We start from the raw sequence: 72,089 nt of genomic DNA on the forward strand, positions 1-72,089 counted from the left end.
ACTGATTTTACCATCAGTGGTGGCAGGTCCTGTTTTGAAGGATCTCTTGGAGGAATTATCCAGCATTGCTGGGGGATTTAGCTGCGCCAGCCCCATGTGTGTTGTGCAGTGAAATCCACCTACAGGAGCAACACAGTGAAGTCCATCACACAGAGAAACATTGAGTCTTTCATGTGCACAATGAGGATCCAGCTGTTGCTGAGGTCTGAGCCTTCGGCACTGCTGCGTTGGCTTCTCGTGGCTTGATGAGCAACTCTGGTCGCGTATTTGGGGATCTGCTCTGGGATTAATGTTCTTGTGCTGGCTCAAATGGGAAATACCAAACAGGCAGTCAGGAAAACTGCGATTGCACAGACTGTATCACCCCAGCTCTGCCATAGCCAAAGATCAGAGCGAGCTGCCAGTCCCGGAGCTGCGCTTTGATACACTGCAGGCTCTGATAAATCACCTGAAGGAAAAGGGAGGATGGATGGTGACCTTGTGTCCTGCCACTTGGTCTCGCTTAATCCCTCCAGCCGTGTTGTGCGGATGGAGGAAGGTCCCTTGATGTATGTCTTCGGGAGAGCGAGGATGAAAAAGTTGCTTAAATGCTTGTAACTGTCACAGAATTACAAAGCAAGCAAAATGAATGCTGGGTTTTTCAATCGCTAATGTTACCCTGGATTCACTTTGCTTGCAGATTCAGTCAGCATATATTTATTTCTATCTTAGCATTCACTGTGTTGACAGTAATTTTGTTAGGGACAAAATATTACAATCAGAACCAGAGTTTCCAGTAAATGGATGCATTTCATTTGCTGCTGCTCCCATTCCCCCACTATCTTCTCTGCCTCTCACCACCTTGGTCTACATGAAGCAAAATTATTTTAATGAATCCGGCAGAGTCAAGGTAATTTCAGTGCCTGATACTGCAATATTACTGTGCAAAATGGCATGTTAGCCTGGTTAATAGATTATTTATTTTCATTAAATATTGATTATCAGTGGCTTATGCTGGCAGGCACTTTCCTGTTTACTGCACAAGTAGCTATATGCCTACATTCTGTTACGGTAGGTTTTGGGCTTTTTTTTTTAAGTTAGTTGTTCCATGTCACAAATTTTCTTGTTTTCACACTGACTGACATCTGCAAAGTGATTCTGCCAATAAGTCGTGTGTGCATTTCACTTATGCAACTTTGTACTTAGGATATTAAAAAAATCCCTGCAGAAGATGAGGGTGTTTTAAGCAAGAGTCCTGCCCTCACTTTACCAGGTAAGCTGCCTCAAAAGACTAGCCCGAATCCAAAGAAACAAACACACAGAAGGGGAGGTAAAGGCAGAGAAAAGTATCTGAGAAATCTCCATTTCTGCAGGATTCATTCGCTCATAATCAGTGAGCACAATGAGATGCAAACGGTGAAGGCAGAGAATTTCTGAGCAGTTTTATCCTGTGGATCCACTGTACAGTTTTGCTTTAGCACCAGCGATAGAACAAGCCACAATTATAAGACACAACTAATCAAATCTCTGCGTTGTGAAATAGGTAAATTCAGAATAAACTGCTTTTAATTTTTTTTTCTAAATTTAAATACAGTTGGCATAATGATCCAAGGTAGAGTTGGCTTCACAAAAAGGAGAATAAGGGATTTCAAGGTTTGTAATAGCATAGGAGAAAAAAACAAGGTTTTTTAAAGAATGCCACACTTTTATTTTTGCTCATTATCTGTTCCATTTCCTTGCAGCTGGAACTAGTCCAAATTCAGAATTTCCATTGCAGAAATCAGAATGGAATGTCAAAAGTTTATCTCACACCAGAACAAAATTAGACAGAGGAACGCCAAAAAGCTTTTTGTGGAGACGCTGTGTTTGAAACATTGCATTCCAGCAACCTCAAAGTACTTGATAAGGTCAGAACACTTCATTGTGATGTTATCATTTCTAAACTAGTCTGAAAAATCAAAACAATAGTGGAAAAATGTTGCCATTTTGACCTTATGGAGATAAAACGTTATGGGAGCTTTTCATAAAAAAATATTGACGCATGTCATACATTTCCAGAAAATCATTTCAGGGTGATCAAATGAGGAACGTTTTGTCAGGAAATGCTTGACTGGTATCAGCTCCATCTGTTCAAGGAAATAACTTCCACAGAAAACATTGCTTCCTTAAAATGGCCCCTGCAGTTTTCGTATTCTTCAACTTGGTAATTCCCAGACGTGTTTGTCAAATTTTGCCTTCAGAGTGTGATGAAATAATATCACAGACACAGAGGATGACATGCTGCAAATATAATAAGGTGAACATAATTCTTTTTTAAATGTCAGTATGGCATTTTGGAAAAACATGGATACCTTCATTTCCAGTTAAAATGCACAGCAGTGATTTCTGTTTCCAGAGCCCTAAAAGCAAATGAGCCCATTGCAGGGCAATACAATGATAGTTATTATGAGATTAGAGTATAATAATAATCCACTTAAATTATTAACAGCAGGCTAGTACTTCAAAGTGACCCTTGGCTCTTATTTTCGTGACAAATAATAGCAATAACATTGTCATTAAAAGGAAAAGATTTTGCGTTTCAATGAAAGCTTATTAAAAAGGCTTTATGCAGTTTTGAATGTAGATAAACACATGCAGTATTTCCTTACAGGGAGTGAAAATGGTCAATAGGCCCCTGGGAATATGAAAGGAGGACTCCTGTCAAAACATTGAGAACATACATTTGCATCAGTATTGAAAAACTGGTAAACAAGTTTTTTTTTGAGTGATAGTATTGGCTTGAAAACCTGAACAATGAGATTTTCTGGCACATTCTTGGAACATATTGAGCACATGGGAATTAAAATGCATTTTCTCTTTGAACTATAGCATGTGTAAGGGATTTATGTTATTCAAAGTAAAAACATAAGTGGAGACTAATATCCTAATTCATCAAAGAATAAGCAGAGGCTTAAATCCACCTTTACTTAGCAAAGCTCTTAGGAATGTGTTTCTGCAAGAATATGCTGGTGGCCAATGAAATGAGCAGTATGTGTGTACAGGTACTGGAAGGGATTAGAAGAAATGTCTAAACTTGTTGAAAAGACATCTAAAGTGGCTCTGTAATTTCTTTCCTGCTGCAAAATGTCTTTGAAACCAAAAGAAGCACTCTCTGTGGGGTTTTTGGTTGTTGTTTTGGTGTTGTTTTTTCTTTTCTTTTCTTTTTGATTTAGAATACACTTGATGCTTCCAACATTGGTATTTTTGTGGTGCTTGAGACTGTGAAATATGTTTCCATGCTGAATGCACACTTCTATACAAATTGAAGCAGGTTGGGTGTCTTAACTTTTCTAGCTTTTGACCAGCAATGAAATCTAAAGAATAGTGATATGGATCTGGTATTCACAGTGTTCTTGGGTTTGCAAAATATGTTTCACATAAATACAGTACTTGGCAATTTTACAATGAGGAACCCGTGCTTTGTAATATGCAACTTCTGTGTTGATTTGGGGTCATATTATCCTAGCGGATGGACTTGTCTGAGAATATTAATCTCATTTCTGCCATTTTTTGGTGCATGAGTGTGGAAGTTTTTGTTTGTTTGTTTTTTCTAGCTGAAGCTGTTCTATTTTACTTTTACTTATACTGTACAATTTTCTTATGAACTGCATTCATACTTCTATTTTAACTGCTATTTGTCTCCTAAATATATAATTTATTAAATATATCCATATATATATATACACTTGATTAAACTTCATATCCAGATCTGACATTTTAATTATTTTCTTATAATTTCCTAGTATTTATTACTAAAAGTGGCTGAGTCACCATCCCTAGAGGTATTCAAAAGAATGCATAGATGAGGTTCTTAGGGACGTGGTTTAGAGGTGGATTTGACAGTGTTAGGTTAATGGCTGGGATTGATGATCTCCAAGGTCTTTTCCACCCAAAATGATTCTATTTTATGCATCGTATAAAATATCTCGGTGAAAAGGAGAGGGAAGTGTAAAATAATAAAGCAGACCCTGAGATAAGGACTGCAGACTTTTCTCCTTCATCCTAAGTGAATTAGGACCTTCAGCTAGAGAATCTTACACTGTCTCTGTAATCCACTCCATCAATTCATACTTCGTAGAACCTTTCAAAGCATAACCACCTCTTCAAGCAAGAACTGAAAGCACCACAGCAGAGCAACCACCACCATTTCTGGCTGCTCCCAAAATGAAGGAGCTATGTATTCACACCAGAAAGGGGCCAGTTTTATTGGAGGTATGTTTTGTAGTCTTCGAACGGCTAAACACAAACGGGCATTCACTTCCATGTCTCTCTGCACTCAGCAGAGCTATGAGGTGATTCTCTGCTCTGCCTTCCTCCTTGTTACCCTGTTTGTAATTTCCATGGCATGATAATTCCCAAAGTCATCTTTCTGGCTGATGTCCTCCTCAAACTGCCTATATTTGTAATGCTATTAAAAGCTGTTATGAAGACATGACCTCTTTCCAGGACATAATATTTATAGTGTACCACTAGCAGGTAACCCATGCAGACCAAGCGGAGTCACTGGAGTCCCTCTCTCCTGGGCTCCAGGCGTACTTGGCCATATTTTCACGTTCTTGGAAAAGGAGAACTCGGGGGACACGGAAGGCAACCCCAGGGCGCAGTGCCAGGCACAGTCTTTCATTACTGCAACCGCACATTGCCTAGAAAATGCAGCATATGCTCGTGTGACATTTCCACGACATGAAATGCACCAGAAGACAACAGCTCAGGTTACCAGTCTTTAGAAGGAGATTCTGGAGCTGTGCCACTTGGCAGACTTTCAGCCATCTGAAAGACTTTCTGGGAAACCCGCTTTCCTGGGGAAAACCACAGGTCGGAGCCTCACGGCCTCAGCACAACGGGGCGGCTCTCATTACTCCCAGCAGACCCACCTGCAGCTGGAAGAAACTGCTTGTTACAACGTGGGGTGGCATCAAACATCTGGCAGCCGTTAGCACAGCTGGAAGAGGCAGCGATGCTGGGGACTGGGGGGATCCCCCAGCATTTTGCTCCTCAGTGCTGATTTGGGGTCCGCAAGCCCCCCGAGGGCAGCGGGGGTGGCAGGACATGGGCGGGGGTGACAGGACAAGGATGGAGGGGCGCAGACGCTCCAGCCGGGAGGAGGGGAGGGTGTGGGGGGCGGGAGCGGGGCGGGCGCTGCCGCAGCCCGTCCCCCGGCCCGGCCCGCCCCGCCGCGGGGTCCGGGTGCTCCGTGGGGCGGTGCGGAGCGGGGCGCGGCTCCGCAGCTGCTGCGCGCCATGCGGGCTGGCTGAGCGCTGCCGGCCGCCTCCGAGTGTCCCGGGGAAGGATGGCCGCCAATTTCAACGACATCGTGAAGCAGGGCTACGTGCGCCTCCGGAGCCGGCGGCTTGGGGTGAGTGCTGGCCTGGCCGGGCTGGCCCCAGAGGCACCTGCCTTTCGGCCTTCTTTTTTTTCCTTCCCTTTCTTTTTATCCTTTTCCTCTCCATTGTCTTCTTTTTGCAAACTGAGCTCAGCGGGTGTCTTGGCAGGGGAGCCGCGAAACAAAAAAAATGGGGGAAGGGGAGAAGAATAAAGGCACCTAAACGCGCGCGTATCCACACACACAATATATATACCTGTGTGCGTATATGTATATATATATATATATATTATTTTTTTTGTTAATTCCGTTGAGAGATGGGGATGCTGTCTGCCGGGAAGGCTGTGCTGCCTCCACCTCCTGTCATACGGAGCTCCCCGGGCAGCTGCCACCAACTTGGGGCCGGAGCCGTGCGGGGCACGGGAGCGCGGGGGGCTCGGAGCTCCGGGGGGTGCGGGTCCGGGGGTGCGGGGAGCTGTGGGCAGCGGTGAGCGCTGCGAGCGGTCTGGAGCTGCTCAAGTCCTGGAGCTCCTGAGAGGCGGCTGCTGCAGTTCAGGGCTTTGAGGTCCTGAGTGGGACAGGTGAAGATCTTGTGATATCTTTAGGACTTTTAGGTTCATTTGAGTTGCACAAGAAGAAAATTCAAAAATCCCTCTTTAGCTCTTTATTTAATTTTAAGCTTATTTTAACGCTGTTTTTTTACTACGATGGTATGTTCCTAGTTTTGGTTGTAGGTACTAGTTATGTGGCAGTGGTAGGCCAGTTGCCTACAACACCTGGTTTGACATGTGGTCTCTTAAAGCCTGGTCTGTTCTTACAGTTCGTGGGGTGCTGCTCCCCTGAGTGAGCTGCCAGGGCTGCTCCAGCAACGAGGCTTACATGCTCCACACCTGTCTCCCTTAGTGAGCCAATGTGGCTTAAGGGGGATGCAACTGGAGGGAGGCTTTGTGTATATAAAATGCTTTATTGGTCTCTCAGGACAGGAAAGAAACTCATTTGTTTACTGAGAACTTGTGTGTTGGTAATTCTGAATTGTTCATAGTGTGAGTTTTGCATCACGATTTATTATAGGTGGCTGTGTGCGATCATATGAAAGCTGTTGCTGGCTCATTGCCATTACAGTTTCATTCTCCTGTTGTGTCCATGTTCAATGGCTCCTCTACAGTTTTGGTAACTTGCATCTTCCCGACTTGTGTGGAGATTAGAAAGCAGTTTGAAGTATTCCAGGGGCTATTTTTCTTGTACCTGGACTTGCAGGCATAGTTCATTCTATAAGAACCGCGTGATTCTGTGACAGATGGAGATAATGTCATTATGAGAGAACTTGTAGTAAATTTGGCAGAATTAGTGTATTGTAACTATCCTTTCATTACCAAATATGTATCAGTATTCAGTTTGCTCCAGCATAAATGAAGAGTAAGATTAAACTTTGACACATCTTTCCATTCTGTAACAGTGAAACCTAAAGGGCATATGAATAAGGTGCATCTAACTCTGAGGTAGCTGTGAATTCTAATAAAGCCTCTGACTTTCCTTTATTAAGGCTTTCTAAAACACTTTGAGGGTGGTGGTGGTGGTAGGTGTTCGATGTCTTCTCAGTAGAAGTGCTTTTGACAGTTGAATACGAAAACAAAGGGAAAATGGAGAACGTCACTGTCCATGGAAATGGAACGAATGTTAGATGCTTTCTTATAGAAGACATTTATTTTACCTCATTCGTTTTAGTTCCAAATGTACGTATCATTATTAATGGCTGGAAAGTGTGAAAGGGGTGATGGAAAGTGCTTTTGTGAAGAAGTCCAAGTGAAGTTCCAGAGAGTTTCCGTGGCCATGGTTTTGTTAAAGAGCCCTGAGTAAGTTGCCCTGAGCTGCCCTTGGCTCTGGGCGTGCAGTCCTGACAGCTTTGCTGCACTGTGAAGAACATTAGGAGGGAATGTTGCTGCTGTGATCTGGCTGTCACTGCTCTAGGTCTGGTGACAGAGGCCTGTGCTATGAGGGAGAGGTGACCTGTTCAAATCCTGCTGCTCTATTTGGAAATAAGTAGTTTAATCAGCAGTAATGCTTTTTTCTCCCTCTGCTTTTCAATTTACAGTCCTGGCCCACTACTTAAGCCATAGTTGAAACATGGCTGTAGATTTCTGCCTGTAACTTGCATTTTCTTTAAGCTGCATAAAAGCCCTGTGTCCCGATTTACAACACCCAAGTAGAAGTGAGTAGTTATGATAAACCTGAGTTCTTTAAATGCAGGACAAGCTTCTGCTGCTTGCAGCACCAGTGCAACCGTCAGCACCCACTTGCCCGTGCACAGCACCAGCTAAAACGTGTCTCCTCCTTGGTGCAGCTTCCTCCTTGCTGCAGGTGTATGTGTACATGGCTGGTACTGAAGCTGGCTGAGCACCTGGGGCTGCCACCTGGCTTTAGGAAGAGCTTAAATTTAATCTTAGTGGCTAATGGCAGCTTGGATTCTTCAGAGGAGATGGAACTACGCAAGCAGTGTGTTTTCTAGTAGCTACATTGGGGAGGGCTGCTGGACACCCAGGAGCTGGAGGTGGGAAGGGAAAAATACTTTAGACCTTCAAATACTGACTTCCAAAGAACTTGCCCATATCCTCAAGATGTTAGGAAGGACAAGCCTGCTCCAGCCTTGTGTAGGGCTCCTGTTTAATTGAGAAGTATTTCAATACTGTGTGTGTGGCAAGATTTAAGTGGGAGTTACTAAAATATGTTCCACTCTTATGGTTGTACAGCTGTAATCACTGCATTGTCTTTTCAGCCTGAATTCAGCTCCTGGGTTTTTCTCTGTAATGCTATGGTAATTCCATCACCAAGGGAACTAGGAGCAGAGCTTGTATCTACAAATTACCTCCAGAAATTACTTTTCTGAATAACTGGGGTGCAGGTGCTAGGTTTAGAGAGAAAGGGGTGCAGAGAAGCAGCTTGTGCAAAAACAACTCTCTTTTAAAAGAAAAACGACGATTCTGGTAGGCCCTACTTTGTAAATGCAAGATTGAATTTAGGCTGATTAGTTTTGTACCTGGCCTGTCTTTGTGCACTTTAAATATGTAAATTTAATTTAATATGATTTAATAGAATAGTTTCCATAGCAACATTTGTGTCACATGTATCTTCCGCAGAGCCAAATATATTCGTAAGAAAGTGCACTCTTCCCAATTCTTTCCATCCTTATAGGGAGGAAAATAGTTCTTTCAGCCAATGGTCTCCTTTTATGCCATTAGCAATGACAAAGAGGAGGTTGTGTGCTAGAAAAGTGCTGACAGCGTAAAAGCACAACCTTCCAGAGTTCCTTTAAACAAAAACCAGACGGCTTTGCTCTGTGAGAAGTGCTTCCATTAGTGACCACTAGTGACCACTGGACCTGTGTTTTGGGGAAGAAAATACTCTGTTGCGCTAAGTGTTATTGCTTGTACTCACCCTTCATCTGATTAAGTACTTTATATCTATATATGAAATGGGGGAGTCACTTTATAGCCTCAGTACCTAAAAAGGCTTTTTTATGCTTATGATTTTCAAATAATTTTCTGTTCAGTGATATAGATGTGACCTTTATAAGGGGGAATATATTATGGAGATGTTTCCTCTCCTTAATGAAAAGGCTAATTCTTGAGTTTTCATTTTAAGGATGGGTGGATGTGCACTGCTTGTGAATGTACTTGAGCTTTCATGTTAGGTTGGACTGGCTCAACTGAGTGTTTAAATAACTATTAAAAATCAAAACAGGAACAAATCTATGAAATAGACTGCTTTTGTTATATTGGTGAGGCTGAAGAGCTTTCAAAGGAAAGAGGCACTTGATAATTGTCTTTGGGGTACAGCCAGCCCACCTCTCCTTGTGGGGTGGGAGGGTCCCAGTGGTATGTGTTGGTTTCAGTTTAACATGTGTATTGCACTCCCTGTTGTTAAGGCTTAGCTTACCCTTCCTCTGTCCACACCTAAACTCAGCTTTGCTGGAAGCCATGTTTCAATTCAAGCGAGGGTTATGCAGCACAGAAGCTGCTCTAAGGGTGTCCTCTACTGCCATTGTCAAGGTTGGGCAGAAGCAAGTGGTGGAGTCTTGGGATGAAGGCAGGTGATGCTTCCAAAGCCCCTCAGGGTATGGGCAGAAGTGCTGGTGCTGTGGCACCAGGAGGGTGCTGGATGCCCCTCTGCACTGGCCTTTGAAGACGATGCTTCTACCCTTGAAAGACCCTACAGATCTTGCAGGCATCTGGACTGTCCCTGCCGCTTGATGTATGGGAGACTGCTGGAGCAAGATGCCATGGGGTTAGCTGTCAGCCCTTCGTTTCTGGGATGCCAGTAACACCCTTGGCGTGTCTTGTTGCATTAAGTGATGAAGTACTGTTAGTGTCAGAGGGAAACAATCTCTTCGATGAACAGCAACAGCTTTGAGCTCCATGTAGCTAAAAGCAAAATAGTGCTGATCAAACAGAAGTGCCTCAAAGAACCAGCTGAGCTGTGCTGGTGGTGAGCAGAGATGTCTCTGTTAAGGGGTTGTACACGTTTGCAGCTATGCAAAGCCTTGCACGGTTCTTGTTCGGTTCTGCACAATACTTGATTGACTAGAAATCACTGGCTTCTGAAAACATTCTCTCTGGCTTGCTTGGAAATTAAGTACCTTCTTCCCAATAGAGGGTTTGGCTGGGGTGGCTGATGTGTGGCTGTTTTCCAGGAGGGGCAGAATACTTTTCTGAGAATACTTCAAGGTGATACAAATGACTGCACCCTTTCTCCCAAGCTTTGTATACTAGGAACACATCTGGCTTATGTACAAGTATTTCCATTGTATCCCCATTCCTCAGATAGTATCACCTGCAAACTCACGAATACAACAAGTACATCAAAATGTGAGCTTCATTCTGTATATTGTGATGCTTGACCTGCTGTGGTACAAGGTAGATCAAAGCTCTGCGTAGGCAATGTGAGGAGAGTGTGGTAGTGAACAATCTTTCAGGAAAAATCCAACAGCAAGGATACACAACATCTTTTAACTTTTTAAGGTTTAAAAATAGGTGTGGAGCAAACTACAATAGTTTGTGCTCTCATGTGCTCTTCCCTCTGTCACCAGCTTCCCAATGATGAAGCAGTCTTTATCTGTCTTGCTAATGAAGCTCTTAAAATGTCTTATTTTGGAAGACTTTTGATATAAGAGGTCTATGCCATGATATAATATAAATCCAGGTTAAAATAAGGAATGAGTTACTATTAAAAATTGGAACGTGCGGTTGTTTACATACTTATTTCTTTCATTATAAATCAAAGAAAGTGTAACAGTTGTGGTACTTTCTGCTTCAGCAAAATCCTCTCCAACACTGAAACTATTTCTGTTCCCTGGCTGTTCACAACATGTTACTCCAGGTTGTCTGTCTCTCAGTGGTGAAGATGCAAGAACTGGAGCTGTAAAACAACTTCAGCTCTCACAGACATAGAAGTAGCCTTTGCAAGCTTAGATGCATGTTTTCATAAAGGACTCAAGAAAACACTAAAGATCATGTGTATCTAAAAGCAGAATAGGAAATGTTGAGTTAATTTGCATATGAAAATCAGGGTGACCTGTATTCTAGAAGAGGATGAAGGTTTTTTCCTTTATAAAAGGCAGGGCTAATAAAATTAGAACAGTATGGGGCAGCATATGCTACTGAATTAATATATCTAGTTTACTGCTTCTGCATGACACAAGTGCTTAAAACAAATAGTCCTGGCAGTTTCTTGTTTGTTAGAAAAACCTTACAAAGTATTTATCTTTCTAGAACATATACTATTGCTAACTAGATACACTGGATGTTTACAACCCAGAAAAACAATCTGAACACTAAAAATGATGTGCAGAACTCTCAAAATTGGACGTTATTAACAGGCAGACTGATTTATTTTATCGTTTCCAAGATTTTATGAAGGTATTTCTGGCATGTGCAGGTCTGGGAGTCTGCTCCATGAGTTTGTATTGCTATCGAATTATTACAGGCTAATAAAAACACTCATTTGAGAGGTTCCATTGACTTTAATGGAGCTGTGCTAACAGCTAAGTGTCTGTTCCTAAAACGCAGGTCTCTGCAGAGACTTCTGTATCTGTTTGCCAGAGAATAAAGCTCGCAGAGAGGCAAAGAGTAGAGTGGAATTTTTTTACCTAGCAGTCTGTTGCTTGTACCTCTGTCTGGCAAAGGGAACGCTGCTAACAGATTTCTGCAGAGTCCTGTCTCATGAGGTATCTTCCACTTTGCACTTAGGAGGCGAGGCACAGAACTGTTCTTGCAGTCGTAGCTGTTTAACACCACTTCTAATTAAATCTGCAGTCTGCACAGCTTGGGGTTGGCTGTAACTCCATCTGTTGGAGGCACCTCCTTGTTATGCAAGGAATGATCAGCCTCATCTGTCTATTAAGAGTGGGTCCTCCATGGAAATTTGGGCTGGGTCCAATAAAAAGATCTGAGTACCCAATGTGAGGGTTAGCAGGGTTTTAGCAGCTGAAGCCCAAAAGTGCAGTTCTGATACTACTTGTGTTTGTCCATGGGGGTTTCCTAAGGACGCGGAGATCAGCCGGTGTCCTCCAGGGTTTCGGTCATGGCAAGCACTGGGTTGCCCAGCATCTGCTGTGTGCTCGGCTGTGGCCTGATCTTCTGGGAACGAATGCATAGAAGGGAGTTTTAGATGATGTTTTTCACCACCTTTGTTAAAGATGGAGAAACTTCTGCCCATATCTCTAGCAATAAGGTTCTTCAAACAGATAAGATGAACAAAGCTCCGTCTAGACCTCTTTCTTACAACTGCTCCTTTTGTAGGATGTTCTCCTGGCTGGGGAGGATGTTGTTTGGGATTCAGCCTTTCCTTGGTGATCATGCTCTGGTTGATGGAGCAGCATAATTCATTCTTGAGCCTCTCCAAATCAACTTGGATGAGATTAAGTGATTTCACATTACAAGGGTGGCCTTGTACAAGTTCTGAATGGCACGTGAAATGTGGCTGCTGAGTGGGACCTGACTGCCTGGAGTGGAGGGAAGGAGAAAAATCACAAGTTCTATTTCTGAAAGCAGCTGTGTTGATACCATCGATCTCACTGGTGCAAGGACCACATTAACATACAGCAGAAAAAACTTGTGTTGTTCTGAACACTGTTTAACACTGATCTGAACCAGCTTAACTAAAGTCAATAAAGTCCTGAAGTAAAAATTATGAGGAAATGGTAATTAAGTCTCTTCTGAAAGATGTGACTGCTGGATCTATTATACAACAGTAGACTTGTGCCCTCTTTAGTATTAACCTTGTTAAGGACAGAAACTAGATCTGTGCATGTCATTTTTCTTTGCATGATGGGTCTGACTAGCCCAAAAACTCTAAATCGCATCAGTGTGAAGGAATGTGGTGTAAGTGGTGTCCTCCGATGCAGAACTGGGACTCCCCTCACCAACTTCAGAACAGGAATTGGTAATAGTTTAGTCTTCAGTTTGTGGCAGAGGAAGGAGTTTGCTTCTTCACAACTTTGTAACTAGTTGCTTGTTTCTAGGAAATGCTGACTTAGGTAGAGTAATATATTCAGTACTTAGATATTTCTGGAATGATTTAAAAACTTAATGAAAAATTGTTCTTAGGTTTCTGGACTTCTTCTTACTTTGATTAGTGCTTTACCTGCAATATTAAATATTTTTTTTAATATTTACAAAATAAAATCAGGATGTTATTAATAATCTCTTGTATTGGAGTGTTGCATGAGAATTTACATGTTGGACAGTGGATATATGCTAGATTTAAGTGGGAAAATACAACAATTTTGTATTATAGACTATTCCTCAGGAAATATAGCATTAATGCTTATTACATATACTTGCTTTAGCACTAGACAGGAAACTTCTGATTCATGCTTAGAAGTCTGGGAAAACTTTCATATGAATTTTTGGACTTGTCCACTTCAGCCTGTTTTTTTTAATCTTCAGTGGAAATTTTTGATTGTCAAAAGCTGAAAAGAGATGAAGCTTTCAGGGTTTTCTATTCTCGATTTTAATTGAACTGACTTCTGTAGAAACTTCATTGAGAAGATTGGTGTTGAACATTTAAAACGACATGTACTTTTACAAGTTTTGCATAGCGCTGTTTCTGTGAAACCCTGTGGGAGGAGAGGTGAAATGAGGGGTAGACAATCTGCAGGACTAGAACCATATGGTTAAAGAGATTGGTGCTTGAATAAGCGTGCCAGAAAGTTAATATGGGGATTTTAAAGTATGAGCTGTGAAAACTGGAAACAAGAATGATGTAAGGCTGGGGGAGGAGAAGGGAAAGTTGTCTGCTTATATCTACATTTGAAACAACTTATTAATAAAACTGTTGTGTTCACCTATACAACTCCTTTCAGTCTGGAAGCACTGAGACGGAGGAAAACTGAACAGATTTCTTATGTATCAACTTCAACGTGCAAGATATTAAACCCGTTGGATATTCATATTTTTAGAAAACTGTTAAATAAGGTGTTGGAACATATTCACAGATATTAAGATTTCTAACTGCTTGGAACTTGTAGTGGTAGCAGGGATAGAATCCAGGACGTTGCTTAGAAAGTTTGAGATTTGATCCTTGAGCTGATAAGGGGAGGAATACTGATAAATGTCATTCAAGACCTAATGCCTGTCTGGCTGCTGGCATTGGGTCTATTAGTCCATGAGTGAGTCCCTTTTGGATTTCCTCAGGCACAAAGTCAATGGGATTTGAGTCCAAGTCAGTTGGTGTCTCTAGGCAAATCTGATCTTTAGGATTGTGTGCAGAGAAACAAATATGGACCTAATTTGATTCAAAGAAATTCCCACCAAAACCCCAAAAAACAGGCTGAAGAACTCTTCTAATTTTTGCTCAAGAGGCAGAAGACAGGAGATTATGCAGATCATGATTTGGAGTATAGAATTCATGTTTTGATGGTGGCCCATTTTAGGAGCAGGAACAGCTTTTCTTGTGCTTCCAGCATACATTTTCTGCTAAATTACCTTTCACGTTCTTCTTTGGAAGATAGGCTTAGTTCATTAAGCAAAACAATGAGACTCCAAATTTTATAGTTTTTTTTCCCAAACTGAGATAACTAGGAAAGAAGTGCTTCTTACCCATTTGCTGAATTATTCTAAAGATGAAGTTTTCATTTTAACCAGTCTAATGCAAACCTGAGCAGAGCACCCTTTTTCTTCCACTTTTACCTTAAACTCTTCCCTCATCTTCTGCCAGTTGTGGGTCCCAGTTCTGCTTTTTCAATATTTGTTCTTCCTTTGTTAGACAAAGCTCTTGATGAAAGGGTGTGCTGAGAATGATTGTAGAGGCAGTGAAAGGAAAAGAAAACCCAATTATAAGCAGATGAAATTTAGTCTTTCACAATTTTGATGCCTTTTCATCATCAATTCGTTACACAGTATGAAGTTAGTTCTCCTGCTGGTGTATATGGGCATTGCCCTGAAGTTAGATCAATGATTAATTAACCTTTTGCAGTGTCTATGGAAACACTTGAAAGAAAGTGACAGAGGTGAGGTCTGCACCTGAGACTGACATCTTAATTTGATGTTTGTGTAGTTTTAGATATACCATAGAAGCAAATGAATTGTTCCTGTTATCTTCTTGTCTGACTTCATCAAGTGCTGCCACAAATACCAGTGGAAGTTCATGCTATTGGAATGAATAGTGTCGTTCGTTTGGTTTGTTTTTTGTTTGTTTTCCCCCTTTACTGAAAATAATGTGACTCGTTTCAATTCATAAGATCAATACAGTAAAATCAGTGGTATATCACCCCAGTAATGTACATGTAGGAGATAAACTTGTCTTTTTACTTACCAAATAATGCTTATCTGAGGAGCTACGGCTGGCAGATTAAAAAAATTGCTCTAAATGCTCCCACTAATGTCTCCACACCAGTAAGGATGGAATTAGCTGATTGTACTGAACTAGCAGCATACTATTGAGTGGCATACTCTTGGCATGGTGCTTAGACTAAAATACAAGTGGCTATTCTCTGTTAAATGAAGTAGTGCAAATTAAGACAGTATTCTGCTAAGCTTTCATAGACATTTTCTAATGCAGCAGTCATGCTTTCTTGAGGATGGAGTCTACTTGTATGTGAATGAGCTCTCAAACTCTTCAGTTAGTAGTACACAGCTGGGACATGAAAAATTAATAAAGTTGTGTTTGTCCATTTTGAACTAATATGTAGATTAGCCTTAGCAAACTCAAGAGGACTGCAGGAGCCAGTAGAAAGCTGAAGTCTACCATGGAAATGTTGGCTCTGGAAGCCTCATTTTAATCTGTATCTTTTTTAAGTCACTATTAGACTATCCCCACCAACCTAAAACAAAAAAACCAAACCACAATAAACAAACAAAATGATGAACAGTTTCACCTGGTGAGTAGCTTTAAAAGTTCTGGCAGAGCAAGGGTATGTTCAGAATCACCAGTTTGTGCCCAGGCTGGAGCTCATTGACTGATCACAGGTCCACAGGCTCTCTGCTGTGACTGGGATCCTTTTGTGCACAAGCCTTCAGTAATTCAGGATAATTGGAAGGTTATCACTCTGAAGCCAGTGCAGCAAAGTACATGAAAAGGGAAATGCATTTTGACTGCTGTGGGCTTCTCCCTTCACAGCTTTGAACAGAGTATCAGTCCAGATAGAGCTGAGGCAAATTACTTCAATTATTTGCTGCAATCCTGTAAGGCAATGCTGAAGTGCATTTTACTATGATTTAATGGGCTGTAATTCTGTCACTTTTAACAAAGCACTGTATTTTGGTGAAGTCCAGCTTGCAGTGACTCACTTGGTAGCATTATTTGCTCTTTCGTGCAGGTTCACTTTGATTTTAAAACTGATGTAAGCTCCAGAGAGGCTGGGGGAATGACCTGTGACTGCATAGCTTTGATGTTGGGATTGAAAGAAAAATGTGGAAGGAACAAGATAGATTTACCTTGTGTTGGGATGGTAGGATCGACTAACCTTGAGACTTACTGGAGGTGTCTGTAGGCATGGGAAGTAATGTGTTGGTTACAGGAAACCTATGATGCTTTCTGAAGCTTGCAGTTAAATTAATTGGTGAATGGCAAAGAATGACAGCAGGCCAGAAATGGGCAGTTATACCCATCTGTTAGTTATGGGCTTGCAGGGCATTTGTCATCCTTGGCTCTCCAAGTGGCACATAACAGCGTAATTAACTGAATTTAACAGGTGGGTAAATAGCAACAGGTACAGCCAAATTGTTCGAGTCATACACGGAAGACTGAGAAACTAAAGATCTCCTCCCATGTATGGCTATGGATACTGGCAGCTTACTGCTGAAGAATTTACTGACATAGACCTAATTCATGTGCACTTTCTGCCCTTTTTTTAAAGTCTCATTATGTGCAATCTTAAAATTACAAGTCCCACTCTGAAATACAGCTCTCACAAGTGGTTGTATGCTCTGGGGGGCTGAAACAAAGCCTGTTGCTGGGACTTTGTGAGCAGGTACAGTTTATCTCCAGGCGTGGAGCAAGTCCCATCCCTGCGTTCTGCTGGCTGAGTGCAGGAGAGTGTCCCCTGCCATGGCCGGGGCAGCTGGGCTCCTGGGCTTGTTCGAGCTGCTACCAAGGGTCAGCACACGTGTGCTCTGCAGCCTCTTTGCATCTGATGTGCTAATTAGTAAGCTCTGCAAATTGTTAATGAGCTGTATCAATGCCATTTTCCCCCTATAGCCCATGTAGTTAAAGTTACCAAATCAGATACTTAGTGACCAAAAAAAGGAAAAATTCCAAACCATAATTCATCACAGTTATTTTCCATTACTCAGCAGTTACCTAATTCTAACACAGTGCTAGTTTGTGTTAATTCACTGGACCGCACTAATGGCCTGACCCAGCAGGACAGCACATCTCAAGCTTTGACCCAGTGTTTAGTCGGCATTGAAGCCTTTGCTATTTTTTCTTCCTTTACTAGTTAGAGTCCTAGGCTGATTTCTCCTATCCAGTTTCATGCCTAGAATTAACTGTACCCATATATAAAGCTTAGCATATGTTCAGGGAACCAAATCAGATACTTAACTCTAGTCTGAGTTTTTTTAAACTGTCACTAGCAAGAGAGGAGTTCAGCTGTAAATGCTTCTTGGCACTTTTGGAGACACTCTAATGTCTTTAATGCAGCCCAGAGTTATAATCTTTTCTGTGTATGATTTTTAAAAAATGCAACAAATCAACAACCCTATACTTTAAAGCCTGGAAGTCAATAAAGAAGAGTTTTAAAGTAGAAGGATATTTCAGGTAATACTCTCTTTCTAATGCTACTCCATCCAACTTATCATTTTTGTATGGAGAGTAGATTGGAAATTGAAGTCTTGCTTTTAGTGTCTTTTGAGTCCTGAAATTCCAGACAGTCATTAGAGAATCTGAAAAATGGAGTCAAGTTCTATATTTCCTGCCATCACATCAAACAGCATGACTGCTTATCTTCTGTATTGTTTATTACATAGTGTAACTTATTAACACATTAGTTTATCAACAAGTCTCCTGTGAGTTGCATGTAAGGAGCACCTGCCAATGTAAATCCAAGGCACTGTTCACTGAGTGGAGAAGAGAAAGAAATTACTCTTTTGCAGAACACTTAGGATACTCATGTGGGATAAGCAAGTCCTAGATCCCAGCCCTGGACACTTTCAGTTGCTGAGGATGTTTTGGCAGTAAGTAAATCTTGTCTATGGAATGAATCCCATGTAATCATGAAGGACAAAAAAAAAAACCCAACACCTAAAAAGGTTTAGAAGAAAGTGGCCTTCTAACTAGTGTGCCAAGTGAGAATGCAGCTGTAGGCTCAAATCCAGCTGTTTGGTGTTTTAAACTGAGGCTGGAGGAATGGTTTTGAGTTCTGAGCCTGAACCATTAACAAAAATCCCACTTCTGGTTGAAGCAATTCCAGTTGGAAGGGAAGGGGTAGAATGAAAGGGTTTTTGAAGAGGAAAGACTCTTAGAGCAGTAGGCATCCGTTGTGACTTGCATTAATAAGAATAAAAGAAGGTGTATGGATTCCTAAAGATCTGCCAAGCATTTTTTAATGCACTAGTCTTATAGCAAGTTCTGGGCAGTGCCAAAGCTGGATTTTGTAACTCAAAAAAGCTTTGCAATACTGAGCAATATTGTACATTCTGAACAGGCACAGAAACAAGATTACAGCTTTATTCCCTATTAGCAGCTGTGGATGACTTCTTCATGTAAAATATTGTTGCTGAAGATATATACTGAATGAGAGGAAGGAGTGAGGTTTATTTCTTCACAAATGTGTTTCTTGGGGGAAGGAGAAATCTAGATTATTTTCTTTAGTCCCCCAGAGAAGAAGATAGCTTGATATAAAACAACTTTGGTTTATGTAGTCATTATAACCTGATCACAATGAATAATATGATATCGCTTACTCATAACACACTCACATTAAATGGGTATTCTGGGAAAATGAAATTGTCTTGTTGCCAAGTGCAGCGATATCTTTTCAGACAACATGTAGACAACTTCACTGCTTACTTTATGAAGCCAGTGAACCAGTGTACATTTCTATGCACCATCTAAGTCATGCTAAACTCAAGTCAGTACAAGTTAGGTATGTTCACAGCTATGTGGTTCTTTGTAGTAATCTGTCTACTTGCAATTATTTTATACTTACATTGTGTCTTTTCAGAATGGGGTAGAACTGAACACAGCTGCCAGTATGGGGATGAACTAGGCAAGGAACAAAGCTGGCTGGAAAAGTAGAGTTATAAACTTAAGGAAGAAATACATTGAAATTAAGTACTTCCATTTCATAAAGTCACAGACAGATTGTGGAGTCTTCACTAGAGCCTCACAGTCCGATTCAAAGTGTTGCATAAAGCATCATCATACTTGCTGATACCTAGACCTCTTTACTAGAAAGAGTCCTCCGGTTTTTCATGAAGAAACAGCAACCTAATGGAGATCTACTGCTTCAGACATGTCTGAGGAGAGAGTGTAATTAACTGAATGGGTTGCAGTCTGCCTTTGTTGGCACTATTTAATTTTTCCAGATGCAAAGCAAAATTCTAGATCCAGTCTCTTCACAAATTTCCTTTAGTCGAAGGATACTATTTCAGGGCTCTTTACAACCTTTTGAATTGGAAGTGACATATTAAGGCATTTTTTAAAATGGAAGAATTAAGATCCAAACACTTAGTGCTAGCAGCACCCTGTTGGAAGGGACCTTGTACCTGGAACTCCAGTCCGCTGGTTACTCCCTGGTGAAGTTCAGCAAAAATGCTCCGATAGTTTTCCATTTGCAGCTGAGGTACTTCAGTGGATGAGGTATCTACCAGCCTTGAATAAAGTGGCAGTGGTTTTTTTCCTACCAAAAAAAAAAAGGTTCAGAACATACTGTAAGAAATTTCTTGTGTTATTATGCTGTGTGTTTACTAGATTATCTGTTTCTAGAGGTTATCAGAATCACAAAAAGCAAGTTCTTGGCAATAGCCGCAGCTTTCTAGTAATCATCCCAAGCTACAAGGTTGTACTTTCAGCTACCGTTTTTAAAAAAGTGAAGCTTATGTTTATTTGACAGCAAGTTCAGTGTCCCTGCAAATGCAGCTCATTGGAATTCTTTGTTTTAGGGCAGAGAGCAGCAAAACACAATGCAGGAATAAAACAGAGCGGCTTTCCCTGGAGGTTCACTTGTTCACAAAGGAGAAATTTGACAGATGAGACTTTGTGCTACTGTTTCTGACCTCTATATCCCTCTTAAATAACAAGCAAGTCAGGGGTGGGATTGTTTGATCCTGAAGCAAAATAGGCTTACTTGGCCATAGTGCAGTGGAAGCTACATATCTTAGTTTTCTAAAATGGCCAGTTTTAAACCCTGTGACCCAAGATATGAAAAATAGCCTCCCCCTTTCAATTTCTAAATACTTGGCTATTTCTGGATGCTTTTTAAAATCAGTTGCTGAACAAAAGTATTGAGGGGTGGGGTAAACTTGCTTTGGATGGAAATACACATTTATAGTTTCTAAATTAAAATGTTTGTTTCGTGTGTTGGAATAGTTCATGCTTTGTGTATAAAGAATGGGAATTTAGGCACTCAAATATCTAGCTCTTGGCTATCTTTTTTGATCAGTTAGGAGGTGGTGAAGACTGACACGTCTCCCTCTGCACACCTATTTCCAAGACGGGCCATGGGTTTGGGTCATCACGTAGCACAGCAAGGCTCCAGTTTCAGCTTCCCTCTTGACATGACGCTATTTTCAAACCACAACTGAAACATGAAACCCAGGAAAGGCAAAAGAAATGTTTCCACTTTACTCAGCCAGATGCTGAGCAGTTCCAGCTGAGGTTAATGGTTCCTTTGCCTCACGGTGTATTTCCAGCATCAGGAGGAGCTTGGGGGTAGCTGAGCAATCCCGCCTGGTTTCTAAAGTGCAGCACTGAGAGCAGGAATCCAAATACTCGGATTGCATCATTCCTTTGAAGTCACTCCTTCTTTGACTTCAGTTGTGGTAAAGATTTATATCAGCTGATCTTTAGAGCCAAAAATAGAACTGTTTGGACATGACCTTGGACATGCATGTTGGATCACCTATCGGGGTTTCAGATGATCTGCTTTGTAAACAGTCATGTCATTTCCCTAGAGTTTTACATTGTTGCCTGCTCGATGGGCTATTTGAACCTGAAATTTTCAGGAGAGACTATAGGAGGTAGATGCTAATTTTTGATACTCAAATTAAATTTTGAGTTAGGCTTCCTCACCAGATCTCCCAGGGAGAGCTTTGTAAGTTTTAGGTGTTATGTAAATGACAGCTATTACTGTTCTCTCTCAGCTCATCAGATCCTGATTTACTGTTTGGATTTTCTAATCACTGTCAGCCCAAGTGTTTGGAATGGAAGTAATTACAGCAGTACTTTCAACTAATTCCTGTTCATGGAGTAGTAGTGAAAATGTTGATTTGAGGGATAAGTGAGCTAAGTATTCATGCTGGAATAGTCACCTGAGAGCATTTGGGGCTGGTTCTGGCTGCTGCTGTCAAAATGGCTGTAACAGCATAAACAGTTCACACACCGTCCTCAGCTTGAAGAAATCCTGACAAGTCTCAGACACGTACTAGATCATGATGGCATCAAAGACCTAATGACTTTCTCTGTATTGCAGCTCATAACAGGATCTATGATTAGCTCCCTGTCTTGGGCACCACATCGTGTCGTCTGTGCATTGAGTGCTTTGAAGGGCTTTCAGTGCTCTTAGGGACATACTGCCAAATTGTTTATTCATAGGATCAGAGAATGGTTTAGGTTGGAAGGGACCTTTAAAGGTCATCTAGTCCAACCACCTTTTTTATTGCTTTAGTGCTAGAGGTTTAGGTTGTCATATGGTGTATGCTCAGTTAAGATGGTGCTGGGTGTTCATCTGTGAGATATATGAGTCATGGGAGCATAGAAATGTGACTGCGATAATAGTACCCAATCTTGACGGCTCAATTAACTCATTTTTGAAAGTGCTAGGCAGGTTTCATGTGAGGGGATATATCTTCTTTTTGGGTTTGTTTATATAAGGTCAGCAGAGAGGAGTTAACCGTCAGATCACCAATATGAATGGGATTTTGGACTGTATGTTCAGGCAAAAAATTGTCGATTGTCTCTAATCAAAGCAAAATGCTTTATTCTACTTTAATCTACTATTGCAGTAGAATCTCTCTGCCTAGCGATTCCCTAAGAGGGGAGAGCTGACTAGCTCATGCAGGAGGAGTAGGAAGTTCAGGGGGGAATGTTCATGACCTGGCTTTGCTCAAGTTAGCCTCAGGAGTGCCATTTGTTCTTTATCGGTGTAGTTACCAGGGTCGCAACGATGATGTCCTGAGGCACTGGCGTAATGTATTCCAGCCCTGGGACTCTTTTGAGTTAGAGAATTGTAATACAGGAGCGGAACCAAAACTTAAAGGCCAGTATTATATTGTAGGCTTATTTGGCTTTTGCATCCTTGGAAGTACTTATATGTAACAGGTTTTTTTGTTTGGTTTTTGTTCCACCTCCCCCCTCCCTGACTCTGATCTAATAATTAGTTTTGGATTAGTCATTGTTGAACTACAGTAATAAATTGTAGTAGGACCAACTTACAGCTATCTACCATGCTTGACTGGAGTTGATTTTTAACAGTACTTATGTTCCTAGTGGCATTTGGAAGGGCGATAACCATCCTGGATCTGTGCCTCGCTGGAGGCAGAGCAAAACTTTATTTCCTCATTTGTATTAAAATGTTATTCTCCTCCTCTGCCCCTAAATCTGTGTGCTGCAGAGCTCACTGTTGCAACTACAGCTTTGAGATGCTCACCGACCCAGCGAGGTGCTTCTGACTGCAAATGGTCCGAGTAGGACATCATAGTGTTGTAGTTGTTGTCCTCGTATGTGTTGTACATTGGCAAATGCATTACTAAAGGATTCTGTTTTCTTCTGTGGACTTCTGATTGTTAAGTTAAAATGCAAAGCAAAAGGACTGAATGCTCAAACTTTTGACACTATATTTTGGGCAAGGTTTTGGAGAGTTTTTCTTGTTAGATGTGTTGAGGTTATCTTGACCCAGCAAACAAAACTGTCAGAACGCAAATGTAGAAAGTCTCTTCCAGTGTAAGTGTGTGTAGATCTGAATTGCCTTTCTAGTGGTGAGCTCTCGTTTTGGTCAGTGTTTAGTAATTCTTGAACAATTCAATTCAAACCCTTGCATTAAACAGGAGAGGTTGACTGCCCAATAAGCTGGAAAATTGGAAGAAAATGTTGATGGGTTCAGCTGGTGCCTGGCACCAGAGCAGCCTGTCCATATGCTAAACGCTTCTGCAGCCAAGTGGGCCAGGAGTATGAATGCCCACATGTGAGGCAGGGTAATAAAGCTGGGTGCATAATATGGTTCTCCGAACATCTTTATAGAAACGGCTAAAAGCTGGTGAAAGAAGCACAGCTAGTCGACTAACAATCATTTTTGGGCACATAGATAAAGTTATAGCTACTTTTAGTGGACATAATTGTTTTGTGCTGAATACATTGTTTATGGTCAAGGGCTGATCAAGGGTTCAAAGGCTGGAGTTGCCTTGTCTGCTGGTTACCTGCTGGGTGCTGGTTTAGCTGGGGGCAGTGGGATGTTTTGATGGGTCTTGTCACCGATCACTCCAGTGAATTTGTGCTGTAAAGGAGTTCTGCTGGAGCTATGAACTACTTGATAACGGTTGACCAGACTTTTTAAAATATTTTTTTAAAAAAATCACACTAAATTTAGTGCTGGGTTTGTTTTATTTCTAACTTACCAGGTGTTACTTTGGCATTACTGATTAAATGTAGGCTGTGAACAGTTGGCAAGGCTTATAATTCTTTCCTTCTATGCAGCCAGTATGTCATCTAAGCTGAGAGCTATGGTTTTGAATGTAAGAGGATAGCAGAAAGTGCACCATAGTTAAAGAATAGGTGAGGAGACTGTAAGAAATGGTGGCAGAAGTTTGAGAGATGAGGTGGCTTAATGCTGTAGATGGAACGGTGTTTTTTCAACCACTCTGCACAGACAGATTCTGCTCCAAGTGACTTGAATTTAAATTTAACTGGACCTTGAAAGCAAAACACCAGTTGGCAGAGTTGTGCTGGGTTCTACAGTTAAATGATCTTTTTCTTTACCCAGTAATTCAGTTCCTTCTCCCTTTTGTGTTCTAATATACCATTATACGTAGAATATACACTTACAGATTTATCTCTCATAGTTGTGTGATGGAATGTCCATTCCTACCTGTCTGCTCAAGCTTCGTGTGTGTCTTAAGCATGCAAGACTGGAAACAGTAACAAATCCACATGGAAAAGTGTTACTTTATTTTTAAAAAGCTTTTTCCTAGAAAGCCCTGCATGTGCAAGCAGAATTACAGCCCTTTCTTCCTTAGCACCTTTCATGCACAGATGCACTGTCTTCATAAGAATTTCTCATGTATCATAATTCAAAAGAAATAGGTTGTAACTAGCCATTATTTGATTTTATGTTTTGTCTGCACTACTGAGAATCATTAATTGTAGCTCCAGAGCAACAGCTGATTTATGCTTTTAACTTTTAGGCAAATATTAGTGATATTCAAGTCACTGGAAATGCCCAGTTTACTCTTTTTGTGCTTCTAGATTTACCAGAGATGCTGGTTGGTATTCAAGAAAGCTTCAAGCAAGGGGCCAAAGAGGCTGGAGAAATTCTCAGATGAACGAGCTGCTTACTTTAGATGCTATCACAAGGTAAGAATGGCTAATATGGTTGTTTCTGAAACTGTCTTTTTTTAATGGGCAATCAATAAAATCTGAAGTTGACATGTATTAGTTGTCCTGAAAACTGGAACTTTCTTTTAACTGTCAGGGTCCTAAACCTGCTTGTATGTTCATTCAGTGGAGGGGCAGAGTAAGTGTTCTATTTTCTGCTTTGTAGCAAACGTCTTGCTAAACTAGTGGAAAATGACTATATTTTGAGATATGGTGTCCTTTTCTCTCCTCAGCCCTTTAAAATCAGATCTGAAATACTTTGCAATGACTGCTACTCTTCATAATCACAGTAACAACCATCCAAGGTAACGTGTAAATTAAAAAAGCTGGGCACTTAGAGGTTCTCATTTTACTAGGAATTTGCATCTGTGGGAAGACAGTAGACAGCTACAGAAATGAAGGGCAATATGCAAATTTTTCTTGCAATGATGATGTGAAAACCTTTTGCTAAATTCACTGGTATTAAAAGAATGAAGTTTTTCCCTCTAATCACTTCTCTGGAGTTATGTGCACATTTCATATTCATTTGAGAATTTACATGTGTAATTCTCTTGGGCATGGAGATGGAAATAAGAGACCCTTTAATTTATAATCATTGTTGGCAAAAACTTACTATATTAGAAGATTAGGAATTATATGCATAAATTCCTAGGAGTTGGCGGGCACAGCTCAGCTTGAGGCTGATCTGCACTTACTCACTTTGACACACATTTAGGAGGAAATCTTGAGGGAATACTGAATCTAAATTCAGACTTTCAGTCTGTCTACATGCCACATGATTTGTAATTGATCGGTCATAAAACCTGTGGCTATTTGTAGTAAGTCATGCCCAGAAATAATGCATTCAAATTTATATTAAGCAACTTTCAAAAGTAATGAGAAGTGCATTTTTTATTTGATGTGTGTGAGCGTTACACAGTGACAGTAAGACAACTTCCAGCTTTATGTGAAATGTTGCGTTTATATTAGTATGGGTCTGTCAATTATTTATGCAAAACTGCATTTCTTCCATTGTATTAATGCAATATATCAACAGTACATGATGACTTGAAGTTCTGATTAGGGAATGGATATGAAATCTAAATAAGGCTGGATTCCTCATCTGGAATATTGTGTCCAGTTGTGGCCCCTCAGTTCCAGCAGGACAGGGAATTGCTGGAGAAAGTCCAGCGTAGGGCAACAAAGATGCTGAAGGGAGTGGAGCATCTCCCGTGTGAGGAAAGGCTGAGGGAGCTGGGGCTCTGGAGCTGGACAAGAGGAGACTGAGGGGGGACTTATTCGTGGGGATCAATATGGAAAGGGTAGGATGAGTGTCAGGAGGATGGAGCCAGGCTCTTCTCGGTGACAACCAATGATAGAACAATGGGTAATGGGTTCAAACTGGAACACAGGAGATTCCAATTAAATACGAAAAGAAACTCCTTCCCGGTGAGACTGTCAGAGCCTGACCCAGGCTGCCTAGGGAGGCTGTGGAGTCTCCTTCTCTGCAGACATTCCAACCCGCCTGGACACCTTCCTGTGTAACCTCATCTGGGTGTTCCTGCTCCATGGAGGGATTGCACTGGATGAGCTTTCCAGGGCCCTTCCAACCCCTGACATTCTGGGATTCTGTGTGATTCTGTGAAAATCTGTAGGTTAGCACTTGTTGTGTATGTCACCTACCAGCAGTTTCCTGCATCTGGATCTGCAGACTAAAGCGCCATAGAAAGTCCCACTAGCTTTGAGGGATTTTCAGGTTTAAGTCAAGCTTAGTCTATAGTTAGTAGTTACTTAATATTAAACTATTGCTTCTTTTGGCAGTGGGGCTCTGCAGTGTCCCTGTTTTTTCACTGTGGTGGTAAATGAGGCTGTCTTCTAGTGCTACAGTCATCAGCTATTCAAGTTGACGAGTCCTGTTTATTTTTAATGAACCTGGCTGAAAAGAAGCTAATGAATATTAAACAGCATTTTCTGGCTAAAATCTGTTAACTTACAAAGAGCACAGGTGGATAAAAATGAGTTTCTTTTTTAAATAAGCCTTTTAAATGTGTGAAATGCTAAGGTAGTGAATGATGCAGCTTCTAACAATATTAAATATGAGGTGCTGAGAACGTGTCACTGCTGCTCTATACTGCTCTATAGTTGAACTGATTCTTATAAAAAGCATAGTTGATTATTAATAAAAAAGCCAAACCCCCACAATTTAATATTGTGAACTCTTCAACTAACAGTACTTGTCACCTGTTTTTGATGTATAATGTTAACAGGACTTTGGTACTCACGACATCAATCCGGAGGTCTAGGACAGTCATTGCTGTTGTCTTGATGTACATTTGATCAGCAAGAGCCGCTGATTTAATAACAACTTGATGGTGTGTAGAGGCTTTTCTGTGACTATTCTAATTCTGTCACCCCTAGACAGAAGGCTGCTTCTCTTCGTCTCTGGCAATAAAGTTAATCTTCTAAATGAGACGCCCAGCCAGTCCTGTTAACGTGTCAGATGTCACCGTGTCAAATGCTTGTGCTAATGAATCTAAGGGTGAATGCAGTTCAGGCTGATAGATGATACCGTAAGAGGAAAACCTCACTTACAGATGACCAAGGTTTCATAAATACAGTTGTTAACTACCTACCTGGCTTCTGAAGTGATTCTCAAATGCTGTTGAAAACAGCATCAAATCTAGAAAACTGAGGAGCACCTGCTTACCCCATCAGTCTCAGGAAAGTTTTAATCCATCATAAAACTGTAAAGGGTAGAAAAAGAAAAATGATGAATGGAGCTAATTTTTCAATAGCACCTGCCTCCTTCACCGAATTGTTTCATTTTGTCAATCTTTATTTTATTTTTTTTTTTTCTCTGTGATGAATTAAAGTACAAATGTTACTTCGATTTATTATTGGAAAGAGACTGCCCAGAGCATTTGTTCTGTTGGCACAGTGGTGGTACCAGTCACTGGAGCTGAGCTGCTGTGGTCTGAGCCCACACAACATCTCCTTGACCACTTTATCCAGTCAAGGTCTTTCCTTTATCCGTCTGAACCTGGGTCACAAGCAATTTTTGAGGTGTCTCAGTGTCTCTGTCATATTGGGGGACTCCAATTTGTTCATATTTGAATGCTTGACATATGTGTCTTCTGCAGCCAGGCACCAGAGGCTGAATTTTCACATCCTTGCCCCTCAAAGTTTAAAACAACAAAAGAAATAAGTACTTGTTTATTTATTTATTTTTAATAATGCTGATCTTGAAATAGTTTCTAATCTTGTTCTATTTTTGAAACATGGAAAGGTTAAAGTGTCCTAAAATACAGGTCATTTGAGAACAGTCATCTGTAGCTTATGGAGTGAACTGGAAATTTGCATACACAAAGCAAACTGCCCACTTAATTCATTTGCTCCCAAAAGGGAGAGAAAATAATTAGGATCCAGGCTACAAAATCTAGGCAGAAAGTTGCCTTTCAGGTAGCTGTCTGGTTTTCGCTTGGTAAATGTAAATAATCAACCACAAATTACCATATGCTTTCACTAAATAATATTGGAGGAAGGAAGAAATTCTTGTTTCTCCAAGTGACTTTTGACTTTGCAATGTGCCAGAAAAATCCTTAATATTCCAATACAAAACCAACTAATTGCATGCTGCTGACAGGAATATACTGATTCCTCGAGGGGATCTAAGTTTTAATCCGATTGTATTAATCTTGCCTTGAAACAGCAGAAGTAATTTAAACAGTCTTTCTGTCTAGTTATGGAATAATCCATTTGGAAAATTGAATTGTGTAATTTGTAATTGTTTTCCAGGCTGGCTAATGCAAAACTGTATCGGTAGCAAATGAAATGTTTAAAGTGTGACCACTCTCCTAATAACTCGCTGTTAAACATTTATTTTAATGAATACTATCACTTACTATGAGTGAAATGTCTAGTTTGAGGCTTTAAAAGAATTAAAGTAACTTGTCAGGATATATTGGTGTCTTCACTATGATGCTCTACAGCGAAGCTCACTGCAAATCTATGGAAGGACATACCTTGTGCATGGCTCCTCTGATCCTGTGAGTGATGGTAAAAACTGAATCTCTAAATCTGGTAGTTGATCCTGGCTCTAACTTTGAAGAATCCAGTGTTGGGCTACAGGGGGGTGATGGCCCATGTGTGCAATTCTGTACGTGAGCAGGTGAAAACTAGCTGATGATTTTTCCCATTGAAGAAAGAGAGATATAAGCATGGCTGTAGACTTTATTTATGTATAATTGTATTTCTTAATAAATATTTTAAAAGCTATATAAAAGTTTAGTATGTTATGTATACTTAATAAGTTAAATATGTAGGAGCAAATCTTATAAGCAGGACTGGAGTGGAATTGCAGCAGCATTTTCCATTAAATATTCCCCTGGTGTGTCCTGGGAATATTCTACCTGTACTTATTGTGGGGGGAATTTTCAGGAAGCCAAGACAGAAGCTTGAAGTCCTTAACTGAGATTAAAACGCAGGATACTTGAAAACCATTGAATGTGGCAGTCATGTAGGCAATAAATGTACTCCCTTGTGTTGTGCTCTGAAGCCCACCTATATTTGAGAATAATGTACTAACTCAAATGATAGGTTAGATGCTAAAGACCATTTTTAGTAAACTGTTGGCATGTTTTTGAAGGGAATCGAGAGAGAGAAGAATTTTTGCCTGTATCTGGTCAGGGTGAAGCTCTGTCTGTCTGTACTGTTGGTTGGGAAATGAATGATGAATCCCTGTTCCTGGTTCAGAACTCTCTCACCGCGCAGCTCTGCAACTATTTTAGTTTTTAATCTAATGAAATATATATCAATTATATGGATTCTCATGTTAATGTAAAGGAGGGGATAAGTGTGCAAAGGGAGGTCTTAAGCCCCAAACAAAATATCATTCTTGTGATTTATCTGCTAACACTTTCTCAGGTCTGAAATTCGTGATTTACCCACCTTTTTAGAATTAACTTTATAAATGTACATTACTTATTAATCTCGGACAAATAAAACATACATGAATGAAACTAACCGTGAAAACACTGTTTTGCAAGAGCCTGGCAGGAGGAGAGTTATTTAAAAAATGCCAAAAAACAAAAAAAGAGAAAACTTCAGCGTCAAATATTTGCAGGTGTTTGGTGTCTGCTCCTGACTCCTTTCCAAAAATGTGGTAGAGGGGATGTCAGCAGCCTGCCAGTTCTTCAGTGTGAATTTGGTGTGTATGTGCCAGACAATTTGAACCATCTGTTGCATAAGGATGAGCAACAGGAAGGCTATTTAGGCATGGGGCATAATGATGGCATTCTGAAGCACCTTGCTGGGTGACACAGCAGGTCAAACATCAAGTGATCTTTAGACAACTCCCCCCTTGGGAGCACAGATGTGCTGTTGAGCCTTGGCAGCAGGAACAGCTTCTTGGCTAAAGCTGGATCCCACCAGAAGAGACTGTTACCCCCTGGACGCCTCTGAAAGATGAAGGAAACTGCAGCAGTTCAGCCACAAAAATGGAAGAAAGGGCAGTTGCTCATTGAGTATATTTTCGCCAGACATAAAAATCACATGCCACAAGGTTGTGTCCAGGACAGAAGGCATGCATGAGCTGAAAGACTCTTCGGTGTGCTGTCACTTGTGCCACTGACTTCAGAACGAGTCTCAGAGTGCCAGATTTTGTCCATCTGTGGTGCTCCTTGTGTCTGGTACTGAAGAAAAACTTAGTCTGAAACCATCTGGGAAGAGACTAGAGTATGTGCATATTACTGTAGACATTTGGCCCGGGGGCAGAGGTCAGAATCAGGGGCTACCTGTCTGTCACACTTCAAAGGGAGATGCTTTGGTGTCAGCTTGTGCAGCTCGGCAGAAGCAAATGCCATCAGGAAATCTTCAGATGCGTGCGAAGACTTTCAGATCATACTCTGTGAAATGCCATTATACAAGAGCTCTCAAGCAGTCAATCCAGCACAAATAACCCAAGAGCTGCCAAATGTTGTAGCTAGCATTTCTCCAAATATAAATACCCTTTTTCTTCCTCAGTTCAGAGCTGAAACAGGAGCTACAAAGGGGTTGACGATCGGTGAAATTAATGACAACAATACTATTGATTTCAGTGCTTCAAGTTATCACCCAAGGGGTGAAATTGCCTGCAATTTTATTTGGCCAGGCTGTGAGCCAGGGCTCTTGGAATGTGTTTTCGGTTCATGGTTGTTGTGCTTTGCAGTGCAGACACTCTGCATTCACACAGGGCACAAGGTGATGCCTGGAAGCACCTGATGTATTCTGGCTCCCTGCTCCCAGCGTACGACACTCAGAGGTAGAGGCAATGTGACGAGGAAGGGGCTTATGGTAGAGCTTTATAAACACATTAAAAAAATCATCATACAATTATTTGTTCATGTTCACCCCACCTCTGTACCACTTTATCCTTCCTCCCTTCCCTGTACACCCACTTGCAGACCCAGGGAAAAAGCCACCAGTCCGAGTTGCCCTTACACGAACACCCAGGGCAGTGGCACACTCGTGTGCTTTATCTTTGTCCTCTGCTCTTATGTTGGATGAGGGAGAATTTTCACTTAGAGATGAATTAACTGCTGGCTGATAATCCAGAAAAGCAAAATAGACCACTGTGAATACTGTGAAGGTAAAAGATAAGAGATAAATAATGTCTTGGATAATCTGCATTGTCTTCTTCATAACAGAGTATGCTTAGAGGGAGTACAGTAATAAAAAGCAAACACAGGAGAAGGCATATTCAAATGAAAATTTTTTCTCTTCAGAAGGATGAACTTTGGGATTTCAAGTATGAGCTGATTCTTTTAAAATCTCTATTGGAATATATTACTCTGAATTTGAGATTACAAAGAAGTACTTTACGACAGTAACTAACTGGCTTTTGAGAGGAATTTATGATAAGAAAGAAAAACTTGCTGCTATTCTCAGCTCCAAAACAGTGATTCTGTTAAATTCATGCCTTTTTTGTGTTTAGTTGTTTCTGAAAGTGAGTGCAGGAGTTGCGAGTTACGCTCTTATGTGGTCAAGTCACCCAGCCACCATGCTTCTCGGAACTCATTGAAATGACCAGCTGCTTCTCATGTGAAGTCCTAGACTGGATGGAGACCACAGGTGCCTGAGATATTGGCAGGACCAACTCTCAGTCCCCGTGGCTGGGTTCAGAGATGAAGCAGTCCTGGAGCTGTGATGTGGATATGACACAAAAGCAAGTGTGCAAGGCTGGAGGCCTTTGGGTGGATTGGGGTGAGCTGGAGGTTGGAGTGTGGAGACTGGAAAGCACAGGATGTCTCTAGTAGTACAGAAATGAGAGGAAATGGGTGATGGATATTCTGCTAGGGATGCAGAGACTGCAGGAGCTCATGCAGGGAGGCTGGACAGTAGTTGCAGCTTGCAGCCCTGATGTGAATAAAACATGACAGCTTTCAGTGTAAAGTGTGGTCTTAAGGATTCTGGGAGTGATGAAGGTAAGATTTACAAAGTTGGGGTCATACTAAAAGAATCAGGGATTGGAAATGTCTCTCCTTCAGTGTAGGCAGACAAAGCAAATGTTTTCATTTTGTCCTTCTCACGTTCCCAGCAGTGTTATGAACATCAGCTTCCATCTGGCCTGGAAGTGCATAACTTGGTCTGCATGCAGGTTTATTAGTGATACTGTTTGGGTTGGTTGGGTGCTTTTTCCTTCCCAGCCCTGTGCGGTAGTGAGCAGCATTTGCCTCCCTCTCTGGGATGGTGGTGTCTCCCTCCCAGCACGTGCTGCCCATCACCTGAGGCTGACGGGGACATGGGCAGCAGGTGGCCAGATGGTACTTCTGAGCCTCCGAACTGCTGGAAGTGCTTTTGGCTCCCGAGCCAGCATGGAAAGACAGCAAGCTGCTCCCTGACCTGTGTAAACCTCCCATGATCTCACTGAGCCCTGTCACAGCATCCCCAGGGTTCATCACACTAGAGACAATTACTGGGATACCCAGCAGTAGGAGTGTGACAGGCCTGATTTTAAGAAAAAAGCTTTCCATTAGGGAAAAAATCTTAGATAGCTAAATGTTTCATTACCAAAATATATGGCTACATTCTGTTTCTGCTAACTTTTGTATTCATAGGTACAAAACTTCATTAGCATGTTCATTTGCAGAAAATGTAAATGTGCTCAGTATAAATGTCAGGCTGGCTGCTGTCCTGAATGAAAACTCTAGCTCTTTTTTTCCTTTTGCATTTGAATCCCTGCTTGGGATATGAGACTTGAACTTGGCAGCTGGCAATTTGTGCTTGACCTGTCATGTGCTGAGCATGATGGGAATAGCTTATGACAGATTTGCCATATTTAACAATGAGTTTGTCGGTGTCTTGTTAGCACTGGGGGATGTCAGGATTTCCTGGAAAAGTAAAAAATGCTCATGCAAAATTAAGCTCAGTTAGGAAGTCTCGGTTTTGACACTTCTTAAAATCTTGAACCCGGAGGCTGTAAAAACCTGAGTTTAAATTTGGCAGCTAAGCAAGAAGGTTTAGTGTGTTCCCCATGGGATGTTCCTTTCATTATTTCCTTCTGCTACTGCTCCTCGAGTGATTTTTTTCTGGACGTTGGATGTGTTGCTTATTTTTATTTTGGGGTGACATTGTCCACCAGCTGCTCTTTGTTCCTTCCATTCACAGTAAAATTACCTTTTCAGGGGTCTTACTTGAAAATGTGATTTTTGCTGTCTGTCCTCCCCTGCTGAGAGGGGATGGGTAATAAAGGCTCTCCAAGAAGAAAGTGCTTTAGTACGGGGTCCAGAAAGATGCAGTGGGGCTGGTGAACTGAAGATACTCCAGAGGGAAGGGCTTTGTTGCTGGACCTTGCAACACTGATAACTCTTTCTGCTTCCTGAATCTTATCTGTAAGACAATTGCTGCATTTCTTTGTTTAGAGCTGATGCATTTTGAAGTGAGACTATTCCATAGGGCTAATGAGACCAAAGTAATGAAGTTTTTAGGTTGTACAGCTTTGGGAACATTTCTGTTAAATTCCTTTTTTTCCTCCCTTCAATACCTGCCATGTAAAGGAACTGGTGAAATGTTTCCTAATAATGAATATTTAAATATAACTTCCTGATTCCCTGTCTGGGTGTTAGCCTGTACTTTAAAAGGAATTTAAATTATGAACAATTCCTCCTCAGTCAAATTTAGGAGGCTTACTTATGGTTGTGAGGGTGAAAAGTGAATGTTAGAAATACGAAGCAACTGCACTACATATTTATTAAAGCTATATAGAAGGTAACAGATTTATGTGGGGTTTTTTTTGGTGTGAAAGCTATTTTTCCAATAAATTTTTTGCAACCAAGCAACAGAAATCTGTGTTTCCAAGCCTGTGAATCTTTAAAGCTAAAAAGCTTTTTAATAACTAATACTTGGATTTTTTTTTTCAAGTGGACCATTCTAACAAATCCTTAACTTTCCATTAAAACGTAATTTAGAGAACAGCTCTTCACCGTTCTTACAGTTTTGTCCTCCATGATGAAATGAAAGCTGTACTGGAACAGGACTTGCTCCTCCAAATGGGTGAATCCTTTAGATTTTTATCTTCACATCTCTTTTGCTTCTGCTATGTCAGGTTGGTCCTTCTCATGTCCTTTACATAAATATTTCTAAAACTGGAGTGAGCTTTGATTCTACGTACCTCATTGCAAAAACCCTGTTCAGCTTGTGTTGCACTGAAGCTCACATACAGACAAGGGAGAACTGGAGGATGTGGCTCCTTCATCATCCAGGGTCTAGAGTTGATTGTCTACAGTGATTTGTGTCAAGGCTGCATTTCTTTCAGAAAATCTTAGGCATCTTCATACTCTCCTTTTCTCTGTCCTTTGCAACATAATTCTTTTCTCTCCTTCTCCAGTCAATAATGGATATATAGCTTTTTAAGCTCCTAATTAAGACTCCGAATTGCACTTTTTCAGGTCACAGAGCTCAATAATGTGAAGAATATATTGCGATTGCCAAAGAGCACAAAGAAGCATGCTGTTGGGATTTATTTTAATGATGCCACCTCCAAAACCTTTGCTTGTGAATCAGGTGGGTAAAATGGCAAAACACATTAGAAAACATAAGAGCATTAATTGTGAAATCATAAATGTATTATACCTACACACAGATTTTCTGGGCATTTATACAGAACTTGAGGCAGATGAGTGGTGCAAGGTGCTGCAGATGGAATGTCTTGGAACACGAATTAATGACATTAGCCTTGGGGAGCCTGACTTGTTGGCATCTGGAGTAGAGAGGGAGCAGAACGGTAGGTACAGAAATGTTGACCTTTTAAATCTTTAATTGCATTATTTTAAAGTCTTTTGGACTATGCATATGAATATCAGAAATAAATTGATGCAAACCTGTTTTTTCCAAGCCCTCCTTCCTGTTTTTTTGTGGGTTTTTTTTAGTTTGCTCGAGGGTTGTTTTGGCTTTTTGTTTTTTTCCTTCCAATTACTACCAGACAAAATAAGGAAGGTAATTCGATTTATTTTGGAAAAGCACTTTTCTTTCTCAAACAAGTTAGTTACTCTTGGAGATGGGAACTATCTTTTTTGTGTGTTTTCTTGTACAATATCTGTACAACAGTTTCAGTTTGTGACTGAGGCTCTTTGGCAACACTGTAAAGCAAATAATAAACAGTAGTAATTGCATGCAAAACCTCAGCCCATGGCTACATCACTTTTCTATGCAAATTAACTAATTACATACATGAAAGCAATTGCAATGTATTTATTCATGTACTCAATTTTATTGATGGTTTGCAAATATCAAGATTAAGATGGTGCAGTTCTCTTTTGTATCTGAATACACACACAAATGTTTGATGTCCTCTGAGTGCAGCATTTTAACTGCCACAAACATAGAGTTTATTGAGTTATTTGATTGAATTGAGTCTTTCTTCTTGCATTGTTTGAAGTGGAAATAAGATCTTGTAATTGATTTGGAAAATACAAAATTCCTTTAATGACTTGTACATTTAATGGGCAGGGATTTTAGACTAACCTTTTGTTTTTCTCCCAGAGAGATTCAATGTGTATTTGATGCCATCCCCTAATTTAGATGTGCATGGGGAATGTACCTTGCAGATAACAGTTGAGAATATCTGTCTATGGGACATCCAGAATCCCAGAGTAAAACTCATCTCTTGGCCATTAAGTGCCCTCCGACGCTACGGGCGGGACCCATCTTGGTTCACGTTTGAAGCAGGGAGGTAGGTGTGTGTTTGCTGGTTGACAGCATTGGGTATTTCTATATAGGATTGGTCTTAAATAATGCATTATATGAACCAGAGAACTGGGTGGACAGATCTGGGAAGAAGGGGTGAATAACATTTCAGAATTTGTACAACATGGGCCGTTGAGCACAGGGTTATGGATTCTATTCTATACTGAAAGAAGTGGAGTTTGAAGTTGAGAACAGTGAGTGTAAATTTGTTTCCCAAAAGCAAACTAAGAGCAGAGATTCCCATTTGCCATGGATTATGTTCCTGTTTTCTATCTATTTGTCAAATGGATTTATAAGAAATTTGAATGCAATTCCTTGTTTTAGAGATGTTGTTCTGTATTGCTTCCTGCAGCTCAGTCTTAATGAGCTGAAGTCTTTGTGTGACTGAAGCTGGAGCACTTGTTTGTTGAATTAAACTATCAAATCCCTTCTAAGGGATATGGATGCATTATTTTAGATAAGCACATTAAAGAATTACAATAGTAAAAGAGAAAGAGGTCACACATTTAATTTATCTGGAAACAGAAGAGGCATTTAAATGTCCATCCTCCATATTACTGCAGAATTTAGTCCTCGCAGTGTGGGGGGTGGTGGTGAAGGATACGTTTTTATTAAGCTGATCATGCATTATTTGTGTTAGGACACTGCAATTGGGATGCTGAGGATATGTGTTTGTTGTTTCAAGTGGAAGATAAAACTCTGTGAAACTCACTACAGGCAGTGTTAAAAGTCTGAAAGGGGAAGACAAATTAATCCTACCTGGCACAGATTCTAGATAGAGTCTAAATATTAAAAATCTGTGTCTTGTGCATAAACTCTCTAGAGTTTAAGCACTTGTGATAGATCAGGGGTACTTAGCTGAGTCCCTGTTTGGTGCGAGTGATACAAATATGGGCAAAAATAGATTGGACCAGGGCTGGTAAAATCCATACATAAAGACTTTTAGATAACTTTGTTCCATGTTTCGACAATCTCTGTATTCTTACTGCTTGTGCGACAGTGCTTTTAGAGCAGCACAGTAAAGTTTTGCTTGCTCAGGGTGATGTGTAAACTCAGATCTCACACTTGGATCCCAACTGTTGTTGCTTTGGCAGGATGTGTGACACAGGAGAAGGACTATTCATCTTTCAGACCAGAGATGGGGAAGCAATCTATCAGAAGGTTCACTCGGCTGCTTTGGCCATAGCAGAACAACACGAGCGCTTGTTGCAGAGTGTGAAAAATTCAATGGTACGGCTGTTATGCTTGGTATTTCACACCGGGCACCACTGAACAACCTGTTTCTTCAATGTGATGTTGAAGTTTTGGTTCACAGATAGTAAGCGGTTTGATTATTATTGCTTTTAATAAATTCTGCTTGGTTTTAATAATTAGGTCAGTGTATATAACTGGGGTTGCTTTTCAAGAATCCAAACGAAAAGGAAACTTATGGTCCTTGTTTTTTGTGTTTGCAAAGCTACCGATAAGTGCAAATTAATACAGAGATGATAAGCTCCTGTCAGTGCATGTTCCCATCAGGTTCCTTTGATTAATCAGCATCATGAGTTTGTTTGGAAGCATTTTTCCCCCATCTATTTGCAAAATGTTGTGGCTCATGCTCAGTTTTCCGTTTGCTAATTGATGCCTACGCTCTCAAGGATGATTTGGAAAGAGTCATATGGTTCAGATTAAGCTATGGGGGAGGACTAGATGTTTGTCTGATCTCTCAGTGGATGTCTGTTTTCCACAAGTGCTTTCTGTGTCTAAAGCTGCTTCTTTAGGAAGAGCTTTGATGCTTTGCTTGCTTCCTTCCAAAAAAGTTTGAACTAACAGGTGAACTCTGCAGCCAGGTGTTCCGGTAGTTTTTCCTTTCCCATTAATGTGTCATCTAACACCAACTTTACTGGTTTTGACTCTTGTTTAAAACAAAAAACTTTATAGTTAGCAAAGGGAGTATTTGTTCAAAAATATTAGTAGTTATCTAGGTTGAGACAGATGTAGATAATACAAGTACTCATCAGTAACTAAATTAAACAGATTAAAATTAACCTAGGCTTAGTCAGCATAACTAGTTGACATTTGTAGCCCACCAAGATCAGAAATGATTGAGTAACCTGCTGAGAACACGACTTCATTTTCAAAAAACAGAGAAGTTCAGTTGCAATAGTGAACAGGCTTACAGGCAAGTTAATATTTGGTGGATTTACATTTATGAAACAGCATCTTTAATAGATGAAGCCTGATGCTGTGCTGTAAAATTTCCATCTTACAAGTGCCAATAGACTCAACAGATGCACAGTTGCTGTAGATTTCAATAGAGAGCAGCTGCACAACCTCTAAAAGCATTTTTCATAAACATTGTGTCCAACCACAACCCCTAAATCCGATTTTATAGTCCTTAGAGTGCTAAGTGTGGGATAAGAACATATTCCAGGTGAACTGAAATTCTTGTAATATAGTAGTAGAATATAGTATGTTTGGATAGTCCATATGCCTCTGAATACAAGTTTCCCAAGTCTGTCATAGAAACAATACCTTGTTCCAAAATAATCAGTAAGACTTGATGGCTTCTCTGGTGTTAAAGGATAGTCAGTTTAGAAGTCTGGGCAGAGGACCATTATATCACTGTAGAACACAAGTGGCTTGTTTTGCTGATTACAAAATATTTGTAAAGTACATATTTGTTTGGATTGATTAATTTCCCTGGTATTTTTCTGCTGCTTTTGAACCTTTGAACAAAGTATCCATTTTAGATGTCAATATTGTTTCTGTCACCAAGAATTATTTGCCCTGTGTGAATTTTCTTATTAGTGAAGCTTAAGCTATTATTCACAGAAGGAGTAAAGAAAAGTAGAAAGTAGGAGATAGTGATGGTGAGAAATTAAGTCTACGCTGAATGTCTTCTGTTTGCTCCTCTAAGTCTGACCACTGCTAGGTCAGTGGTGGGATTATCCAAGACCGAGGGGGTATTAAGTCACCGGGGAGCTCCTGGATCTTATGCAAAGGAAAAAAAAGAAAAGGAACGGCTGATGCTGATAGAGTGAAATAAAGCTGCCAAGTACCGTTGAGAACGTGGGCTATAATGTGTCTGTCACCTCCCTTGCAGTCACTCTCTTTATACTGCAGTATGTTGGTTCAGTTCGTGACTGTAACTGGCTCTGGCTCTTGAGATGCATGTGGAAAATTGGTGCGGTAGAGGTTCCTCCGCTGAGACCCTCACCCTGACACTTTCTGTTAATGTTTTGTTGCTTTCTGGGAAGGTCTGAGCAAGAACTCAGAGTCTGTGACACTTTCACAAGTGGGTTTCATTTATTTTCCTTTTCAGCGAATTCAAAGTTCTCTCCCTTTACTCTTTTAAAGGGAAGAAAGAGCTGGCTTTGCCTAGCGATGCATGAAGCCATTCTGGTCATTTGGTAACTCATCTTATTCAACTGTTCCACTCTGGCATTGCCAGACAATGGAAAGAAAATATCTATTCAAGTTATATTTTCATGAGTATTTGGCTGCCATGAAACCTGACAGGAGCAGTGCAGTGACTTGACTGCTGTCATTTATGCCTGCTCTCCATTCAGGTTGCTTTAAAAAAGACATTGCAACTTGACATCTCACTAAAGCAATAATGGCAAGCTTCCCAGTTTTGACAGCTAAAACTCAGTGCTTCATAGAAAAGTATTATCAGCCAGTTTATCAGCAGCCATCCCTGGCTCTTCTTCCCCTCTCAGCAACTCAAGAGTGCAGTTTGCACCAGATTCATCTCATGTGCAAGTGCATCTGTCCAGGCTGGAGCTTGCTAATTATCTCTGTCCATTTCCACAGACATTCACAATTAAGAGTGGAAATGGTGCTCACTACCTTTTGAAATAACAGAAGAATATTGAGTATTAGTGTAAAATGGATATTAGGCAAAATGGAAGCAATATGTTAGTGCCCTTTTGTTTCTGAAGTTGTTTGCTTTTATCATTAGTTTACAATTATTTAGTTTTGTTGTAATAAATTTAGCAAATGTTACTTAAGCAATTATCATTCTAATAGATTTTGATTTGATTACGTGAATTTGCTTCACTAGGAAGAAACTTCCCCTCAAAGCCTCAGTGAGTGCAATCTATTCCAATTGGGGATCCCAAGATGAAGGTTTATCTAGTGCAAGTTGTTTTGCAAAATCTATGAAAATTGCAGTGTCTGTCATGAGGAAACCAACCATGCCTAACAAATCTTAAATCATCTCGTCTTTCCTTTTGGAGCCTTGTACACAGCTAACAAGAGAATGTTGGTGTGCAGGGGTTGGTTTTGTTAGGATCTTTTAGGAGGTTTTGTGTGGTTTTTTGTTTGTGGTATTTTTGTGTGTTTGTTTAGCAGCACTTTTTAGGTTTTTTAAATACGATTTTGCCAGTTTGTTAAGGTGGGATCCAAGAAAGCAAATCCTTGCTTAGAGAGCTGTGTTTGAGCTGCTCTGAGGATCCTGATCTTAGGTTTCTACATTCTCCCTCTCCCCTAGGCAGAAGAGGACAGGAGGCCATGAATTATGTGCCTTCTAGTTAACCAGTTATTTGTTGTATTAATGATACGTGGAGTCAGATGTACTGCCTGGTGCTCTGCTCACAGCCTTTGCTCTTGCCTGACCCAGCCTATCAATCCTGCCTGGTTTTGCCCTGTTTAAGGTGCTGGCTGCTTCTGCAGCATAAAGCCAAGTCATCAGCAAGTTATTCCTACTCTTTCCGTTGCCACAGAGATACAGTAGGTTAATTGTGAGAACGAAACCAATCATCATTAAAGCTGCTTTTGCTCGCGGTCCAAGGTGTTTTGATGAAGCGCTGTGTATTCAGGACATAACATATTAATTCTTATCTCCAGCTGTGGGTTTTTAAATGTTTTCCCCTGCTGATGGAGTTCAGGAGGGGCAGGCACCCTTTCTGGCCCTTTTCTGTGTCTTTATCTACTCCTTCTCTAGCTGTGTCTGTTTTATTCTCCCAAGATAGCCTATTGCTTTTTTCTACCCCTCATGACATCCAGACTGTTGTTCAAACTGCCTTATCTTGCTGTCCAACTCACCAAAAAATGGAACCACCAAAAAAAGTATCTCCAGCTAGAAAATGCGAGCCTCCCAACGCTCTGCTGATTTTTGTTCCCAGTAAGAGATCCATCATTGTTTGTTTCCATGGTGCTGAGATGTGTGTGGTGACACTGCAAAGGGTGTCGGGGCTTTAGTGAAGGAGCTGTAATAAATACAACGTAGGTGGAACCTTCGTAGTGCAGTGATTCACATCCAGCTGACATGGAGGTGGGTGTTGTAAAAGCAAGAGTTTGGTTTTGACTTACCATCACATCACAGGCACAGTGTCCACTGTACAGAGAGGAATTTGAAGTTAGATGACACCTCTAAATGCTTGGAAATGGGCCTTTTTGGATACAGCCGGCACTCACCTATCTTCTGTGCTTGCTTTGCCTGTTTTTGCTCCAAAATGTACTGATCTTTTTGCAAAATATTCTTTTACCTCAGATTTTGTGAAACTAAGATATATAAGCTTACTCTTTCATAAAAAGATATCTTTATAAATTAGAAAAGTCAAATGCAGTCTTGGTATGTTTGGACTGGTGTTTTCCTGACCTTTGAGAGGAGAATTTTAGCTGTACTGTGTTAGCTGATGATAATTCCAATTATTTTTATCAGCTTGTAAATACATCTTATTAAATCCGTGGAAGGAAATGTCTTAGTTCTCATATATTTTTGTGCTAAGTGTAACTAACGAGAGGCTGTGACTATGTAAGAAAATGTAGCTGAAGGCCCTGTATGGAGGAGGAAGTGTGAGATGGTGCTTCCAGCAATGCCCTGTAGCCCACGTGCTCTCCTCTCTACAGAGCTGGACGTGCTGTTCATTCAAGGAATTTAGCTGAAAGATGCAGTTATCTCCTGTGCCGAGCTCCTGTACCATCCAGCTGGCATGTTTTTTAGCTGTCAGAGATGGGAGATGAAGAGAAAATACTTCAAAACTAACAAGAACAACTTATCCTCACCCATGTGAAACATCTCCAGTCAGGTCCTCAATGTGTTCAGCTTTGCGAAGGTTCTTGCGTCGCTGGGCAGACCCTCTGATGGCTTTTTTGAAGGACGAGCATAGCGGGACTCTCTGATCTTCCACTGATCCTTGGTTTCTGTTTCAGCTGCTTGAGCTCAAGCTCCCCTCAGGGGAAGCAGTGCTAGCCCAGGCCCAGGCGAGCACCAAGGTGAGCTTTGGTGTGCAGCTTTGGTGGCATCCTAACCCGAGTGTGTGTGCCACGGAGACTAACTCTGGAGTCAGCCATCGCTGCTCGTGTGGGCAGATGGAGGGAGGGAGAGGCCATGCTGGCTATTTCATGGGAAATTCTTGCAGCCGGTGTTCGGGCGATTTTCAGACTGTCTCCTTCACACCAATTTACTGCTTTGCAGCTTCAGATGAAGATGAGCGAGCGCGCCGTGTCCCTCAGCACCATGGTGCCCTTGCCCCGCAGTGCCTACTGGCAGCACATCACGCGACAGCACAGCACCGGCCAGCTCTACGCTCTGCAAGGTAAGGGTGGAAAGAGTCAATGCACAAATCCCATTGTGACATTGTTGAGTCATTTCAGCATCTGTTCATCTCGCTGAAAGCTGATATTCTGTCTGAGCTGGTTGTCTGATGAAGAGAAGGGGACATCCTACCTTAAGACTGATAACTGTCTAAAGGGGCTGTCATTGTGAGGTGCTCTTCTTCCCATTGTCCTTCATTTGACAGGTTTTCTGACCATTTTTACAGGGTGGCCGGTTATCAAAGTTGCCAATTCCTTTCTACTGCCAAACCCTTTTAATGGCACCTGATTTTTTGCCAGACTTATAAATATTTAGCTCCCCTCTCCTTTGTATATCTGTCTTGTACTAAGAATGATGCAGTCTTCGTTATTCATTTTGTGTACTTGCTAACATTCAACCAAAACAACTGCATCCTCAAAACCAGCTGGTTTAGGGAAAGTAAAAGGAAATAGCCACGATAAGTAGTTCTAGAAAACTGGTGCTTGAACAGCTGCAGTGCTGCCACCGTGCATTGCGATGAGGCCTGAAGATGGGCAGATGTCTTCTCTAAATCCCTTCTCTTTTGTCAGCCCAAGGGACACCACAGCTCAGTCCCTTCCTGCCTGACAACCTCCCTATGCTGCTCCCCAAGGAGGTCTCTGCACCCACTTGTCTCTCTGTGGTCACCAAGGGACATCTAGTGGTTACTGAGGATGGGAGATGGAACTTGCAGAGGGGATGGCTGATGGGCTTTGCAGCAGTGAACCATCTCTGCCCATGAGCTTCCGAGCATTTCGACACTGAACTTGTCTTCCATGGAAGCTGCAGCACCTGACGTGCCCAGTTGTTGCTTTGTGCTGGTTTCCCCAGCGGCAGCTCTGGTGTAGGAGCTGCAGGTGCTTAGTACCTCTGAGGAGCTGATCCAAAATTGGCATCTTGTAGTCATGCATGTTTTTAGAGTTTTTTTTTTTTTTTTAAAAAAAAGCCCATTTATATTTCAAAGCACACTCTTCCACTCTAAGCTGCATGGATTGACCAAGTGGTTGTACAGAAGTTGGTATTGATGAATTGTGAAGTCAGGATCATGGCATTGCTCAAAAAAGTCAGCAGAAAACAAGCTGAACACTTAATTAGAAGAGGGGCAGACTAGAGTATTGAGCGGATGGAGCCAAAACCTGACATAATTTCGTTCTCACAACGTACAGAACAAAGACTGAGATTGATTAAACATTTGGATGATAAAGCTGGACTAAAGCAGCTTCCCTTCTCTGGGGGAGCATTAGAAGGTGAAGCTCAACTTGGCCATCAGGACATGGGCTATTTCTCTGTCATCCCAGAAGGTCAGGGCTGCTATGTGCTGCTCTTGGTGCCTCATCCTGCTGCAAAAAAAACCCCCACAGATAAACCTGTGTTTAGCAGAAAATTTCAGGAGCTGGCAGGGATTTCTGCTGCTGCCATGGAGATATCAGAAATCACCAGACAGATATTTTAAAACATACCAGTTTGGAAAACTTTTAGAGTCTCCTCTTTGTTTGTTTGTTTCTTTTTTTTTCTTCCTCTCAGATACTAGGAATTTCTCAAGGAGTAATAAGTGATAGAAATGTAGTTTACTTTCTGTAATAAAGCAAGAGATTGTAGAGGTTAACACCTCCACAACATGAAACATCACAAACTGTGATTAAAAATTACGACTCCTGGCAGCCCTAACATATATAATTCTATTCCCTTCTGGTCCTCAACAAATTTTTCAGCAAATCATTCTTTTTCCTTTTTCCCTTTTTCAACACTAGAGGGGGCAGGCAGCACATAAAAAGCTCCAGCAAAGCCCAGCAAATGTTTCAGAGGAGAAATTAATAATAAAGCAGCACTTACATGCCTGTTCAAATTTGTTCAATAAATTAGGGCATGGGAAGATGACCTGCTGGTGGCAGCCTGTGGCACATGAGAACAAGGCTGCTCGCAGCACTCTGACACAATCGGTAGGTTGGGCTTACTGTGCCTTGCTAGTGAGTCCTTTATTAAAATGATAATTCAGCACTGAGTTGACACAAGATAAATAGATTGTACAGATACAAACCACTTGTATATTTAGAAGAATAGCCTGCTTGTTAAACTGGAAAAAAAAAAAAAGGTTCCTAGGAGATTGTTGTCATGAGAATGGGGTAAAAGTCTTTGAAAAATAAGCTGGCCATGCAGCCAGCACTGTAATTAGGAAAGACACTGAGGCCCTTGTCTCATTCATCAGTCAGGGCTACTACTTCAGTGGTACTCCAGGCACCTCTAATTAGATTAGGTTGCCAAAATCTTGAAATGCTTCAATTACTACTGGGAAAACAAATATGAAATAATTCATAGAATCACAGAATGTTCTGAGTTGGAAGGGACCCACAAGGATCATAGAGTCCAACTCCTGTCCCTGCATTGTTATACCACATTGTATTATTCCATATGTATGAAGCAGCATTTTACTCACTGAATGATAGAGGCATCTGAAACCTTATATGCAAAAAACTTTCTTTCACTAAGGTTGGAAATTATGGTTTCTGAATTGACTTTCTTCCTCTTTTCTAATGTACAGAAAAGAACTGATGCTAATACTGTGAGCTACAGTGCATTTTTCCTTTAAAATGCAAAGTCAAAACTCTTAAAAAGTTCATTTTCTTTATGCAACTCTCTATTCTGAAGTAACTGGGAAAGAAAATCTGAGTGCGGATGTTTCTGAGATTGAACAGCAATATAAGCAGGGATAGGTGTAATTAAAAGGCCGTAATCTGTAGTTCATATAGTCCTTTACAAAATACTGAATAAGGTGCCTATGTCTGACTGAGTGTTGTTCTGTTTTTTGCATCTGACTGGGTGAAGATGTCTCTAGCCCCGTGAAGCTCCATCGCACGGACACTTTTCCAGCATACAGGTCAGATCATCGATAAAGGACTGTAAAGAACTTTACAAACTCTTTGTCTTCTGACAAACTGCCCCAGTGGATGACAGTGATGAGAAGCAAGGATGGAACCACAGAAGAGTTCAGGTCGGATGAAAAAATCTTGCAATTTTTAAACTTTGCCAAACGTTAAAACTATTCTGTAGATATTGGAGAGGGGAACAAAACCAACAAACCCTCCAGTGTTTCTTTTATATCTCTACAGCTGCACAGAGAAGAAATCACTCCCTAAATATTTCCAAATGTTTTTGTATGATAGGTATGTTGTAAATATATGAGACTTTCCTGTTGTAGTGTGGTTCCTTTTTTTTCTTACAGCTGTGTGTTCACTGATGTCAGCTGTGTCATCCTTGTTTGTTGTAATGCTTATCTTTAGTTATTTACATTATTGTTAAGCGTAATCCTTGACCTTTGAAATGGTGGCCAGTTTTAAGCAGCTTATTGGATACAATTTTTGCTATTTGAAGCCTGATGAAGACTTGATTGATTTCTTTTAAATGCACCCTCTCTGTCTTCTATTTGCTGTATTTATTTCCATCTCTGTAAATGTGTAAAATAAAAAAAAAAAAAAAAACCCACACACTTAATTTGTGATACAGCACTTTTTGTCATCACTGTCAGTATCGTGATCAGAGCTGTTGTGGAGCCAGTAGGACACTAGTAAGGAGGATGGAGGGGGACAGGGGTTTGCTGGGGGTCCCTCCTCCACATCTAAAGCCACACAACCACTCGTTGGGTGTCCTAACTCATGAGTAGTGTAGAGTAGTCGATTCAACAGGAATTTCACAATGCCACAAGCCATTTTGTGGCAGAAAGCTGTTTTTTCTGGTTTGTGACAGCATCCGTGTTAGGCACTACTTTCATAGATTGGCACCAGCATCAGAATTTGACAGCAAACAGACTTTTCAAAAATAGCGTTGTTGACTACTATGTGCTATGCCAAATGGCCAGAAATGTATAACAGCTGTAGATAGAAAGCTGTGATTATCCTGAATGCAAGTGAAGCACTGGGCTTAGCCAGGTGTAGTTAAATGTTTTTGATAACAAGCTCTGAGTAAGGATGCCCTGTCAGATTACAAGTCAGACTGATCATCACTTAACTGTGTAATTCCTGCTCACTTCAGAACCTTAAGGACTAGTTCTTATTTTGATTGTGCCAGTGGGGAATATTGTCTCTGCATATTTTTAATTGAAAAAATAGGAGATACAATTCTAATGATAATTGCACTTAGATAAGTGTGTGTTATATTAGCAGCTACTTTTTCAGCAGATAACCTGGAAGAAAAGTAGAAAAGTCTGCAATGGCTGGAGTAGATTTGTAGAGAATGAGCTCCATTTGTTCATGTTTGTAGAGAATGAGTTAGCACAGGATAATTTTCTCACATGGCAGATGTAATGGTCTTACGATTTGAGTAAAAAGTGAAAATCTTAAGCTTGACTTTTAATTCTACATATGAAATTTCAAAGCAAACTGGGAGGGCACAATGTTGATCATGACCCATGTGATGACTAGCAGCAGATTTCAAAACTGTACTCGCAGTTTCAGTGAGCTGCACTAGCAGATGCTGTCAGTGCTGGAGGAGGAAGATACCAGAGCGCTGTGCAGTTCTGTGTCTGGTTCCAGTCCTAGTTAATCACTTGGATGGAGCAGTGGGGAGTGTGCTTATTAAAACTGCAGATCTATAAAATGGGAAGGAAGGCCAGAGGAATACAAGATTAGAATACAAAATGATCTGAACAAATTCAAGAAATTCAATAGAGACGAGTGCTTCTAAGCAAGGCTAATTGACTCCAGAAATACGTAAAGGGAAAGGAAGCAAGACAGCAGCCCTTCAGAAGGGATGTAAGGGTTGTAGCAGATTACGAGTGGAACATGAGGCAACATGCTGCAGGACAACTAAGTGTCATAATGGAATGGAGAAGCATTTAGCTTTTGAAGTAGTTCTTCTGCTTTGTGTAGGGCCTGTAAGGTCTTGGCTGGAGCCCCGTGGCTGAGCCCGTTACAGTGTCCTGAAGTAACCAGTCACTCCAGTATGATGTTTTTTAACTCATTTGGGCGTAGGATCTGTGTGTCAGCTTAATACGCATATTATCAATTGTGAAGTAAAATGCTTTGAAAGTGTAAGACGTTGGGTTTCTACATCCGAAAGGGTTGTACAACAAAACTGGTGGTGAGGGAGGCTTTCAGGGAAGGAAACTGATGAATGTGGTGAAGGTAAATGTGTTTCTGACGGTAAAAAAACAATATGACATCATTGTTTAAGATGCACCATAGTGTAAAGATAAGCTTAATTTATTGTAAATAAGGATTATATTCATTTTATTTCAAAACTGAAGTGCTAACATAAATAAGTGATTGAAAGGCATGTTATGACTAATAGGTCTTTATCTTCCAGGTTTACTTCTGCTAATGTATTCCCTTTGGAGCTGACAGCATCTGTTGTTTTATCATGGATATGACAGTTCAGTAAATGCTTTTATTCACCTTTCACTCATGCAGTGATTGATATAGTAAGACTATCTGTGGTTGAATAGTCCAGTTACAAAGAAGACAAAAGAGCAACTATAACCTTGGCCTTTAAATGAAGGATGATGAAATTAGCTACCTCTGATATTGTTCTTTCTAGTGAAACTTTCTGCAAAGGATGGGAAAAAAAGGCCTAAAAGTAACTTTGCTTTGTGTTACTGTGTATGACACAATATCAAGATGTTGCTCTGGTTTAATTTGTGGTACCAACAGATTAAGTCACCTAATCTTTGCATCGTTTCTGAATCAGCAAGGTCATTAGCTGAAGAAAGTGAGAGGGTTTGCTACTCATATAGTTACTGGCTTTAGGATGAGGGGAAGGTCTTCACTGTATTTGGAGCTGTAATGTTCAGACTATAGAGTAGACTGGGTACAACACCAATATGATGATGCCATCGTGTGTGCCCGTTGGGTGCTGGTGGTACCTGATAGGCTGGTGAAAACAGATGCAGAATTGGAGTGGAAATCCTTCAGGTCCCTGAGCTATACTCTGTGTGAAGAGATGAACTTCAGAAAATGTGCTGCAAATCAATTTGTAGAGCCGTGGGGCTGAGGGTTACCATGGGATCCAAGGATCGGTGTGTGACAAATCCTTGAGAACTTTTTTTCTCCAGTCTCTGTCCTACACACAGGCTGTCCCCATTAGCACGACTTCACAAGGGTTTTTTTGAGCTTGTCCTGTATGTAAAATACGGTAACGATTTTATGGACTAGTTTCAATTTTCATCAAATTCCAGCACAGCCTTTTATATCATTCAACCTCGTTCTTTCTTGAATGTCCACAGATCTCTTCCGAGAGAACTTTTTCAATGGCACAGAAGTGTTCTGCAAAGTCATCCAAAGGTGCAGGTCTTTGGCTCCACGTAACCTCTCCCATTCACGCAGGTCTCAGTAACGTGGTGCGATTGCTCAGACGCCTGCTCCTCAAAGACTGGACAGAAACGCCGAACCCTCTGGTCCTTTCATCCCACAAAAGACCCGTGGCCAACCTGCATGGTTGGAGTCATAATAGTGGAGACGGACGAATACATTTCAGGAGTAAAAGAAGAAGGGATCGGAAGAGAAAGCGTAGAGCTGCCAACCCTGCTTTTCAAACTCATGCTAAAAAAAGTTTCTCTGTCTTTTGAGCAGATATGAACCAGCAAACTGGTCATAGCACAGTGGGGAGATGGAGACGGTCCAGACTGCGGCAGAACTCGGCGGGGAGCGATCTTAAAAGGCTAATCTTGGAATAGAGTACATTAGGGGGACAAAAATCATAATATCAACACTTCAAATTACATTTCTTTTTCTTAGATGTTCTTATTACAGGTAACAGAATGCAAATGCCATTATCTAAAATAGCATAGAGGGCAACAGAAGTACCACAAATCATTGTGCTCCTGAGAGCAATCAGGTGGCTGACATCCTCTCATGTTTAATTTTATAGAGGGAGATGGAGTCACATAAGGACTTGCCAAAAGTCACTCAAGACCTCAAGGTATTTTCATCATACTTCAAAAACTGTGTTTGTTTTTTTTTTTGTTTGTTTTGATTTTTTTTTTTTTAATAAAGAATATATTTTATTTTTTCTTGGCCAAGATTTAACAAAAAAATTTTTCCTTCCTTGAGGGAAGGTAGTGATTTAAGTGGGTTGTTTCAGCACTTGTCTGAGTGAAACAGCTCTATTTTTCATGCTTGTACTGTTGTTAATACTTATTCTTAAAATTGTCAGTATTTGGGTTTGCTTTTCCTTCTTACAGCTTACAGGAGAAAAGCATCATTAATATTTAAGCAGATGAACATCTCCTGAAGTTTGTGACTTGCAGCCAGAATGTCATTAATTTAAATAATCACACAAATGAAATTAATGCAATAAGAGTTGTATCTGAGTCCTGTTGCTGAGCAATTTTGGTGAGTGCATAATAATACTGCTGCCTCAGGCATTGAGATCAGGGGTCATGATGTGATATTTCTCTGTATTCATTAACTTTCACAAGGGCAGATTGATCTTCTGTTTCCATGAACGCTAATGAGCCATTTTCGTATTTTTAGGGGATATTCTATCACTACCACTGGCCACGTAGTGTTTAAAGAAAAGCTGTTTTCAAACAGAAGGCTCTAATTAGAACTTGGGCCTCAGCTGTATTGATTGCACTACACTTTCTCAGTGGATTTACAAATGCCAGCAAATAAACTTGCCAGGAAAAAAGTTTATTGTAGTGGTTTTTCTCTTTAGCATTTAGCCTATGTGTTGTTCTGTTTCTTGACAAGCCTAAAAAAACGAAGTAGAAGCTGAGGCATTCAGAATGGTTGGGTTTGTATGTGAGTACTTTCCCAGCTATCTGTCTTTGAAATACTCTGGAAATCTTAGAAATAAACAGTGTGAAGTGTTCATCTTACTCTAAGCCATCTAAAAAAAGTTACTGTCTTTCTGACGAAATTAATTCCTGGTCTTCCAGCCATACAAATGTGAGAAAATATAGAAAAAAAAATAACCACAAATAGCTTAGAGTGTGTTTGGCTCTTGTTTCGGCAGTCGGCGTCTCCCGAGTGCCGCATGGATGCTGAGGTCGGTTTTGTGCGATCTGAGGCTCGGCCAGCGGGTGCCAGCCTTGCCATGGCTGAGGGACCCGGCTCGCCATCCGCCTGCGCTGCCAGCCTGGCTCCCTCATCCTCTGCTAAACTGGGCTTACAGCTAATAATGTATAAATACCTCCAACTATTTTTTTTTTCTTTATGTGCCTTGTGGCACCTTCCACCATTTCGTCCATATCAAGCCCACATGCTCTATCTCTTCCTTTGCTTGCATATTGATAGAAACAAAGTGAAACATTTGAGTTATTCTAAAAGAGATCTTTACTGCTAAACCTTATACAAATGCCATAGAAGTGTAAACATTTTGAAGAACTATAAGTTCCTTTTGTACAAACAATAAACGTGTAGGAAAAAATGGTTTCCTATACATGACTGGTGCTGTTTGTGCACCGTATGAACAGGACGGAGGGAGCAGCAGCAGGAGCCCATCATTTGCAGTTTGCTGCTGACCCAGTGGGATTTGCACTGCGAAAGGACGGATGGTAGATGCAGCTGGTGAACGACTGTGTTTGCACAGATTTTTGTGTCGATTTGAGAAACCAAAGCCTGTAAATGGGCCTTGACTCTCTGCTTTCAGCTCCTGGCGCATCTCACCAAAGGTGCCCGAGGTGGCCCAGTGCAGCACAGCCACGCGCTGCTCCCTCCTGGTGATGCAGGGGCAGCTCTGGTAGTTCATTCATTTGCTTGGGGTTTGTTGTGTTTTGTTTTGTTTTTTTAAAATTAAATTATTCCAGGTTCCAAACATTAGGTCACAGTCACCCAACTGCAGCAGCTCATCCTTGAAGCTCCCAGAAAGCCACGTCCTCTCAAAAGGAGCGATGTACTTCTGCACCAATTCATTGCAGAAAATGGGGATAAGGATGATTCATCCTGCCTATGCACTTTGGCTACAGGTCACAACCTAAGGGAAGAGTTTTATATCCTCAGGTGAGAAGATGTCTAGGTGGGCTCCTTTTTTGGCTGAGGCTCCATTTCTAGTCCAGCCTGGGACTTCCACTTGATATTTCATATCTTACAAATGGGAATGGCATGTCTGCAGGCAGGAGTCCCCAGGATAAATGTGTAGTAACAGTCCTGACACCTTCAGAAACAACACAGTACTAACCACATAAAATAGTGTGAAGGGGACCTCTGGTTCTATTGAACAAATTATATTTTAAAGGACTCATAAAAAAGAGACTAATTAGGTATACTCATTAAGATGCCTTTTTTTTTTAAAAAAATTTTATTTTTCAAGATAATTGCACCCTAGACGCACTTAAGCTCCGGCAACTGCCCAAATTTGCCTCTCAATATTCTAGATTGACTTTCCATAACCTCCCATCCTATGTTTTTATATTCTGCAGTGAATTTTAAATATCTAGCATACTCTACTGCGGAGGTGGACATGCTGTTCATAACTAGTATATGAAATCATGCTTGTGTGAAATGATAGCTTCTAATCAGATATTGTCTGTATTTTGAGATCACTGGATAAAAGATATTACAAAAAGACTAAGATAAGTGAATAGGAGAAATTCACTTGCTACTGTAATTTATTGTATCATTTTGACTGAACAAAGAGTGCTTAATTTTACATGATGGGATAAACTCTATACAGACCAAATTATATAGAAAACTCTTTGTGCTGAAGGCAATGCATCCTTTTGGAATATATTGTCCATAAAATTGAAATAAATAGTTGCATAAATACTTATTTCTCCATAAATGTGTAATGACTCAGCTGAAAGCCAGACATTAATGATATATGATCTCTATTTTTGGCACATTTAATAAAATGATAGTGTGCCTATATTTAGCATAAATGAAACACATAAATGTCATTCTGCAGTGTAGGAAGGAAAAAGGTAGCAAAATTAAATTTACAGCTCCTCTGCCACCTGTGAAAAATAAGGAGCTGGAGAGACCTATCACTGCTGGAGCTGCTGGGGAGTTCTGCTTTGGTGTCCCCTTGGTGCCCTTGACTAACCTGTCCTTTTCTTTGTATATTTGTCCCAAAATGAAGACCAGGCCAGACTTTCACATGCCTTTTACATGTATTGGGGGTAGTCTCAAAGGAATTCCATATATTCAGATATTGCAACATCTGTGGACATAAGCAACAAGAAGGAACCATAGTGGCTATGATGGACTGATGTCCACGTAAAACCCCAACAAAATTACATCCTCTCTTCAGCCAAATGAAGAGATAGATTGGAAGGAAACAAGTCTGTACTTTCTCCAGGTGCTACTGCACCTTGCAACTGTGGCAGCCCACAAAAAGATGTCGCCCAGCCCTGCTGTGTGGAGATGAGCTGCAGGAACTCACCCCATCACTGCTCACAGCCTCCAGCTCTTGGCTCTGGTACAGACCCTGCAGCTCACACCGCAGGTCAGGACGGTCCTGGCAAAGGCTGATCCTCCCCAGGAGAGGAGCAGTTGTGGCAGAATGGCATCGAGGTACCTGATTGCTGTTTGGATACAGACTCAGAGTGAAAATTCTCAAGAAAAAACTCCCTCCTCTCTTTTATCCAAAGGCATCTGTTGCTGGAGGATGGGCTGGACTCACACCCATGGGTGATCCCTCTGGGACATGAACAGCGTTCCTGTGGTTGGGAAGGAAGATTGATTTGGCACAACACCCAGACAGAGATACTTCACTGGGAATACCATCAAGCGACATGATTTGACCTGGGCTAACTGCACATTCTTACTGTTTTCTTCCCTTTCTTCCTTGAGGCAATTGGAATTTTTACTAAAGACATTTTCAGTATCAAACCAGAGGAAAAGCAGGATGTATAATTTTAAGAGGGGTTGAGCCATTTTCCTACCTGACAGCCATGGTAGGTCTCTAGCACCATCTATCCTTTTCTCTGCTCCAGGAAGGTGGCAAATATTTGCAAGAAAAAATGCTTCTGTGGCAGAACTTTGTCAACCTTTTGAAATGAGCCAATAAGGATCAATCCAAGGCTGGGCTCTTCCTAGAGCAGCAATATCCAAAATAAAAATCGCATTTAGCTCTGTTTGAAGGGTCTGTTATTTCTAGCATTTGTTTATCCTATGTATTATTCAATAAACTTGCTTACAGAGTGAAACAAAATCAATTGAAAGTTGCTTTTACTTTGCCACACGTGTCTGTCAAATCCTCATGGAAAATTGTTTAAATTCTGTGATCTATAATTCAAAGTGAGAACAGAATGCTTAATTAGAGTTTAATTATCTTGGAAGATCTGATGCTCTCTGATTGCTTTTGTTTTATTGTTTTACTTGCTCAGTGTCTTCATTTGTAGCAGAACCAGGTGCAGAGGTTGACACTGCACAGTTCACCAGCATGAAAGAGTATACTTTCTCTTCTGTCTCATGCTTCAATGTATATCTGTTCAACTGACCAGATAGCAAGAAAAATACAGTAGACCTGTGAACATGAGTCTGATCCTCAGAGCTGAAGACCAAATGCCTGAAAAAAAAACGCAGACAGGTTTACACAGACCCAGGTGTTATATTCTATTTCAGTCGCTGTTTTTAAGGCCAGAAAAAGAGTTAACTGAAGAAGCGTGATTTTTTTGACACGGAAATCCACCACTTGGCTACCAGTGCCTGATCTGGCACCACCCGAACTGGGTGGAAGTTTTCCCATAGGGCAGCCTGGGCACCTAAAGCTCAGCTTTCCATTGTAACCAGGTTCCTAAGATGCTGATATGCTGCCGCATATTAAGAACGCATCAATCCCAAACCATGTTCATTTAGGTAGTGGAAAAAGGAAAAAAAATAATGGGTTGTGCCGTGATTCAGATCCTTGTATTTAGATTTTTGTCTGGTACAGTGAGAGTCAATTCTCCACCAGCAGAAAACTTATCTGCTTAAATCTGCACTTGTGTTTGGGAAATGTTGTGTTTGGATAGGGCTTTTCCTTAGGTCTGTTTAACTTGAATTAGTTCTCAGGTTATCTTCAGTCTGGGACAGCTGGCACAGAGAGGAGCAAAGCAGGGGCAGCAGCAAATAAAGGGGAGAATTTTGGTATCAGTGCTGGGCTGCGCTGGCTTAAGAACATCCCTGAGCTGTAGTGCCAAGCCCTGCCTGGATAAGCCGCGACACAAAGGGAAGATAGATGTTGAAATTCATGGGCAGATTTTGACACTGAAAATCTTGAGGTCTGATTCAGTATCAAGAGTACTTTTGGATTTGAGTTTACTCAAGTTTCAGGTTTTAAGTTTCACTTTATTTTTGCCAAATGAGGGTAGGATTGTTCCTTAATATCTAACCAGTTGGACTTGTGCTGTTTGGCAAAGACTTCATGTCAGATAGGCAGAGTTTGGCTGGGAAAAACTTCCTACCTGTAAGAAAACTGGAATTAAGAAACCATTAAGTAGATGCATTTGCAGAAGACGGTTTCTCTCTTTTGTTTGTCTTCTTTCCCCTGGGGAGCTTCCTGTGACAGCATCTAGTTTTCCTGAGGAGCCATTATTTAAATAAGAACATATAGCAGATCATATAAGAAAAGGTTGCCTTCGGTGTCAGAGTTCCTCCAGGCTCTCTCCTTGAGCTCCACAGCCCAAAATAAAAGCTGACATTTGAGCAAACCTAGGTGATGTTTGTGTTATTTGCAATAGTCACCTCTTAATTCAGCCTTGAACTGGGGAAGTGAACAACTGAGCCAGTGGGGGCGGCAGGAATCCTCTCCATCTGTATTGCTGGGCTTGGATCAGGGAACCATTTATTAGCACTCCTGGGATTGCAGGAAGCCAGCACGAATGACAGTGGCATTATTACTGCCTGTCACTGCTAATGTCGGTGTGAACATTAGGTCTGTAACACATAAAACGAGTCAAGAAATCCAAGCCCAGTAGAAACAAAGAAGGAAAATCCAGGAGAGGGAGGCTCACAGTGCTATTTTTAATCTGTTTGAATCTACTAATAGGCTGGTAAATATCTTGGTATATTGTTTGATTATGTCTCTGTGCTAGTTAATTTGTTTTCTTATGATTAGGGGATTTTGAAGAATAATGATAGCTTTTTTTTTTTCTTTGTTAGAAGAATCAAGACTGACACATCATTATCCATGAAGGGCTGCAAGTGCTTCTCCTGCTTTTGACAAGTGTTCACTTATCCGCCCCATGAGCCAAGGGTACAAACCCTGGTACCCTGGAAGGTACTTGCAGACGTGGTTTCACCTGTTTTACAAAATGTGGGAAGGTTTTGCAGATTTAGGACTCAAAATACAACTCCTGCTTTTCAGGGAACACTAGATTTATAGCATCTTCTAATTGTATTGATTTCCAGTGTTGAGCTGGGCTGCTACTTCTGTTTCCAAGAGCAATATCTCATCCAGGCCTATTGCAAATGAGAAAGAAGACAAAACCAGACTGATCAGAAAGCAAGACAGAAGTAATTCAAAATGCATCCAAGAAAGATGGGCTTAATCAAGGACTGAAGCTTGTACTTAATGCAATATAGTGAGCTGGAAACAAGTTGTTTTATGATAGTAAAATATGAACAGGTTTGGCTGGGGTTTTCTTGGTGTGTTTGGTTTTGTTTGTTTGTTTTTGGTAGCTACTACTGCAGTGGCTCTCCAGCAAAAATGCCATATGGATCCTTTGTATGCATCTGTCAGTACCTTGCACCTATGTGCAACCTCTGCTCTTTGGCTTCTTGGAGTTACTAGAAGCAGCTGCAGGTTAAATCAACTTTTGGCTTGTTCTAAGTTGGATCAAGCACTGTTTTGCTGAACAAATGTGTGTAGGATAGGAAATCTGGCCGCTGCTTCTGTGAGCAGGGAAATAACGTGCAAACCAGCAGACGGGTGCTGGGAGATAAAGGCAGGAGCTGAACTGCAGAGGCAGTTCCGTGAGGAGTGGAGACCCAGTCCCTGTTGTCCTTGCAATTTCCTGCAGATTGCACCGTTCCTTCTGTGACATCTCCTCAATTTCCCCCTTGCTGTAGGGAATAACCCGATCCAAAGCACTTTCTGATGAATGTCATTTTAACTGCAAGAAGACCTGAACCACCATCATTTTATTATTATTATTTTTTTTAATTTTATTTTTCATCATTTTTGCATCTTGTGAACAAGTCACCAGTTTCTCATAAAAAATCCCAAATAATGTCTCTGACACACTACACCAAAGTGCGTTTCACAGTGGTTCGGTAAAAGCATCTTCCTGGGAAATAAAGAGCTCCTCTCCTTCCAGATGTAGCAGCTTTTTATCAGATTTACATGCTTTTGCTCTTCCTTTGTGAAAATCCGAGTCAAAGAAGTTGGAGAGTTATTCAAACATATAATCGTGCTGGCTTTCCCATATAAGCAAGTGTGAGCTCTCTTGCTGCTGAATGAGCAGGATGTACTTTTTGACATTGCAATACATTTGAACTCTGCTTGTTTTGGTTCATTGTGTGAGGCAACGTTTCTTTTATAACTCTCTTGATGCCCTCAAAAAGGGAATCATCAGCTGGAGCTGGAAGTACTTTATTGTCTAAGTGCCAAACTCTGATTATAGTAAAGAGAAATGGGATAAAAGTAGGTGAAAGGCACAGCATTAACATTTAAATTGCTATCTCCACAGTGAGGTGAGGATGGAAATGGGAGCTGGTACCCAACATCAGGTAACTCACCAACCCGCTATGGCTTCGGCAGCGGTGGGAGAGCATCCTTCCCATCCTTCATGCCCTCCCTTCATGTGGAACTTAACAGCCCCTTTTTTCCTGTAAAAAATAGCAGGAAAGGGTTTCTTAAAGTCCAAGAGCAGTAAGAATTGTCTGATTTTATAATAACCTGTCAGAATTGAGTAGCAAAGTGGGAACTTCCCAGAGAACAAGTCAGTCTCTGAGGTGGGCTGCTGGCCGGTACACAATGTCACACATCTGTTAAAAACCTGAACTAGACTGGCAACTCACACTTTCCTTAAAATAAAGAATTTATCAGTTATCTCTGACTGAAGGATGAAGGAAAGCAAGGAAGTTATTTTTCTTACCCCGATGATACTTAGTGGAGTTTTCTACCTGCATTATGACAATATCACTTGTTTTCCTACAATGTGCTGTCAATTTTCACAACCTGCATTATGTTCGAGAATCAGCAGTTCTAACTGTATTTTATTTTCTTTGTCTCTTATTGGCACCTGGCAGGGTCCTGCTGAACTGCTGTTTTAAGCTGTCCTTTGGTAATCAATCAGCTGAGTATGTAATGAACACCTATGGAGATATCTGAAGTGTATAATGAGGTAAAAAAATACACTAAGGTATCAGGATGGCTATTTCCACCTAAAATATTGGAAGTTTCATCATTCCTTTCAGTTTGTTTTTTTTTTATTTTCTCATGCCACAAGCGTTTTCTACAGAACACAGCAACAGATACCTTGTATGAAAAGATATTTTAGATCACAAAGCAAGGTGTTGGTGCCCACCATCAGAATGAAGGAAAAAAAGTATTTCTGATGTACTGATATCGATCCAGAGATTCAGACTTCCACAGAATCATCTGCTTTTGTCACTGTAGTAAGTTGTGGCCTTAACAGCCCTTTGGAGACTATGTCTTCGTAATGACTTTGTTTTACAAAATTACCCTGAATTTCAAAGAAGCTCATCCATTGAAGTTGCTTGCATTATAAATACGGCAGATAAGGGTGCAATTTAAGTGTCACAGAACTAGCTCAGGGGAGCATCCCAGATCTTCATTTCATTTAGCTGCTACTGATGTGTCGAGAAGAAAAAAGAGCTGATTGCTGATTTATATGCCTTGTCTTTCATTATGTTATATTTCTGCTGTGCAGGGGGTCACAACAGAGTCTATTAAGAACAACCAAGGCAGAACCAGCTGATGTTCTTACAATCACGTCAGATTCTTTTCAAAATTGCTTTTAGTTGCTTTTTCTCCCTTGTTGTCTCCAAAGTTTGCAGTCTGCTCTCCCAGCCATGACAAGAATTTTAATGGCCTTGCAGCCTGTTGTCTATTAGGGGTTTTATTAGTATTAATATGGTCTATTTTTCTAGCTGTCTGTTTCACTATATTTAATTTCAAAATGTTTCTGAAGTGCAGGCTAAAGGGGTGCTCCCAAGGCACCATTTACTGAAAGTTCATTTTAAAGCCATTAATATATGCCTCCAGCAAACCCTCGTATTAGGTTATGCAGCAAAGGCCCTGGGAGGCAGCTTCTAAAGATGCATCTGATTGACTCCCAACTTAGGAAGGATATTTTAAAATGATCTCAGTACTCTTTTATACCAAAATAAAAGATTTGTCGGAACACACACCTCACTGTTCAAACATACTGTAATCTGCATTAGAGTTTACACTGTGGTCACGGTTTCAGAGGTGAATTCCCATTTTATTGGACACGCAGGAGATCCATGTAGGCAAAGGTAGGTGCTGAGATAGGTGCCATGGAGCTCCCACCTGATCATTCACCCACAGGTCCCTGGGAAGGTTGTCCCTGCTAACTCTGCGGTGTGTGTGTAAAACTGCTCAACGTTGCCTACTCCATCTCCAGAAAGTGATTTAAGGAATGAAGAGAGAGACAATGCTGGAGCCCATCTGGCTGCCGGCTGCCGTAAGAAAGGGAGTTTTCCTGTTGCTTTAATTAAATAACCATTTTCTTTTGAGCCCAGAGTGCTTTCATTGTCTTTGTTAATGGTTGCTAGGCGGGCAGAATTACAGCTGCCACTCTTAGCGATATAAATCTGTGGAAAGCAGGACACAGTGAAGACATGACAGAAATGTGTAATTCCTGCAATGCATCCTTTAATCTGATATGTAAGAAGAAAAAAAGAGAGCTCTGTCATAACACATCCGTTTCACCAAATACGTCTTTCATACTGACATGTGCAAAGGTTCATGATATCAAAAAAGTCTATTTCCCATGATGCTGATACAGGTGTCGTGCTTGGGCAGTGGGTTCCTGGCATCTGGGGAATTGTGCGTGAAGCTTTAGCCTTGTTGTCCCTCTTCCCAGTACTGCTTGAGTAACACATACTGGTGTAAACAGGAGACTTCATTAATTTTGCCTCGGAGCCCAAATTCTCCCTTTCTTAAACAACAGTTTCTTATCTCTGTAATGTTTAAAACCAGAGCCTGAGATATGAACCTTTTGGCCTCACTTGGATTAAAGCAAAGCCCTGGTCCACAGGCTGTATGGTATGGAACTAAGACAAAACACAACTGTGGAAATAACTGGCCTTCTCTGGTGCAAAACCTTCATTAGTCTCTACTTTCATGATCTTTGGCTTATATTTCTCTTAGTTAGCAAAGTATTTTTTCTTTGGCAGAAGCAAGGCAACATAAGAAGTCATCTTTTACAATTTACACACAGGGCGGAAAGCTTTATTTTCTTCCTGGCTTCTTTCACAAGCCCACAGCAAACATTTATCTTCTGATTCCTTTAATAGGATGTGACTTGCTGTGACATCATATTTTGAAAGGCTGCGATTTAATGGGTGTATTTTATCCCCCCTTCCCCAGCGCACATACATTTTGCAGAGACTAATCATTTCAAATGCAGTGCAACCTCCTGGTGATCAGAATTGCTGCCAGAGGCTTCTCCAGTTCACTTGCTCAGTCGTGACTTTGCACAAGTCCATCACGAATTAACATCTTCTGTATCAGACTTGCTCAGGACCCCTCACAGTTCCCATTCCTGTGATAATGCCAGGCACTATAATGCAGAATGGGATGGCAGAGTCTGAGCTGCAGAGGATTATCTGCACTGCCTTACACCTGCACTGGAAGCCACAGGAACAAGAACATTGAATTCTTTGTATTATTTTACTAGTAGCAAGTATAAAAGTCTGCAGCAGCACATTGATAACTTAAATAACCATTTCCTCCCCTCACCATATAGATCAAAGATAGAAATCATTCCATCAGGGAAGGACCCTAAGGAAATTCTGAGCTGTCAGCCAAAGCAGTGCTGTATATAAAACATCTCTGGCTCTGTCAGTATTTGCACCATTCTTGATGAGAGTCTTTAATCGTCCCCACCTGATTCAGGGAAACAGGAATATACTGTGTTTTCTTTCCTGAATGAACTGTGCAGATATCTATTTTTGTTACATTTTGGTTCATCATTTTGCATACACAGAATTGGCACTGAGCAAATCCTATGCAGTTGACTTCAGGGCGTTTTTACGAGCTGGGACTGCCCTGTCTGAGAGGAACGTAGCCCTGAAGAAAGCGCTGCTCCAGGGCACTGCTTCCCAGGAAGCTTTTTCTCATTGATCATGAAAAAAATAAAAATATCTAACTTGAGTGCTTCAACCATCTCCCCAGAATCCTGAAGGGGAGAGACATCTTGAGCATGATGCAGAGAAGGAGCCTGAGATCTTCTGCAGTGTCATCTGGAGGAGCCCCATGTCCTCCTTCCAGTGACAGGAGAGGGCAAAACGCAGAGGGCTTGCAGCAACACGCCCCAAATCAGATGGTGTTACAAGCAGCTGTGGAGGTGAAAGAATCAGGCACTCGTTGCCACAGAAATAAAGCAGTGCATTTAAATCCATCTTACTCAGCCCCAGATTTACTGGCTGGGCAGACTGGAAAGCGCTAAGTGGGGTTCCAGCACCATCATGGGACCAGAGACATGGGGCTACGCAGAAACCTCACTTTGTCTGGGGCAAAAAGTTCCTGGAAATACCTCTACACCCTCACTGTCGTACATTTAAAAATGCCAGATCAAACCCTCGCATCTTATGCTGAGTAACAAGAGATCACTCAATACAGTGACACTGTTATCATAACCCCTGTCATTCCTGTTCATCGGCTGAATTGACTTTTAGCTATTCATAAATGTAAATGCCACACACAAGCCTGGCTTCCCTGAAGTCTCTTGCTCATGAGATCATCGGAGTGATTTGTATTTATTAGTTTAAAACAGAATTTCACCTATTCTATTTTTTTTCATTTTTCAGGTAGTACTTGCTTCTTGATTTTAATTTATTCTTTAGCATGTAGAAAGGCCCAGTGTTATAAAAAAACCCTATACCTTAAAATTCAGAAATAGAGCATGTACAGTAGAACAAATTGTCCAAGCAGATCATGTTTCTTTATATCATTAGAATAACGCAAATTTTCCTGTTAATATTTATACTTAATACTGAATTAATAAATTAATTAACTTAAAATATGGAATAAGGGTTTGTGAATATCACACAGGAAATTTAATGTATTTGAATTAGAATTCTACTGGTCTCTGCTGTAAACATAGTATGCACTTTGTTTTTGTACGTGGTCAAACATGGAATGAGGCAATTTAGCCAAAGGAAATGATAAGCAGTGTAAACCATCGCTACCCCATGGAAATCTGCAGAATGCCAATAATTTAATAAAACGTGCTTGCTAGATCAAATGCTCCTAACTCTCTTTGCTCTGCAGCAAAACCGTGAGATCCAAGCAGAAGGTATGCCGAGATACTGTGCTCTCCGAATCAGCAAATTGCTTAGTACCCAAAATCATCAGCTACTTCAATTATTCTTGGTAGCAGGATGTGTCTGTGTTTAAGGAGATGTGACTGTAAACAGGAAATGGAAAATAAAAAGAAGCCATGCTGGAGCAGAAAAATAAAGGCAGATGATTCCTAACTAATGTGAGACAACTGTTTAAAACTGTGAGACAGTTTTGAAATATAAAATGGAAAGATAATATGAAGAATTGCATTGCTGGTGGCAGTGCTGAGGCTGGCAGGAGAGGTGATTACAGGTGGGTGGTTGAAGCACAACTAATAATATATGTATGCTGTACATCAGTAGAATATGCATTACGTACATCAGTAGTATACATTCACATGGGAAGTAAATGATGCAATATGTCAATATGTGATACTGACACTTTTTAAAATTATGTTTGCTCCAATATTTATGTATATTGACTGCAGAATGAGTACTTTGAAATCTAAATTCCCATTATGGTTAATGCATGTTTAAAATGTATATTAAAATGAATGCTGAAAATCACAATGCTTCTCTTTCCCTTATTGACTAAACTAGGGGAGAGAGGTATTTAGATTAGGTATGTGATATCTAAGAGCTTGAAAGCAGTTCAAGGTCGGCTGTACCTGCTCTGCGGTGATGAACACCTGGGTGTGCATCCCTCATAGTTTACATGCCTTCTCCTGGACCACCTTTCCCTTGCTTTCCTCCTTAGAAGAGCGGAGTGAGGAGCCGGGCTGGGGCATCTTTGCTTTCCTATTGAGGGAAGGTTTTTCTGGGATTTCCCACTCACATTTTGCCTCTGTTGTTATTATGAATGCACATATAATAGCAGATATTTTCTAGGATGAGTGCCAGATCTGTTCAGTGCCTTCAAATATTTTGATTTCTCATTTTCAGGTTGTTTGGACTCTAATTCACACTAAAAAAAAGTGAAAATGTTCAGAAACTTTGGGAAAGAATCATTGGGGATTCTCCTGAGGCATGTTCTTTGAATTTTGTAAGAATATTGGTTAGCTGGTCTATTTAGTAATTAAGTTGGCACAGTTCTCACCATCCAATCTCTGGTTGTTTTCCATTAGTAAGTTCATTATGACACCATTCAGATACTACTGCAAAGTTTTCCAGATTATGGAGAACAATATCATCAACATTAAGAGAAAAAACCAAAATCAGCCTGCTCTGCTAATGTATGCAAGCATTTATTTGTCTAATACATAGGATGAACAATTAATTGTCCAGATTTTCTTCTGTTGCTGTTCCCTTTCCTTCGAGCTCTAACAAAACATAGCAGATGGTTAAATTTACTGTATCATCTCAGAGTAAGAAAGAAGGTGCTGACTCTTCCATTATGCAGGGAGAACCGCATGTGACCCAGAGGACTGCAGCAAGAACAGAGCCAAATAAGAGCCCCGTTCATTAACATCATCTTTGTCATTCCCGCAAGTATGATTTTGCTGTTTTTTCCTTTGAATTTGGAAACTTTGGTGCCATGGTAACCCATTCCTTTGTTCTGAGTAGGATGGTCACTTGTATTACTGGCACACGCACCACTTTTGGTGAAGTGTCTTGAGATCTTGTGATTTATTTCTGTCGAATCCACCCGAAATTTTCCTGTGACATTTTGAAACTGCTGATCACCTCAGTGGCTCTCAGAAAGTGTCTCCTGCTCCTGCCCAACCATAATGAAAGGAAAAAAATGGTGGCATTAGCAAGATGTGTTTTGGTGAATGAATTATGGAGACTTGCCAACTAACAAAACCATCCTGGGTGTCCTAAGAAATGTGCCCAATATTTATGGCATCTTTTAGCAGCAGCAGACAGATGTGACTAAGAAATGAAACCTAGTTTGGATTAATAGAGCGGCTGTTTTGTTTTTTTCTAGCTGCTTTTGTAAAATGAGTGCTGTCAGAATATTTTTGTAGAAACTACATTTTTTTTTTTCCTAGAGACCTATCAAGTGTGAAAATGTTTAAGAATGAGAAATTATGTTATAGATTACAAACACAGTAAATGTTTGAGGATATTGGAATACTCTGCTTCATTTAAAAAAAAAAGAAAAAAAGTGCTTTTTTTTGGTGTGTGTGTCTCTGTAAAAGTAACACAGACCAATGTTATTATCACCTGCTAATGAGGCCTTAATTGCGGGATCACATGGAACTCACACCCATTGGTCCCAGAGCCACATTTAGGGCAGACTGGCCCTTGTGTGAGGTTTTTTCTGCCTATTGTGGGCACCTCTTCACTCAGCCCTCTCTGCTCCTGGGTCCCATTTGCTGATGCCCATTCAGGTTCCTCTAGGACCTGCTTCTCCTTTGGTGTGTCGGTGGAGATGCTGCCACATTGTCGTTCTGCAGAGCTGCTCCTGGATGAGCATCCCGGTCTCTGCGTGTTCAAGGTGGGAGGCAATTAGTGCTTTTTGTGTTTATGGGGGTCACTGCATCTGATTGCTTTACAGCTTGAGCTTTGTTATTTTCTTTAATCTCTGCAAAACTTCTTTGAGTTAGGGAAGCTGTAGTCTCTGTTTTTAGAAAATGTAGAGTTGAATTAATTAATCTTTAGCCCAGATATGTAAATATTGCTTCTCACATCCATCAGGAGCTGTATGCATCAGTGTCATCTGAATTTAACTCAACGGTCTGTCTTTGCACTAGAAGTCTGCAGGAAGGCAAATGCTTGAATGTAAGGCTCTTCATCTGGAGCTTATTGCTGTGCTCTGCCCTATAAGAGATTCTGGAGACACCAGGAAGAGGAAGGTGTTACCATCCTAAATTCCTTTATCCTCTGAGCAACTAGAAAAAGGCTTTTAGCATAGAAAACATGGAAATTCTTGTGGAGAAACAGGATAGAAAATCTTGAATAACTGTTAAATGAAGGACGATTAACAGTGCCACATGATGCACTTTGCCTGAAGGAGGTGACAGTCAAGTACAAGATTTTTCTTTTCTCTACATCAAACCAAGGGCTTACTGGTCATTCACATGAGCCTAAGACTGAGCAGACTCATAAAACACAATAAGAATTAAATTTCATTTGTTCAAGGAATGTAATGTAATATTATAAACATTAATGAATTAAACATTCCAGTATTGTTATTTATCGGAAGAGGAGTTCCCAGAATATTGGCTAAAATATAAGACTCAAATTAGATTTTGCTGGTTTGTCTACAATGTGAGAGTGTTTTTTTTTTTTTTACAGATGTAGTTGTATGGGCACGTGAGAACTGTTCTAGAAAAGCAAATCAGTTCCATTTCCAACCTTAGCATGTGCTCCCAGCTCTGTGCTGGGCTGCAGCGCTCGGCTCTATCTGTATCTGGTTCTGAAACACCCTCCAGCTTGGGAGAATGGGAGCCGTGGTGCTGGGGGGTACTGGTGCCTGACTCTGCAAGGCTGCTTTTAAAAAGAGGAGAAAAGTGGTTGCAAATTAATTTGAGGGAAAATAAAGCAGCAGATATTCTCTCTGTATTTCATGAAAGCAAATTAAATCCTGCTTTATGCACAAAAGAAATTGAAGAGTTCCATGGACATCTCCAGAAGCAGCTAAATGAATGGATTATACTGGTTTATCAGCTCTTTCCTAACTATTTTTCAGCTGGATAAAAATACACATGGATTATAACAATCAAAAGGGATAGGTGGAGTGAGGAGGAAACTCAGCCCAGTACCCTCTCCCTTCTTTCCCCAAAAGATGAATGGAGAAACTGCACCGCAGTGAAGGGGTTATCCCTTGCTCAAGCACAAGAGGCAGTGATAGCTCAGCACAGGAAACCAGTTTCCTCTCCCCTTGCTCAATTTATACAGGTGTCAGTCTCGGATGGGATGCCTGTTTGGCACAGAAACACGTTGTCAGTCCTGCTGTCTGGGTGCTGCTCACCCAAAAAGCCCTGGGTGGGGGGGAAGGTCACTGCAGCACCCAGAACAGCCTCGGGCATCACTGGCAGAGCTGAGTCCCAGCTGGGCTGTTCCTCTTAGTGAGCTTCGCCGCAATTACGCTGTGAAATGCCTCACAAATTGGAAGCACGTTTAACGCGTTATTGCTAAACTGAGAAAGAAACCTGTGGGGAAGCTGATGCGCTTGTGATAGCTTGTTGTTTGGAAATTGAATTGTCCTGCTGGAACTGTTACCCATCTGTTGCTTTTCCTCTCTCTTTCATCCTTGGTATTATTTTTCAAAGTGTGATAATGCATTTCAAGAGCCACTCTTGATTAAATAATTGTAAGTTGATAAACAGAAACTGAACTTAATAGCAAAGCACACAAGACTGATGTAATGTAAAGATTCAGCAGGAAGATTTGTGCTAGAGTCAATAGAGGGACCTCAATTTACTGCACCTGAGGATCTGAACTCCTGATATGATGCAAAGTTAACTACATCCAAAGCAGTGCTGTAACTAGCTCGGCAGTCCTATGCAAAGGACTGAAAAAAATAATTGATTTTAAAGAAACTTGTTCAGCATTTCTATTATTAGAGAATGACTTAAAGCTCATTGCACTGCAAGTGATTTCATGCAGGTTTTTCTTTTCATTCTTGGGTTCATTACAGATAGTATTCAAGCACACTTATTAATTAGAGATTGGTGGAGGTGGTTTGTGGCAGGAGTCATGGTACATTTTCCATTCCTTGAAAGATGCATGTTACACAATTATTTTTTTTCCTTACTCAATACAAAATTAATGGGTTACTTGGAGCCAACACTAAGCAAGAATAAATATTTATAATGGGAAGATATTTTTGTTGGGGTGAGGTAAAGTTTTTCTTTTGCATAATAGTAAAAAATCCATTCTATTATCCTGATAACAAAGGTGCCTGAGAAAATTAAACACCTGTCTGAATGATCAGCATGTTTTAATGTGTATGTAAGGGCAGATCTCCAACAGCTGCCCAGCCTCGAGGTGGAGGTTGGTGGTGGGAAGACAGGAATCAAAGCCATTTTTACAGGCAGACAACAGGGCTGCAAGTTTGTTGGTTCACCAGTTACATTGTATAGACAAAACTTCAGATACAGGTCAGGGCTAAATCAGCTGAAATCTATTCCTTGGTAAACTTCAAATGTAGTTATTTGTACTACGGGTGGAAAGATGCCATTACTTACCAGTCAGTTTGAGTCTCTGTGTCTCAGCAGATCATATTTCCTTCTTGCTTTTTTTATCTGATTTCTGTTCTGTCAGTGAGATGATTCTGAAATACCTTGGGGTATGTTGCTCAGTCTGGATGTTCATTATCTGTAAATGCCCCGAGCCCCATATATTTATTTTCTGTAGACCTCGGTCTGGAAACAAAACAATAAACTCTGCAGCTTGTTGTGGATGAGCAACAATCTGCAGTCTGACTTATTTATTAATTTACTTGTTCTGAGACTTGGTTTTCATTGCCATCTGCGGCAGTTCAAAGGGTATTCTGTGTATCCTTTTCAATATTTTTCCCCAAATGCTAAAATTGTATTTTCCCAGATGCAGGTCACCTTTTGTGTCATTCATCTTTCTTTAGCTCTTCTCCACTCCTAAATAACCCAACAATAAACTGACCAAACCCCAAGCAAAAACAAATGTAGTGATAGCTATAAATTATTACAGTTTCACAGAAGTCATCTTGGTCTCCTCCTGATTTCTAACCTTCTTAAAAAGATTATTAAATAATAAGAAAGGACTTATTTGCAGCTGACAGAGAGAAATAGTAGTGAGGCAAATGTCCTCTTAGTTATTTGTGTTTGCCCTTAGGATTTATCTTTGCTGTAGGCTTAAAGCACTCTTCCTTGCATTTTACCCAAACTCATCTACCGTTGCTACCCAGGTTTATGCAAGTCTGGAACCCACGACTGTTTTATGGAGATATAATCTATAGTTCTCCTTTGAATTGTTGCCGCAGATCAATCTTGCTTTGCAGAGATTTGTGATAGTAATCCTGTCACCAGCAAATCTGGGCTGTTTACTGCCCCGGCTCTGAGATAACCCATTACCCAAATACAGGTGAGATTTGAGGATTTTGAAGAGATCTTGAGCAGCCAGCATGGCTGGGGGTCTCAGGAAGCTGCTGGGCATGACCTGGGGAGCTTGGGTGAGCAGGAGAGATGGAGAGGAACTGCAGATGGGCAAATGCTGGGGAGGCTCAGCTCGGCCATCGCTGGCTGTGCGCTCACTGTGGTGATGGGTAAGGGAAAAGCTGGAGATGTATTCGGTCGGAGCAGTTTGAAGGAAAAAGTGCGAGTTTCTCATGGCCTCCCTGAGGAAGGAGAAAGGCAAGAGGCAAACTGTGTGATTTGTTGCGCCTTATTTGGATCCAGCTCACATACAGCTCTTCTGGTCATGGTGCCAGTTAGTTTTAAATGAGAAAAACTAACTTCAAATAAACAGTACTTCCCTCTCCAGTGTGGAAGAGATTAAATTTTTGGTCCTAGGCCACTTTTACCATGACACCTACATGCACTGCGCTTATGTTTTCTAATTGCCAAATGTGTGCCCCACCCCCCCTCCAGGAAATCGCTTGGTTGCAAGTTTTGCTACTTTAGGAGAGTAAAAACAGACTATGCCTTGATGTACAGACCAAAATCTCAGTGAGGGTAATGCTTCCCCAGGTCAAGGGGACTGACAGCCCTGAAATGTCCTTGATGTTATGCTCTTCCAAGGAATATTGTTGATAGAAATGCTTCTTGGCAATGACTAAGTAGTGATGTGAAAGACAGTGCCTTCAAAAGAGGAGCTGTGGATAGCTACTTTAGCACTTGAACTGTTACTCAGAAACAAGTGCCTTCCTAGTAGTGGATTCTCATTGATCATCACAGATAACAAAAATGTTACTAACTTCAGATACAAGCATTTTGATTTTAAAAGAAGTATATATGCTATATACTACCTTTGTTTGGAATCTCAGGAAGGCTTTTTGGTCAACATTGCTGCTGCTTTCTTTTCGTTAGAAGAGAATATAAAATAAAGTCTCTTCAAGTTGTAACCACATCACATAAATATTTTCTTTTACTTCAGACTGTTTAAGTACACACAGTAACAGAATAATTTTCAAGTACTTGAAATGCTTCATTGTTATATATTGAATAATGCAGAACAGCGTAACAACACAGTTTCTTTCAAAGCTGAATATTGAATATTGCCTGGCATACTTTTGTCCTTTTGAGGCACCTGATTGCCAACATAATGGGTCTCAATGGGAATTCATAACTATTAAAGTATCTTTCAAACTACAGTTAAAAATACAGAAGCCATACATAAAGCAATTTTCCAGGCATGGGTGCCTGGATCAATAGTCTTAAAGCAATCAGGAGGAAGACACATAATGGGTCCCAATTTAACTAGAAGAAGAACTAGCCTGCAACCTTCAAATGAAGCAAGCCTGAAACCTTTTTCTTTATTTCTCAAGAGTGAAGACTTGTGTTAATTTTCAGCTCTTTCTATGCTTCAAGGACCCAGTCAGGTTTGGGAGTGTGACAATAGTAGGAGAAAAATCACACTGTAATGATTTTCAAGCAACTTTTAGAGATCTAAGTGGTGTTACAGAGGGTGAGGTAAACTCTGCAGCTTCCAGAGCAGCTGTGGAGGAATGAGTGAGACCTGGCCAAGGTGGATATGAGATTACACAGGGTGGGTGGGGGTGTTGAATACAGCGATTGGGGATGTGCAGCCCCCCAGCCTGTTGGGAGCATACACATGTAGACTATGCATATGGAGGCTTCATGTGAAATAATAAGAACTCCACAGTTTGAAGGAGCTGGTGTCATAGGAGGGAAAATCTAACTCGAGTGAAGTCTAAGTGGTTTTTTTCGTGTCCCCGCCAACCAAAGGTGCAAATAAACACTCCATTTTTCTTGTGTGTGTTTGGATCCTGATGGCACATGACATTATATGGGCAAATGTATCTTTGCATAAGGATGTTGATCTGACAAAGCTGTCATCAAGTTTGAGACGTTTATATAGTAAAAACAAAATATGTCTTATTAAGCCTGCATGCTGTTTATTAGTGCAATCTGTTCATTATGGGAGGTATATCAGCTTAGCCCTCTTTAATATCTCTTTGGAATCTTAGCATGAAATTCGGCAGGAGACTTGAAAAATCATACTTTTACGTTCCATGTGTGCTGTGAGGCGTTAGAAACTATAGCTGAGTTCTTACTAAAAGTAAAAATATTTACCATGGCAACTCCATTGTGCAATCTGGCTGGCAAGTTTGATAATCACAGCAGTTAACAGGAAAAACAGTGTAGGTGGGTAAAAACAGAGGAGCTGCCTCATTCATGAAGAGTTCTTTGAAGTAGAAATGGAGCCTGTGGAGTGGACATATGTTTCTCATTTAAATAAAGCCAGTTTGACTCTGACATTTATGAAAGTGAGACTAATTAGCATAGACCAAGCTGTGTTCTCACCCCTGGCAGGGTGGCACCAGCTTGACCTGACCATGCAATAGTGAGAGTGTGATCTGGTTCAGTTATTGTCTGGATAATAGACAGGTGTTACATACAGATCTTTGTGTTAATTTTTCCACGATTGAGTTTTGTTGGCATAAATGCTTTTTCAAAATACTGCACGCTTATATTTGACAGAACTCTTGGGGTACACAAGCAAAGCCTCTTGTAAGCTGTATCTGTGTGAAATGTTGCTGACTGATTGGCTGATTCTCTCCAGAAATTTGAAAGAGAAGAAAGTATTTCCATGTCATCCTTGGGTTGTTTGCTGGAATTTCTTAAATGTTCCTTGGGGTATTCTATTTTATTTAATGTCTCTTAAAGAATCTGTTATCAAATAGGATAATGCCAGGGTTTGATGTCTGGTCATATTCAACATGACTGGAAGGAGGTGTCAGAGTGATGTTGGATTTTAATTTGGATAAATTAAGAAAATGAATATAACATTAGCTGTGGAATTTATTAACAGAGAGGTAGCCAGAGCTGTTAAAAATACAGAGTTTGACACTAAAAACGAGAGTAGGGAAGTGCATGAAAGGAAGTGATATAAACTAAAGGATTTTGTTTGTCTTCTTGCCTCAGAAATATTAAAAAACCGAAACAATCCGTGAGCTGTAATATTAATTATTGAGGGCTCTTACTACTTACTAGCAATGGCTGCTCTATTAGTTTACTTTGAACACACCTGCTTTGTGTCACTACAGGATTTAACATCAGTTAAGGCACCTCTGACAGGTATTGATCCAAGCTCCATGGAGTAAGTGAAGGGTGCAAGCTGAGGGGGACTTGGCCAGATGTTTATTGGGACATTATTAAGACAAAGTGTTGATGAATTCTGGTGGACTTAATCCGGTTTTAGAGATGTCAGAATTAAATGCTGTTCAGCACAGTAACAGAGACTTGAACTCACCCAAGTTACAGTAATTTCAGTTCCTGTCCCTCTACTCATCAAATTGTTGTGTGCACCAGCCCAGCCAATTGTACATAATGTTCCATGATTACATAAATGTCACCAGTAAAGGAAATTTGGACAGTTGTGTACCTGAGTTGTGAAACCTGGTGTAATTTGCTGCTTCTCAACCAGTTCCATGGTGAAGCCTTTGTTACCACTTAAATCCCACTTTTTCTCCTCTAAATGTGGCTATGCAGTATAGAAAGGACAGGTAAGCACAATGTTTCACTATAAAGTTGAAAACATTTGCTGCTTTTTATTAAATTTTCTTGCTGCAACCAAGAGAAAATGACTCATTTTTTGATTCAATTAGGTCTGTAAAGATAGTGATGCTGTGTAGTCATCTCATTAAGTTTTTGGGTTTTAACTTAATTAAATGTTGATACACCAAGTTAATTCTTCATACATAAGAAAGACCTAATCAGAGAAGGAGCTCTATATCTTATCTACTGTCAGTCCTGGAAAAGAGCCGGAGGTCGATCTTTGATACAATTTAGCATAGCAGCAAGGCTGTTTTCACTCTGGCCAGAATACCTTACTCAAAGATGTTTTTATCTGCCTCAGACTATCAAAATGCAGCTTACCAGCCAAATACGCCTTCACTTTTATCCTATCAGATTTAATCTAAAGGTCTGTAGATGTTTTTCTCCCACATACCACTTCTAGTTTCCTCTTTCCCTGACAATATAAGCTGTGTCCAAGCTTAACGACTCTGTAGTATTATTCCTTGTTACAAATGCAGAACTGTATGTGGAAGGGAATAGTTTTCCCAGACAGTGGGTAGAGCTACGTTTCAGTTGGTGTCTGTCTTGCAGGATGGTTGAGGTTGGAAGGGACCTCTTGACATCAATTTGTCCAACCCCCCGCTCAAGCAGGGCCACCTAGAGCCAGTGTCTCAGGACTGTATTTGGGCTTTTTCTTTTTTTAGTATCTCTAAGAATTGAAATTCTACAGCCACCCTGGGCAACCTATTCCAGTGCCCAGTCACCCTCACAGTTTCCTGATGTTC

At 40.8% G+C, this 72,089-nt stretch overlaps 1 protein-coding gene across 1 annotated transcript; it reads left to right on the top strand.

The window, feature by feature from the left end:
* Positions 1–5,308: 5,308 nt before the first annotated feature.
* On the top strand, positions 5,309–45,217 carry DOK5 (docking protein 5; the record flags this gene model as incomplete). Its single annotated transcript, XM_080354864.1, has 8 exons — positions 5,309–5,374; positions 24,458–24,565; positions 34,489–34,603; positions 34,704–34,823; positions 35,582–35,771; positions 36,880–37,015; positions 42,189–42,309; positions 45,150–45,217. The coding sequence occupies 8 exons, from the start codon at positions 5,309–5,311 to the stop codon at positions 45,215–45,217; spliced, it is 924 nt and encodes a 307-aa protein (XP_080210990.1).
* Positions 45,218–72,089: the final 26,872 nt, after the last annotated feature.

Source organism: Nesoenas mayeri, assembly GCF_963082525.1.
Source record: "Nesoenas mayeri genome assembly, chromosome: 16".
Classification (NCBI taxonomy): domain Eukaryota; kingdom Metazoa; phylum Chordata; class Aves; order Columbiformes; family Columbidae; genus Nesoenas; species Nesoenas mayeri.